Source organism: Notechis scutatus, chromosome 1 (assembly GCF_049901735.1).
Source record: "Notechis scutatus isolate UNSWTSFEM ecotype Mainland chromosome 1, rNotScu1.2, whole genome shotgun sequence".
NCBI lineage: Eukaryota > Metazoa > Chordata > Lepidosauria > Squamata > Elapidae > Notechis > Notechis scutatus.
Window position 1 is genome coordinate 328,136,550 of NC_142009.1, and position 57,325 is coordinate 328,193,874.

Sequence of the window (57,325 nt, forward strand, 5' to 3'; positions counted from 1 at the left end):
TGGGATGGTGGCAACTAAATTTTAGCTATATACTGTATAACCAGAAAATTAATGCAGAAAGAATTATGCCACTTCTGACTAAAGCTGATTTCTTCATACTTATATTTTTCTTGTACACAGTATTCTAAGACTTGAGTTCATAGTCATATATACCATGACTTTCTTTTAAAAAAAGGTTATTTTAGATTCTTGGTAGAAGTTTAGGTTTCATTTTGTTTTTCATTTTCTTGCTAATGTTTATTGATTTGTAAAAAATGAGGAACATTTGATATATTTACAAAAGGATTGAAAATCATTTCTACCCAAGTTACATTATTTGGAAAACAGATATTACAGTATAGTATACTACAGTACAGTATGACATAATTGCAGCTCAGTATATATTTTCTTTTTACATTTTTTTTTAATGTGCAATAGAATTCATTGATGCTTTGCAGTCTCAAAAGAATGCAAATTGTTTAATACTGATCCATGCTCCAGGCAGAATCTCTCTTTTTTTGGCACTTAAATAATCTAATCTGTAGTTTTTATAGATATTTGAAAAGATACTCCTAGTTTCACAACACATAATAAATAATATGACAGGGTACCCCATCTGTCTATCAATTTGGTGGTCTTCCACAGAATATGCAGTATCTTTTCTTCATCAAGACATTCATTCCAACTATGGTAAACACATTTTTGTTGCACAATATGTGCAAGATTGAACTCTGCAAAAAGGGTCTTCTTGCAGGGAAGGAGCCAAGTTTCCAAAATCTACATCACTATGATTTTTGCATGTCCATGCATGGGAAATAGAGGCCAAAAATATTCCTTTGGATCTGGTACTTGCCTGCTCTCCTCTTCACCCACACAGCAGTCTGATTAAAGACAGAAATAAAACATTTTATGCACATACAAGTGGAGTGCCTTCCTTCTTTTGTCCATTTTCTCTCTCATGATGGACATTCCTACAGGAGTTAACGGTCTCAATTCCATTTGACTTAGTCAGAGGGAGAAACGAATCAGAAGACCCCTTCCATTGGCTCCATTAACTGCTTTTAGGGTCCTTCATTCCCAGAATTGCCTCCATTAACATCCTTGGAGGTCTCAAGGGAACTGTTTCGTCACATTCCCATCCACTATTATTAAAATTCTTCTGAAAAAAATATACACACTCTTCAGGTATTTATTGGAAGAATGTTGAGGATTCCTTATGTTAGAGACTCATCATTAGCCCTCTACTTTGAAGCATAGCGCATACATACCAAAACACATAGAAGGAAGAAAAAGACGGAACCCAGTAAGACGGAGAAGCATATGAGGATGATGGCCCAATAAGGGAGTTCTGGAAATAAGAAATAATGCAAAAGCATAAATTTAATGATGAAATTTACACCCTGTCCATTTACACCCAGCCCATTTCCACCCTTCTCATTTCCACAAGCCACATGCACGTGCATCTGTGCTTTGGATAGACTATGCTGATTCTGTTTCAGTTTACAGCATCTTCTATAATCTATACCATAACAATTCTACATTTCTTCAGTTCAACGCAGAGGGAATGAGGACACTGAAATCTGAAGCTAAAGTATCTTGGGATAAAAAAATCCTAATTACCTTGTTTAGATGGTCCTGTTGTCATGGTTGAAGGAAACACTAGAAAAGAATGGAAGGAAGGAAGGGTTCCATTAAATATGGAAGGGGTAAAAGATAGGAAGAGTCCAGCAGGGATCAAACAAGTCAAGATGACAACCACCACCATGCAACGGAAGCTTTGCTCTTTTTTTTTTTTTTTACATGTGATGCTTTCATTGTATGTGATAGGTGCCATCTTGATTGCTTTTTTACACCCCCACCCACCCATGGAAATCCCTGGCAGAGCCCAAGATTCTCACCTTGACTTGTCTCTCCTTTTCTAATTTATAGCTTCTACCTCTGTCAAACATACCTTGTGCTTCCCTCATCTTACCATTAATATTTATGCTGTTATTGTCCAGGCTGTATTTCCCCATTAGGGTGGCATTCTGAGTCAGGTTTTTAAATATATCATACACAAGGTCTTTGTCAAAAGTCCTTGAACCAAACTCCACTGCAAATGCGCAGATAGAACTGACACCAATTTGAGTTTCATTGCTAGTGGGTCTGAAAAAGAAAAATACAAACCATGGTAAATATTAAAAACTGAGGTTGAGAAGATAAAAATCTGATATTTGTATTTGTTAATGTAAAAACAAAGGACTCATTAGAGTTTTGGAACAGTAGTGGCAGTAGCAAATACAAACAACAAATAGATTTGTGAATGTGGACTGGATACTCAATTAGCTTTGCATCCTGTTGAAAAACACACCTCAAGTTTTTCACTGAACAGCCCAGAAAACTCTTGTTCACATCACTGCGTTGATACAGGTGGTTGAGCTGTTCCAAGGAAAAAGAAGGGGATGGATTAATGGACTACCAAGAATAATAATAAGTTAAGAAAGAACCAAACCTATTCCTCTTCTTTAGGTTTGAAACAGAAAACTTCTTCCATACTTAATTCTGCTTTAAGGAACATGCTGGCTAAAGCTGCAGCATTATCCTTTGCATAAGAGGTGTAAAATGCTCATGATGTCAAATGTGGGGTGATAGATATAAAAAAAAATCACTACATATTCATATTATGTGTTCCCCCTTGTGTGAGGAACACAGGGGCCCACACAACCATGGGTTTGGCTGCACCTTGCCTCTATTAATAACTGCAAAATTTTCCATCTTGGAATTCTTCACCTTTTGAAATTTTATAAAACAGAGTCTGGTTTAATCTGGTTTAATAAAACTGTTAAGGGGCTCTAGCTGGTGCACACTGTAATCAATAAAGTTAAATATTAAAAACAGAATAATTTAGGATTATTTTTTTTAAATATAAAACATTATAAAATTTCAAAAGGTGAAGAATCCGAGGTTGGAAAATTTGCAGTACAATGGACATCATAACTGGCCTACTCATGTGAATTGTAAAATGGAGCAAAATTGCAGTGATCTGCTCATTCCTATTCCTAAGGAGTTAGGCTAGCTGTTAGATATTGCATCTGTTGCTAATTGGTGGTTCTGCAGGGCATTGTATTTTCTGGCTATGTTAAACTGCCCAAGATGCCTTTTAGGTAATGGAGAAGATGACCCAAATCTTACTCAATTCTCCACTTCAGTATCTGACTTCCATTTGACAAAATATCTATCAATGTGCAGAATTTGTCAAGGGATCCACTTTCCCTCTTCTAGCTCTGAAATGGAAGATGAATAGAACAATTCTTTTTGTAAATATTCTTGCATTTCTTTAAAAGCAGGGGGCATGTGGACTAACAGATAGTACGTTAATTTTTCTTTCCAAAGTCAGTCTTATTATAATTACAATACTTCTTCTTAAACATACTCTAATTTAAAGACTTTGCTTGGGAGCAGAAAGGAACATACTTGAAGATTTGGAGATGAAAAATATGATTGGGGTGGGATATATTTGCTATTGATCAATCTTTTTTTAAGGGAAGGCACTTAAACAATCACACTGCCTTCTGTTGTGCTATAACATTACATTAGCATTGTTCCAATGCACAATGGATAAAGAAAAAAATATCTCCAAACTGTAGAACTACTGCTGTTTCTTCTTGTAGGCAGAAAACGTACACACATTTAGGGACTTTAACATCAGTTAATCCTATAGATGTTTTCAGCCATTTACCTCATCCTTGATGCTCGCTTTGGTTTTCTGATAAACCTCTGACTTTGGATTCTTCATGTTCTTGTATGGCAAGTTGATAATGGTGAAATTTACAGTGAAGTTCTTCACCTTTAGCATGTGTGGGGGCTTATCAGTTACTGCTTTGGTATTTGTTTCAAGAATTTTCAATAGAAAAAGGAATGCACAAATATAATAAACATTTCTTTTCATGTAAATTTAACAATCACTCAGTCAAGGCAATTTGAAATAGTGTACAAAAGCTAACAACAATGCAATAATAATAATAAACATAAGTATTTAATTAAATAAATAAACTATATAATTTTAAAATATAGTTAATGTAACCCTCCTGTGTTTTAGGAAATACTTTTCTCTTCAGATTAGTACAGAAGGGTGTTTTATAATATACACATGGGATCGGTTGCACCTATTTTTATAGATTATTATTCTATAAATGTATCTAGAGTTGTTTTTGTTAATTGTTCACTGTTACTGCCTAAAGCCTTTGGGACAAAATAATATAAAATATATAATAAACAAACAAATATTCCACACATGGTGGAGGTCCTCTCACTCCAAGTCCAAAAGGCTTGTAGCAAAGTTATTATAAGCTTCTGAAAGACCCTAAGAGTGTTAAAAATCTGCCTGCTTGCCCGCCCACCTTCCAATCTAATCTAATCTAATCTAATCTAATCTAATCTAATCTAATCTAATCTAATCTAATCTAATCTAATCTAATCTAATCTGTCTCCCTTTTTACAGCCCTAAAATCCCTTAACTTGGGCTAGAGTTGCGGTGACTGAATGGAGCTGAGCATTTACTGGCCAGATGCGCTTCCTGACACCAGGTGGAGATTGCAGTAGATATTTTTTCTTTGTGGCCTACGAGAGAAACATCTGCCACTACCTAGGATTAACTTCTCAATTTTCTGAGTGGCAGGTGACTATCATCACCATGCTGCTCAGATCTGTCTGTCTGTCTGTCTGACATAAGTAATAGGAAAAGAAATATTATAGATTTCATAAAGGTGTGAGCCCTACATTAATGACCATTACCATTTTAGTTCATGCCAATCTTTATACCTTCAATGGTGAAACCCATGATTTGGAACCTGCTACCCAGCCACTGAGAAGTGGCATTCTGGGTCTCTTGTTGAAAAACATTTTTGATGGTGTCTTTGCTGTTATTCCCTGCAGGATGGAAGTAACACTTGCAATCAACTATGATGGAACCAATTCTAAAAAATATAGTGGGGGGGTTAGGAAGAGAGAGAAAAGACATGAGTCGACTTCAGACTAAAGCTAAGAAGCAAGTCGGATTAGCAGTAAAATATTTTAATCCATACAAGCATTTCAAATTGTATTACCGCTAGGTAAAGTTAGACATTTTCAGAGGCAACTTTCAAAATCATCCTGAGTTTTGATGTCTTGATGACATGACTAAGATCAAAATGCATACAGAACAAAAGATTCCTACTATAGTATGCTGAAACTTCATAATCAAAGTATTTTGCTAATATATTATTTGCCATAAATAGCTTTTTTAGTGGTACAGAATTTCTAGCCAGCAGAACCACTGAGAGCTATATTTCCTATTATCTTAGTCAAAGGCTTCTCAACTACCCACAAAGAAATATATTGCTCTTGGCTTCTTTTACTGAAAAAGCCAATTTGGCTAAGTCACTAAACACTAAATTCAAAAATAAGGCCTGATATACAGTGGCCGAGGTTAAAACCCAACAAATTCAGCTAAAACCAGATAAGCCACATGATGGGTTATTATGTACATTGACCTATTAGGAGTGGGGGGGGGATTTACTTTGGTGGAAATAATAATGCATCTCCATGAAGTTTCTAGATTTCAGCACATAAAAAAATGAAGATTTCCTGGTAACATTTCCCATTCTGATATGTGCATTAGATAAGCAAGTTAACTTTTGTCTTATTTATAAAATAAGGTTGGATTCACACAACTAAAATTGGCTATGATAATAGCTTGTTGGGAATTTTGTGATTCAATGTGCTGCAGCTATCAGACACTGACAATGTGTTGTATGAACAGGCTAGCACATTAATAATAAGATAGTCCATTAGTTTGGGATTAATATACGTGCGTGCAATATTTCTCTTTATCAAGCTGGGTTTTTTGTGTTATCAGAACTACATAAATGAGGAACATGTCAACTAGCTGACCACCATGGCCTGAGGTACTTCTATGGCTCTGATTATTAACCAATGCTGCAATACTCCAAGTGAACCATACTTTTATTTTTAAAAATTCATTTTTTTCAATTTAGATGGCCGCTCATCTCAAGTTCATGATTTTGTGCAGCTAACAATATTTAAAGCAGGAAAAAGACAATACACATTGTCTTTTCTCTATTTTAAATATTGTTAGCTACACAAAATATATATAAACCTATCTAATGTAACTATTACATTATATATATAAAATATATATAAACTTATTAATGATAAATGAACATAACCATAGCATGGGCTCAGCCATACCTCCTGACAACTTAGGCCCAGTGACAGAATCATGTCTGCTTTTGTTTTCACTCATATCCCTGCCCTTAATTCTTTCAATCAATATCAACTGGACTGGAAGATTTCAATGTCTTGAGAAAAATCTGGCCATTCTCATATTTGATTATTTTGGAATACCTTTCCTAAGATACCAGCTCAGGAGCAGCAGGGCCTGGCAACCTTTTTAATGCCAAGAGCTGCATTTTCTAGGACTGATCTGTTTAGTGAATCCACATGGTAGGCCTAGTAAGGAATGAATGTGTCCAGTGCTTAAAATGGGCGTTCTGTTTCTGGTACATAGTTTATTATTCTTTCTAACTTCCCCCTTTCCCCCCCTCTTTGAGACACTTTTCTTCCCTCTCTCCCAAACTGCAATTTAGAAAGAGCTCCTGATGAACTTGCACAGAGCTTTTGTAATTAGGCCCAGCTATCCAGGGCTAGCTAATGGGTAAATGGATGGAAAGCAATGGCCTATGTGCAGGAAAGAGGTAAGGAATGAAATTCTCCTTTATTTTCAGTAGCCCTAAATTGTATCAGCTGTAAAGTCTGAAGAAATGTAAAAATTGGGGAGTATTATTTTGATGTCTATTCTGCAATGTTTGATCTACTTTACTTGGAAAGGTGGGTAAGGAAGGGAAAGGAGACTCTAGTTCTTTTACAGACATGCTGGTTTGGAATTCTGGAAGTTAAAAGCCCAACGTGCTTGGAGAATGTGAGTTGGGAAATACTGTGTTTTCTTGTTTTTATTTTATTATTTGTAGGTTAATGCAATATTGATAAATAGTTTCCTAGTATGCTGCAAAAACAATCCCTTACCTAGAGAATACTATCTCAGTTAAAAGTTTTATGTGGCCAGATTAATATCTTCAAGTGCTTGAGGACAGATAAGATCCAAACTATGAGTGTATAGACATAATTTAAATATTTTATAAAATCATAATTTACTTAATTATAGTTTCTTGAGTAAGCCACATCTGGCTGAATTCATGTACCATAATAAGCCATCACAATTCATTTGGTTTTGATTTAATTATTTATGAACTCGATATCAAGGTCTTGCTCAGAGCCACCTTTGGTAAATACTGACCTTAATTTAGTTACAGCACAAATTTTGAATCCATCGCTGATGAAGCTCTGTTGGAAGAGTTGATTCAACTGGAATCAAATCAAATTAAATCCTATTAAGCTTAAATCTGCATGTTAAATCTCTTGTTTGGTGCATAATAAGTTACCTACACTATTGAATTGTGAAAGAGGTGAGTACCCAAAACAGATCTGAGAACAAACTGTTCCACAAGAACTACACTACAGTTGCAGTTTAATCATTAAGTGTTGTATATTATGATTTATGATGAATGTATTTTTATGTTGACTGTGATCATGTTTTATCACTTATAGCTTTTATGTACAATGAGAGCTTTTGCACTGAAGACAAATTCCTTGTGGTCCAATCACACTTGGCCAATAAATAATTCTATTCTATTCTATTCTATTCTATTCTATTCTATTCTATTCTATTCTATTCTATTCTATTCCATTCCATTCCATTCCATTCCATTCCATTCCATTCCATTCCATTCCATTCCATTCCATTCTATTCTATTCTATTCTATTCTATTCTATTCTATTCTATTCTATTCTTATAGAATAGAATAGAATCTTGATTTATTGGATCTTGATTATTGGATTCAGATACACATTTTTCACTCTGATTCTATCATTAAATGGAGTAAGATCTGTCCAACTAAGATCATCCCAAAGGTGCTTTTTTCAAGAGGCAACTGGACTTTCTTGTTTTTCTTTGAAAATATTTTGCTTCTTATCCAAGAAAAACAAGAAAGTCAAGTTGCTTCCTTAAAAAAGCACCTTTGGAATAACCATGACCTGGATGACTGAGAATCTCCATAGGCATGTCTAATTGAGAGTTTGCCCATTAAATCAAGATTTAACTATTACATTGAGATTATTACTACAAACAATAAATTTACATCAATTATGTATGAGGCAGCTTGATAAAGTGATATGTTTGAATTTAATGGATGTTCAGATTTAATGGACATTCTCTTCCTGGACTATTGTTATTATAAAGTTATAGGTATGCCAGTTTGTGGAAGGAATGGATATAAAATAGGAATATTAATTCAAAAACATTCTACAAAAAGGGGGAATGAAAGAATGTGAGGGAGACTTGCAATGGCATTATCTTACTGTAGTTCCCTATCATGTTTTCATTCAGGGTTTGCAGTAGAGGACTTCTAAGTGAAAATCCTCACCTCATTACTGATGGAACCCATCAATTGCTTATATTCTGGTGATAACGGATTTGTATTGGTCAAGTTCTTGTTGATAATTTTGAAACCAAGCTCATAGCCTACTAGATCTGGAGCTGAATCAGTTGTAGATGGTGAATATCCTAGAAGGAAACAAGAAGCGATCTGCTACTTTTTTTCTTTTACTTTCTTTTCCCACTTTATATCAAGCAAATTCAAAGCAGTTAGTGTCATGGCTGCTTCCTTGATTTAATTTTTATTAAGAATGTTGGTTATAACAGTAAAATCTAATACAAAGTAAATTTAATAAAAAGAGTATTCAGAAAAGAAAAAAGTGCTTGGAAAACAAAAAAAAAAGAAAAGTAAGAATATAATAAAGAAAGAGAAAATAAATGTATGAAGGAGTGATTTCCAACCTTCATAACAATATGTTTAAACAAATTTAGTGATTCTTCAACCCTAATAAAGTTATTTTTTGATAAGAATTTTATTAAGAACCAAAAAGCTAATAAAGAGTAAAAAAGCAAAGAAAGACAAAAGCAGGTGTGAAAAAGAAAAGTTTCCAATTTTCTTGGCAGCAAATATAGTACAATTACAAAATTGTGTCTTACACTATATTACAAAAAAGAATATACATATATTACTATATTACTTTTTATTATCATTTTTTTTCTAATCAAAACCACAAATCATAAATGCATTTTTTCAGTTGAATGCAAAAAGTCTAGAAGGAATTTCCAGTCAGCCATAAATGTAGATATTGGGGTTTTTCTGATCAAAGAAGTTAATATAGCCATCTTCATTCGTTTCATCATCTTCATCATCTTTGCCTTTATTGTGGCTAGTGCAGAATTGTTCCACTTTTAAGCATATAATAATCTTGCTGCAGTTATCATACATAAAACAAAGTTCCGTAGCTTTTTTCTAGTTGCCTATCCATTGGTCCCAAAAGGAAAGTCTCTGGTTTCAGTTTTAACTTTTACAATCTTCTTAATGAATAGTATGTATTTGCATCCAGCTTATTTTACTTTTTTACATGTCCACCAAAATGTGATTAAATATGTCCCTTTACATTGTTCACATTTCCAGCAAATATTCAAAGTGCCTTTATACATTCTAAACCGTTTCTCTGCTGACAGATAGCAATGTACATCATTTTATAAAAATTCTCTTTGAGATTACAACCTAATCTAAATTTCAGCCCGTTAGCCGCATATTTTCCCATTGATCCATTTATACATTGTAGCCAAAAATTTTATCCCATTTTATCATACATCTTCATGTGTTCTTTTTTTGATATTTCATCAGAGGTTTGTACATCTTAGCAATAACATGTTCATCATTAATACATAATTATATTTCAAAGTCAGTCTCATATTGTTGAAAACCATTAAAAAAATTATCCACCAAAACTTTCTGTTAAGTGTACATAAGAAAAACATTGACAAGAGTATTTTATTCTCAAATCTTCTCTTGATATCATTTTATAATCCCCTTGTGAAAATTTTAGTACATAGCAAAAAATGAAACACTTATCATTTGTCTTCTATAAAATGCTTCTTGCACCGAAGCCAAAAAGGTGTTTTCAGGCAGAATCTATATTTATATTTATTCCACATTATAAGAATAGCCCATCTGACATGAGTTCTAAAGTCTACATTCACTTAGCAACATCTTCTTTTATTTGCTCTCTTAATTTTACAAATCTTTCATCCATTCTTTCTTCAAAACCATCAACTTTTTCCTATGTGATAAAATTATCATTTGTTAAGAAAAGTTTGAAAGTACACACCATGCATCCATTTTTAATTGCTTGACACATTAGGCCAGGTCTATCCTAAACATGAAAGGGTATTTCAAGAGTATGACTATTTCTATAAAGTACACCAGCAATTTCAATGTTCTAAGGAATTTTGTATAAAATTTATGTGATGTGATAATCCTCTTTGGGTAGAAATTATTTGCTCTCTAATACAATAACAATAACTCAATGTAAAGTGTCCATCTAGCCCAATGTTTGCTCGTAGAAGATCCTGGGGCATCAACTGGAGAATAGTAAATTTAGAACAGAGTTACCAGCTCTGGACTACAAAATTCCAAATGACCATGAGGTGTCAATAAGCATTGCTGCCATCTAGTAATCACCCAGATTTTTGTAATCCAAACCCAATAGACATATTAAAAAAATTGTAGCCCACTAGCATCTCTTGTTGCTATCATTGAGACACAGCACCATTTAAGTTAGATAATGTTGGTCAGAAGTAATTCAGTGCTGGACAGCCTCAAACATTTTTAGTCACAAAAGCAAAATTATGCTTCTTACCATTAACAAAAAGGCTGTTTGGATCCAGATTGTACCGTCCCATCTTGGTGAAATGGTTGGTTTCATCTACGAATTTCTGATATATATTGATTGGATCGAAAGTGGGGGCTGTAGCAGCTTTACGATAGCAGCACACACTGTCTACTTCAGTGTACCTCTTCTGATTTACAGATCTGAGAAGCAAAAGATACAAATAAAAATATATTCACGACAGCTGTACAGATCTTGCATCTACCCGGCAATCTGAAGTATAAAAGGACTTCAATATCAGCTCTGTTGTATTTCAGGACCTATATCCTTGATTCTTATCTTGACACTGCAGCAATTGCAGCAGAGAAGAACACACAGTGTGAGAGAGAGACACCCTAAAAGGCCTCTTATTATTTTCAGGCTTTTAAAGGGACAACAGCCAAAAGCCTTGCTGACTCATTCCCATTATTACATCATTGCATCTGCATCAGTGCATATTGCAGCAACTTAGTCAGCTCTTAAATCACTACCCTGACATTTCTTCCTGCCAGTTTGAATATTTAGTTTGCCCATGTTTATTTTCAAGCTCATTTCAAACAAATATTGAAGCAAAGAAATTACAGTATTTGGGATGAAAATGAGAGATCAACTTTTTTAGAAATTAAAATGGGGATAATAGTGACATGTTGAAAAATGAAACTGAAATAAACCATGGGCTCCCTCAAATGTTATAAGATGTTGTGAGAGATATAGATCTCTCACAGAGATATTAGAATCCATTAATTCCCATTCTAAGGCATTTACGGATCACTAAAAAATTTCCAACCCATATTGCTTACCTTAATGTTGATAAACTACAGTTGATCAAATCAGGTCCAATGTCACTGTTTTTCAATATATCTCTTAGCTAGGTATAAAGAAAAAACTGTGTAATTATTGCCAATAGTAAAACACTATTGCTGACTATATTATGAAAGTCTTATGTGGAAGAGCTATTGAACTAAGTATGCATTGATCTTCTTACCAAATTAACGAAGGATCGTTGTGTTGAGCTGAAAACCCTTGATGTGGGATCAGCCATCTGTGGCCTATAGATCAAATTGGTTGCAGTGAAGTTGACTGTAAAGCATTCAGTTGCCACTGGAGGTTTGGAGGTAGGAGGAAGAGCTAGAAGAGACACAGTGAATCTCAGATATGGAAACCAGAGTTGATGGCATATAATCAATCACTGTTTTGTATTTTGCACTTCCTGTCATGAACTCAGTGGTGCATAACAAAAATTTAAGAACGGGCATATGCTTTTCACAGTTTGAAAGTAACTGTTATTCTCGATCTGCTGTGGATCCAGAAAAGAGCAAGAAGCACGAGCAGGGGCTGAAAACCAAGTTGTGGAAAAGAAAGATTGATGGTTTAAGCCTTGAGAACAGAAGACTGCGCAGGACTGTGGTAGCCCTTTTCAAGAATGTAAAGAGGTATTTTGCAGAAGGGCATTTCCTGTAAAGTCCCAACAAGCGATATAAATTCACAAGGCAGTTTCTTGTTCAGTATTACAGAACAGTTCCTAATGGTCATAATCAGAGTTGGAATATCAGAAATCAGTATCCATTCTTTGTTTAAAGATCTTTACAGAATACACCACTTTGGGGACTGACATGGTACACTGGTTAACACCTTTTACTGTCTGGAAAATCTAATATTCAACCTGCTCCTATATCCCTGTGGTTTCCACCCATCACTTGTGGCAAAAGCCTCTACAGCATATTGCTTTACTTGGTCTGCAATCGGTATATTTTGGACAAGGTTCGACATTTTAGATTGTGTATCACAGTTCAAGTCCATGGCTCAAGAAACTTCTGAAAAGTGTACTTACTGGTCTGAGGTGATGCTTCATGATAATCTGAAATGGAAAGAGAGTTTCAGAAATGGAAAGAGTCACCAAAGAAGGCACAAGAGTACACTAAAATGGAAAGCCTCTCTCAAGCTGTCCACCATGAGAAAAATAGCATACAATAAATTCCTCCTATACACTTGCAATTATTCCATGTCAACAAATCTCAGATAGTTGGGTTTTAAAATAATCATGAAGTAACTCTATATAAAGTGTCCACCTAGTGGTTGTTTATAAGAAGGTCCTGGGACAGCATCAGAGAAAAATCATCAGGCCTGGATAGCAAAACTCCAAATGACCATGAGGTGTTGCTTCCATGTAGTGGTCATTTAGATTTTAGTAGTGCAAATTTGATATAGCTGAAGAAAGTCTTGTAGCCCTCTGACATCTCTCCATGGGGGTCATAGAGAAGAACTACCCTTAACCAGGGGTGGGATTCTACCAGTTCGGACCTATTCGCTAGAACCGGTTGTTAACATTCTAAGCAGTTCAGAGAACCGGTTGTTAGAAGAAATTACTGGCCTAATCCTGTAAGGAAGGCAGGAAGGAAACATTCTGGTGTTGCTTACAGAAACTGCCTCTCTGTTAACCCTTATTACATTCTTGGCAGAACTAGACTTCCTGCCTCAGGAACTTCTCTGGAGTTTTTTTTCCTCTCCTTTGCTGGTACTTTGCTTGTGCGGAGTGACCATTCAAGGTTACAATGGCACTGAAAAAAGTGACTTATGACCATTTTTCACACATGACTGTGGGGATGCTGCAACAGTCATGAGAGGCCGGCGAGGAGATGTGTGCCTCGATGTGAGCAATATTGAGGTGGCCACGCCCACCAACTAAACCACACCCACAGAACTGGCTGTTAAAAAATTTGAATCCCACCCCTGCCCTTAACTTATGTAACATTAGTCAGAACTGATCCAGTGCCAGCCAACCTCATAACCTCTTCATTCAAGAAAACCATCTTCTTCTTACCATTAACAAAAAGGCTGTTTGGGTCCAAGCTGTACCTCCCCATCTTGGTGAAACCATTGGTCTCATTTATGAATTTGTGATATATGTTCACTCGATCAAAAGGTGGAGCTGTGGCATTTTTACGGTAGCAGCAGACACTATCTATGCCGGTGTTCTTGCCCTGATTCACGGGTCTGAGAATGAAAAGACACATCTTGAGATATATTCAGAGAAGCTGTGGAAGACTTGGATGGTTTCACATAGGTAATGTTGCACTTGGATCTACCTGGCAGGCCTAAAAGTAAAAGGTGAGGGCTTCCAGTTCAGAATTTATACAGATCTGCTGAATTATTGCAACCTTGACCATTTTGTTGACATTAGTTTGTTCTACGAGTGTGCCACCTCACATTTTTCTTCCCCCTGTTTGGCTATTTAGGATCCTCTCTGGGTATTTCCTAGCTGATTTCATTGTTGAATGGCTCCCTACATTAGAGGGACACAGTTCAATCACCCTCTTTTTGGAGTTTTTCAATCAGTATTTTTAATCTGGGGTTTCACTTTTGGAACAATTGGAGGAAACTAACCATGAAGCCTCTAGCTAAGTAATAGGAACTAAATTTTGAGCAAAGAAATGGTTTGGGATGAAAATGCGGAAGGGAGTCTTTTACAGATTTGTATACAATGTGCTCCATTACAGACTGGAACTGAAACAAACTATGGGTTCGCTCAAATATGATTAAATGTTGCAAGAGTCATCCCTATATCAGGGCACTTAGGTATCACGGGAAAAAGAATCTCCATCTCATAATATTTACCTTACTGTTGATAAAGTACAGTTGATCAAATCAGGACCAATCTTGCTGGTGCTCAATATTTGTCCCAGCTAGGTTTAAAGGAAAAACTATGTATTTATTGCTGGTAGTAAAATACTAATTCTGATTATTTTATGAAAATCTTATATGCAAGAGCAGCTGGGGTAAGCATGCATTTGTTTCCTCACCAATTTAGCGTAGATTGCTTGTGCTGAACTGAACAACTTTGACTTGGGATTACTCATCTGTGGCCTATAGATCAAATTGTTTGTAGTGAAGTTGAGTGTAAAGCATTCAGTTGCCACTGGAGGTTTGGAAGTGGGAGAAACAGCTGGAAGATAAATAATGGATCTCAGATATGGAAACCAGAATTGATGGGATATAATCTGTCCATCAATCATAGTTCAGTGGTGCTTTACAGATGTTTAAGAACAAGCATATGCTTTTCACAGTTTGAAAATAACAGTTATTCTTGATCTATTGGGGTCCAGAAAAGGGCAAGAAGGATAAGCGGAGGCTGGTAATCAGGTAGTGCAAAAGAAAGATTGATAGGTTAATCCTGGAGAACATAGGCCTGAGCAAAACTATTGTAGCACTTTTCAAGAATGTAAAGGGGTACTATACAAAAGGACATGGCCTGTTCTATAAATTCTCAAGATGAACAAGCCACATTCTTGTTCGATGTTATAGAACAACTCCCAACGGTCATGGTTTTAAGTTGGAATATAGAAGTCAGTACTGACTCTCTTTTTGAAAATCTCTGTGGAATACACCACTTTGGGAATTGACATGGTCCACTAGTTGACACCTTTTACTGTCTGGAAAATCTTCTCAATATTTCACTTACTTCTATATCCCTATGGTTTCCACAGATCATTTGTGGCAAAAGCCTCTAGGGCATACTACTTCACTTATTCTGAAATTGGTACATGTGGGACAATGTTGGAGGTTTTAGATTGTGTAGCACAGTTGGAATTTATGGCTCAAGAAACTTCTGTAAAGGTGTACTTACTGGTCTGAGGTGATGCTTCATGATAATCTGAAATGAAAAGAGAGTTGTAGCAATTGAAAGAGAATCACAAAAGAAGGCACAAGCATACAATGATTTAGGAAGTCGCTCTCAAGCTCTTCACCATGAGAAAAATAAAGTATGATAAATTCTTCCCACATACTTCCAACTACTCCATGTCAAGAAATCTCAGATAGTGGGGTTTTGAATTATCCTGAAGGTCCCCAAATAGCAGCAGTCTTTAGTTTAAATAGGCCACTGTGAGCTAACTCTATATAAAAGTATCCACCTATTCCAATGATTGCTTGTAGAATGTCCTGGGACACAGTCAGAAAAAGTCATCAAGAACAACAGAGCCAGCACGTCTGGAATGCAAAACTCCAGATGACCATGAGGTGTTAATAAATACTGTTGCCGTGTAGTAGTCATTAGATTTTTGTACGCTGAAGTTGGTAGACCTAAAGAAAGTCTTAAGCACTCTGGCATCTCTCCAAGGTGTCACAGAGAGGAACTATCACTTAAGTTACATAACATTGGTCAGATCCAGTTCAGTTCTAGGCCAACCTCACAACCTCTTCAACATGAAAGCCATTTTCTTCTTACCATTAACAAAAAGGCTGCTTGGGTCCAAGTTGTATCTCTCCAGCTTGGTGAAACCATTGGTCTTATTTATGAATATGTGATATATATTCACTCGATCAAAAGGTGGAGATGTGGTATTTTTACGGTAGCAGCAGACACTGTCTACTCCAGTGTTCTTGCCCTGATTCACAGGTCTGAGAATGAAAACACACAACTTAAGATATATTCAGAGAAGCTATAGAGGACAGTAGTTAGAATGCAGTGCTTGCCGGATGCCTGCAATTTGGCAGTTCAAATCTCACCAGGCTCAAGATTGACTCAGCCTTCCATCCTTACAAGGTGGGTAAAATGAGGACCCAGATTGTTGGGGGCAATATGCTGGCTCTGTAAAACTGCTTTGCGAGGGCTGTAAAGCACTAAGAAGCAGTATATAAGTCTAAATGCTATTGCTATCTCACAGAGGTAAGGTCACACTTGGATCTACTTGGAAGATTGAAATGTAAAAGGTGATGTCTCCCAGATCAGACTTAATACAGATCTGCTAAATTATTGAAAACTTTATCATTTTGTTGACACTGGTTTGTTCCATGAGTGTGCCACCTCACATTTTTCATCCCCCTTATTTGACTATTCAAGATCCCATCTAAGGTATTTCCTAGCTGATTTCATTCTTGAATGGCTCTCTGCATTACGGGGGCACAGTTCTATCACCTTCTTTTTGGAGTTTTTCAGTCAGTATTTTTAATTTGGTGTTATTAAATTTTGAAATTCCACTTCAAACCTAATTTTGGGGAGACATGGAGGAAGCTAACCAGGGAGCCTCCAGTACACTGATGGGAACTGAATATTGAAGCAAACAAATGATTTGGGATAAAAATGCATGAAGGAATCTTTTAGAGATTTGTATAACAAGGTGATATGTTACAGACTGGAACTGAAACAAATTATGGGTTTGCTCAAATATGACTAGATGTTGCAAGAGGTCATCCCCATAATGGGGCATTCAGGTATCATGAAAAAAGTCTCCATCTGATGTTACTTACCTTAATGTTGATAAACTACAGTTGATCAAATCAGGTCCAATGTTGCTGGTCTTCAATATCTGTCCCAGCTAGGTTTAAAGGAAAATGGTGTATTTATTGCTGGTAGTAAAATACCGTTGCTGACTATTTTATAAAAATCTTATGTGAAAGAGCAGCTGGGGTAAGCATGCATTTGTTTCCTCACCAATTTACAGAAGGTTCCTTCTGCTGAACTGAACAGCTTTGACTTGGGGTTGCCCATCTGTGGCCTGTAGATCAAATTATTTGTAATGAAGTTGAGTGTAAAGCATTCAGTTGCCACTGGAGGTTTGGAAGTGGGAGAAACAGCTGGAAGAGAAGTAATGGATCTCAGATATGGAAACCAGAATTGATAGTATATAATCTATCCGTCAACCACTATTTAGTATCTTGCAGTTCCTGTCATGAACACAGAGTTCAGTGATGCTTTACACATGTTTAAGAACAAGTATATGCTTTTCACAGTTTGAAGTTAACTGTTATTCTTCATCTATTGTGGGTCGAGAAAAGGGCAAGAAGGATGAGCAGAGGCTAGAAACCAAGTTGTGCAATAGAAACTTGATGGGTTAAGCCCAGGAAGAAGCCTGAGCAGGATTATGGTGGAATATTTCAATAATGTAAAGGGGTACTATACAAAGGCTGTGGCCTGTTCTGTAAATTCCCAGGATGCACAATAAATTCACAAACCAGATTCTTGTTCAATGTTACAGAAAAAAATCCTATTGGTCATAATCAGAGATGGAATATCAGAAATCAGTATCCACTCTGTCTGAAGATCTCTAGTGAACACACCTTTTTGGGAAGTGAGATTGTGCGCTGATAGAAACCTTTTACTCTCTGAAAAATCTTCTAATCTGCAACCTGCTCCTACATCCCTATGTTTCCACTCATGGCTTGTGGTAAAAGCCTCTAGGGCATACCGCTTTACTTGCTATGCAATTGGTACATATGGGACAAGGTTGGACATTTTAGATTAGATACCACAGTTGGGGTCCACGGCTCAAGAAACTTCTGTAAAGTGTACTTACTGGTCTGAAGTGCTGCTTCATGATAATCTGAAATGGAAAGTTTCAGAAATGGAAAGAAAGTCACAAAAGAAGGCACAAAAAGACACTAATATGGGAAGTCGCTCTCCAACTTCCCACCATAAGAAAAAGAAGATACAATAAATATCTCCTACATACTTCCAACCATTCCATGTCAATGAATCTCAAATAGTAGGATTGTGAATTATACTGAAGGTTCCCAAATACAAGCAGTGCTTGTTTAAGTAGGCCACTGTAAACTAAAGTGTCCACCTAGCCCAATGATTGCCTATAGGAAGGTCCTGGGTCAGTGTTAGGGAAAAATCAACCAGAAGAACAGAGCCAGTATGTCTGGACTGCAAAATTCCAAATGACCATGAGGTGTTAATAAACACTGCTGCCCTGTTACAGTCATCTAGATTTTTGTAGCCTGAATTTGGCAGAGCCAAAGAAAGGCTTGTAACCCTCTGAAATCTCTCCAAGGGGTTGTAATCAGGAACTATCAATTAAGTTACATAACATTGGTCAGAACCAATTCAGTTCCGGCCAACCTCATAACCACTTTAGTTATGAAGCCATCTTCTTACCATTAACAAAAAGGCTGTTTGGGTCCAAGCTGTACCTCTCCATCTTGGTAAAACCATTGGTCTCGTTTATGAATTTATGATATATGTTCACTCGATCAAAAGTTGGAGCTGTGGCTTTTTTATGGTAACAGCAGACACTGTCTATTCCGGTGTTCTTGCCCTGATTCACAGATCTGGGAATGAAAAGACACATCTTGAGATATATTCAGAGAAGCTGTAGAAGACTTTGGATGGTTTCACATAGGTAATGTTGCAGTTGGATCTCCCTTGCAGGCCTAAAAGTAAAAGGTGAGAGCTTCCAGTTCAGAATTTATACAGATCTGCTGAATTATTGCAACCTTGATTATTTTGTTGACACTGGTTTGTTCTACGAGTGTGCCACCTCACATTTTTCTTCCCCATTTGACTATTTAGGATCCTCTCTGGGTATTTCCTAACTGATTTCATTGTTGAATGGCTCCCTACATTGGAGAGACATAGTTCAATCACCCTCTTTTTGGAGTTTTTCAGACAGTATTTTTAATCTGCTGTTATTAAATTTTAAATTCCACTTCAAATCTAATTTTGGGAAGCCATAAGGAAGCTAACCAGGGAGCTTCCAGTACAGTGATTGGAACTCAATATTGAAGCAAAGAAATGATTTGGGATAAAAATGCACGAAGAGACTTTTAGAGATTTCTATTTCAATGTGATATGTTACAGACTGGAACTGAAACAGATTATGGGTTCTCTCAAATTTGACTAGATGTTGCGAGAAGTCCATATCAGAATCGTTTCATCCCCATAACAGGATATTTGTGTCACGAAATAAAAAATCTCCATCCTATATTACTTACCTTAATTTTGATAAACTACAGTTGATGAAATCAGGACCAATCTTGCTGGTCTTCAATATCTGTCCCAGCTAGGTTTAAAGGAAAAATGATGTATTTATTGCTGGTAGTAAAATACTACTGCTGATTATTTTATGAAAATCTTATGTGGAAGAGCAGCTGGGGTAAGCATGCATTTGTTTCCTCACCAATTTAGCGTAGATTGCTTGTGCTGAACTGAACAACTTTGACTTGGGATTACTCATCTGTGGCCTATAGATCAAATTGTTTGTAGTGAAGTTGAGTGTAAAGCATTCAGTTGCCACTGGAGGTTTGGAAGTGGGAGAAACAGCTGGAAGAGAAATAATGGATCTCAGATATGGAAACCAGAATTGATGGTATATAATCTATCCGTCAACCACTGTTTAGTATCTTGCAGTTCCTGTCATGAACACGGAGTTCAGTGGTGCATTACCAAAGTTGAAGAACAAGAATATGCTTTCCACAGTTAGAAGTTAACTGTTATTCTTGATCTATTGTGGGTCCAGAAAAGGGCAAGAACGGCAAGCAGGGGCTGGAAATCTAATTGTGCAATAGAAAATTGATGGGTTAAGCCTGGAGAACAGAGACCTGAGCAGGAGTATGGTAGAACTTTTCAATAATGTAAAGTGTACTTACTGGTCTGAGGTGATTCTTCATGATAATCTGAAATGGAAATAAAATTGCAAAAATGGAGTCACCAAAGAAGGCCCAAGACCACACTAAAATGGGAAGACTCTCTCAAGCTCTTCACCATGAGAAAAATCAGATATGATAAATTCCTCCTACATACTTCCAACTGCTCCATGTCAAAAAGTAGGGTTGCAAATTATTTAAGTAGGCCACTGTGAATTAACTCTATATAAAGTGTCCATCTAGTCCAATGACTGCTTTTAAGAAAGTCCTGGGACAGTGTCAGGGAAAATCATCCAGAAGAACAGAGCCAGCATTCTGGACAGCAAAACAACAAATGACCATGGGGTGTTAATAAACACTGCTGCCCTGTTATGGTCATGTAGATTTTTGAAGCCCAAATTTGGTAGAGCTAAAGAAAGTCTTGCAGCCCAATTGCATCTCCTTGCTGACACAGACAGGAATTATTGCTTAAGTTACATATCATTGGTAAGAACCGATTCAGTGCCAGCCAACCTCATAAGCTCTTTAGTCATGAAAGCCATCTTCTTCTTACCATTTACAAAAAGGCTGTTTGGGTCCAGGTTGTACCTCTCCAGCTTGGTGAAACCATTGGTCTCATTTATGAATTTATGATATATGTTCACTCGATCAAAAGGTGGAGCGGTGGCATTTTTACGGTAGCAGCAGACACTGTCTATGCCGGTGTTCTTGCCCTGATTCACGGGTCTGAGAATGAAAAGACACATCTTGAGATATATTCAGAGAAGCTGTGGAAGACTTTGGATGGTTTCACATAGGTAATGTTGCACTTGGATCCACCTTGCAAGTCTAAAAGTAAAACGTGAGGGCTTCTAGTTCAGAATTAATACAGTTCTGCTGTATTACTGCAGCTTTTATGATTGTGTTGACACTGGTTTGTTCCACAGGTGCGCCACCTCACATTTTTCTTCCCTCTGGTTTAACTGTTCAGGATCGCCTGTGGGTATTTCCTAGCTGATTTCACTCTTGAATGGCTCCCTACATTAGAGGGACACAGTTCTTCCACCCTCTTTTTGGAGTTTTTCAAACAGTGTTTTTAATTTATTTTTATTTATTTATTTATTTGATTTGCCAATTGTTTACAAGATAATAAGTATAAGTGTATACATAGTTGTGAATACATGAAATGGGTACATATAAGAAAAATAAAAGAAGAATAAGAGAAACAATAGGACAGGGACGGTAGGCACGTTGGTGCGCTTATGCACGCCCTACAGACCTCTTAGGAAAGGGGTGAGGTCAATAGTAGACAGTCTAAGGTTAAAGTTTTTGGGGTTTGGGGAAGAAACTACAGAGTCGGGTAGAGTATTCCAGACATTGACCACTCTATTGCTGAAGTCATATTTCCTGCAATCAAGTTTGGTGCGGTTAACATTGAGTTTGTATCTATTGTGTGCTCTTGTGTTGTTATGGTTGAAGCTGAACTATTCATTGACAGGTAGGACATTGCAATGTATGATTTTATATACCATGCTTAAATCAGACCGAAGACGGTGTAATTCAAGGTTTTCTAGTTCTAGAATTTCAAGTCTGGTGGCATAAGGTATTCTACAACGAGTAGAGGAGTGGAGAACTCTTCTTGTGAAATATTTCTGGACTTTCTCAATTGTGCTAATATCAGATATGTAATGTGGGTTCCAGACTGATGAACTGTATTCAAGTATTGGTCTAGCAAATGTAATCTGGTGTTTCATTTGAATTCCACTTCAAACCTAATTGTGGGAAGTAGTAGAGGAAGCTAACCAGGGAGCCTGTAGTGAAGGGATAGGAATATTGAAGCAAAGAAATGGTTTGGGATAAAAATGCGGAAGGGTGTCTTTTAGAGATTTGTATATCAGTGTGATATGTTACAGACTGGAACTGAAACAAACCATGAGTTATCTCAACCAACTAGATGATGCAAGAAGTTCATTTTAGAATGCTTTAATCCCCATAACAGGGCATTTAGGAATCATTAAAAAAAAATCTCCATTCCATATTACTTACCTTAATGTTGATAAACTACAGCTGATGAAATCAGGACCAATCTTGCTGGTCTTCAATATCTGTCCCAGCTAGGTGTAAAGGAAAAATGATGTATTTATTGCTGGTGGTAAAAGACAATTTCTGATTATTTTATGAAAATCTTATGTTAAGAGCTAATGGGGTAAGTATGAATTTGCCTCCTCAGCAATTTACATAAAAGAACTTGTCTTGGTTTAATGAAAAAACTACGTATTTATTGGCAATAACAAAATACTATTGCTGAGTATATTATGAAAGTCCTAAATTGAGAGCTATTGGACTAAGTATGCATTGATCTTCTTACCAAATTAACGAAGAATCGTTGTGTTGAGCTGAAAACCTTTGATGTGGGATCAGCCATCTGTGGCCTATAGATCAAATTGGTTGCAGTGCAGTTGACCGTAAAACATTCAGTTGCCACTGGAGGTTTGGTGGTGGGAGGAAGAGCTAGAAGAGATACAGTGAATCTCAGATATGGAAACCAGAGTTGATGGCATATAATCAATCCATCAATCACTATTTTGTATTTTGTACTTCCTGTAACGAACACAGTGGTGCATAACAGAAGTTTAAGAACGAGTGTATGCTTTTCACAGTTTGAAAGTAACTGTTATTCTTGATCTACTGTGGATCTAGAAAATGTCAAGAAGCACGAGCAGGGGCAGAGAAGCAAGTTGTGCAAAAGAAAGATTGATGGTTTAAGCCTTCAGAACAGGAGACTGCTTAGGACTGTGATAGCGCTTCCCAAGAATGTAAAGGGTTACTTTGCAGAAGGACATGGCCTGTAAAGTCCCAAGAAGGGATATAAAGTCACAAAGCAGTTTCTTGTTCAGTGTTGTAGAACAATTTCTAATGGTCATAATCAGAGTTGGAATATCAGAAATCAGTATCCACTCTCTGTTTTAAGATGTTAACTGAACATATCATTTTGGGGATTGACATGGTGCACTGGTTAACACCTTTTACTATCTGGAAAATCTAATATTCAACCTCCTCCTACATCCCTGTGGTTTCCACCCATTTCTCGTGGCAGAAGCCTAGGGCATAGTGCTATACTTTTTTTGCAATTGGAATATTTGAGACAAGGTTGGACATTTTAGATTGTGTACCACAGTTAGAGTCAATGGCTGAAGAAACATCTGTAAAGTGTACTTACTGGTCTGAGGTGATGCTTCATGATAATCTGAAATGGAAAGTGAGTTTCAGGAATGGAAAGAGAGTCACCAAAGAAGGTACAAGAGTACACTAAAATAGGAAGTCTCTATCAAACTGTCCACCATGAAAAAAGTAAGATATGATAAATTCCTCCTACACACTTCCAATTATTCCATGTCAACAAATCTCAGATGGTAGTGTTTCAAATCATCCCTAAGATGCCCAAATGGCATCAATCTTTAGTTTAAATAGGCCACTGTGACTAAGTCTACATAAAGTGTCCACTTAATCCAATGATTATTTGTAAGAAGTACTGGGACAGTTTCAGAAAAAAATCATCCAGAAGAACAGAGCTAGCATGTCTGAACTGCAAAATTCCAAATGACCATGTTAATAAATACTGCTGCCTTTTTGAATTAATCTAGATTTTTGTAGCCTGAATTTGGTAGAGCCAAAGAAACTCTAGTAGCTCTCTGGCATCTCTCCAAGGTGTTGCAGAGAGGAACTATCTGTTAAGTTACATAACATGAGTACCGATTCAGTTCCAGCCAACCTCATAACCTCTTTAGTCAAGAAATCCATCTTCTTCTTACCATTAACAAAAAGGCTGTTTGGGTCCAAGCTGTACCTCCCCATCTTGGTGAAACCGTTGGTCTCATTTACAAATTTATGATATATCTGCACTCGATCAAAAGGTGGAGCTGTGGCATTTTTACGGTAGCAGCAGACACTGTCTATGCCGGTGTTCTCACCCTGATTCACAGATCTGGGAATGAAAAGACACATCTTGAGATATATTCAGAGAAGCTGTAGAAGACTTTGGATGGTTTCACATAGGTAATGTTGCACTTGGATCTACCTGGCAGGCCAAAAAGTAAACGGTAAGGGCGTCCAGTTCAGAATTAATACAGGTCTGCTGAATGATTGCAACCTTGACCATTTTGTTGACACTGGTTTGTTCTATGAGCGTGCCACCTCGCATTTTTCTTCCCCCTGGTTCAACTATTCAGGATCCCCGCTGGGTATTTCCTAGCTGATCTTATTCTTGAACGGCTCCCTGCATTACAGGGGCATAGTTTTATCACCTTTTTGGAGTTTTTCAGTCAATATTTTTAATCTGGTGTTACTAAATTTTAAATTCCACTTCAAACCTAATTTTGGGAAGCCATAAGGAAGCTAAGCAGGGAGCTTCCAGTACAGTGATTGGAACTCAATATTGAAGCAAAGAAATGATTTGGGATAAAAATGCACGAAGAGACTTTTAGAGATTTCTATTTCAATGTGATATGTTACAGCCTGGAACTGAAACAAACTATGAGTTGTCTCAAATATAACTAGATGTTGCGAGATGTCCATATCCTTTCACCCCCATAACGGGGCATTTAGGTATCATTAAAAAAATCTCCATTCCATATTACCTACCTTAATGTTGATAAACTACAGCTGATCAAATATGGACCAATCTTGCTGGTCTTCAATATCTGTCCCAGCTAGGTGTAAAGGAAAAATGATGTATTTATTGCTGGTGGTAAAACACAATTTCTGATTATTTTATGAAAATCTTATGTTAAGAGCTAATAGGGTAAGTATGCATTTGCCTCCTCAGCAATTTACATAAAAGAACTTATCTTGGTTTAATGAAAAAACTATGTATTTATTGGCAATAATAAAATACTATTGCTGAGTATATTATGAAAGTCCTAAATTGAGAGCTATTGGACTAAGTATGCATTGATCTTCTTACCAAATTAACGAAGAATCGTTGTGTTGAGCTGAAAACCTTTGATGTGGGATCAGCCATCTGTGGCCTATAGATCAAATTGGTTGCAGTGAAGTTGACTGTAAAACATTCAGTTGCCACTGGAGGTTTGGTGGTGGGAGGAAGAGCTAGAAGAGATACAGTGAATCTCAGATATGGAAACCAGAGTTGATGGCATATAATCAATCCATCAATCACTATTTTGTATTTTGCACTTCCTGTCACGAACACAGTGGTGCATAACAGAAGTTTAAGAACGAGTGTATGCTTTTGGGGACTTCCGGTTTGCAACCTTTCGGCGGCGGCAGGGATTCGTGACCGCGCGATCCCTGCTGTGTTCACCGCCAAGGTTCCCCCGATACATTTGGATCTGGGGGATATTGTTGCCCTGCAGAGGCAGCTGAAGACAGGGGGGATCCGGCAAGGGGTTTGGGGGTGTCGCAAACCCCCTCCCCAGCCGGCTAAACCCCCTTTTCCCAAGGCGGAGGAACAGCGGTCAGCAATGGCCGCCACGAAGAAAGCTGCAGCCGGACAAGCAGGTGCAGGAGGGAGGAAGCTGAAAGAAAAGTGAAAGTTGATTCTAACCGGGACAAGACGGGAGAAAATGACCTGGAATCTTGAAGGCTGCTAAGTATATATTGTTCCCTGTGAGAGTTTTAAGCTGCGAATATTCTAAAGGGGAAAGTTTTTTCTTTGTTCTACTCTCCTTCCTAAAGTGACAGTGGAAAAAAAAAAACCTTTTTGGCTGTGAGTGGGAAGGAGAGTGAAAAAAAGAATTAGAGCAAAATTTGAAAATAAGGAGAAGATTGCCTAGAATTACAAAGAGTTTAAAAACTTCCAAAAAATATATTTGAAAAGGATTTGTGATTACTTTAACCCCAGAAAGAGAAAGTGAAGAAGAAGAAGGTATCTAAAAGAAATAGTCTGTTTGGATTGTTTGGTGACTTTGGAACCTTTGGAAATTACTTCTGATTAAATCATCTGGGTGGTTGTTTGGAAAAAACTTTTTCTCTACACAATGGCATCATCTATGGATGAATTGGAACTTATATATCAAAAATTTGAAAGAGAAAAACAAGGAGGGGAAGATGGTCTTGACACTATTTTTCAATACTTAGAAATGGCGGTTTATACTTATGTGAAGCAGAATGAGGATGATGGGGACAAAGAAGAAGGAGAAGCCATCTTTGATGAACAAATGACTTTGACTGGAGAAGAGAAAAAGCAAGAGAAAAAGGGAAAAAGGTTTTTAAGATCTGGAAAAATAGCCCAAAAAGAGAAGAATAAGGTGAAAGGGGGACATTATGTTAAGAAACAACAGAAAGGGGGAAAGCAGAATAAAAGGGAGGTGGAGAGACAAGGGGTTAAAGAGGACAAGGAGAAGAAGAAACAAGAAAGAAAGGAAGGGATGAGAAGTCCTAATGGCGGGGAGCAAGATGTTAAGAAGCAAATTTTTTTTAGAGATAATGGATAAGCTTTATGGTTAAAGGGATTCTAGAAAGGTACATAAGACTGCATTTTTATACTTGTATTTAGAAGTAAACATAGAAAATTAGAAACAATATGTAACCTAAAATGTGATAAAATATTTAACATAAATTAGTGAAATTTTTGGTTAAGAAAAGGGAGTACTGTAACGAAACATGATTCAAGATTGTGATGTGGGGGGGTAATAATCTTTGAAAAGCATAAGTGTTCCCCCAAAGGCATGATATTTAATTGAAATGGATAAAATGTTTAAGATATAAATGATTGTTAATATTAGAATATGGTATACTAGCGAAATTTCTTGTGAAATGAGAATTGAAGTAGAAGAAGGAGGTACTTTTTAATGAAATAATGAGCTATAATATATGATGAGGGATATATAACTATGGAAAATAGGGCTCCCATAAAAGTATGTGATTTAATTGAAAAGTAATGAGTTAAATGTTTAAGATATGAATGAATATTAATACTAATGAATAGATTTGTATTATTTTTGATAATATAGTATAATTTTAGAATGTACCAGACAGAATCCCAATATATGTCATGTGTTTTATATTAAGTATTATAAATGTAGGGGAAAGAGATAAAGGCATCATACTCCATATAGTGTATAGGAGAAGTTTTTTCTTTTTTTTTAAAGAAGGAAAATAAAAGACTGGCTGGAATAGAACAGACAAAGAATAATAAATATTATGATATGAATTGAGAGGAGATAAATAAAATAAAATAAAATTGAGAAAATTTAAAGGAGAGGAGAAGACATATAGAAAACTGAAAATGTTAATAAGATATGAAATGGTATGTAAAATGAATATGAATTTGAATTTGTGTCTGTACCAAGAGTTTTAACCCGGGATTAAGCAACTTTCAGATAAGAGATTTTCTATGCTTTTATGTTTTGTTTTATGTGTATCTATGTATTGTTTGTCTTGAAAATAAAACTTGTTTAAAAAAAAAAGAACGAGTGTATGCTTTTCACAGTTTGAAAGTAACTGTTATTCTTGATCTGCTGTGGATCCAGAAAAAGGCAAGAAGCACGAGCAGGGGCAGAGAAGCAAGTTGTGCAAAAGAAAGATTGATGGTTTAAGCCTTGAGAACAGGAGACTGCTCAGGACTGTGATAGCGCTTCCCAAGAATGTAAAGGGTTACTTTGCAGAAGGACATGGCCTGTAAAGTCCCAAGAAGGGATATAAAGTCACAAAGCAGTTTCTTGTTCAGTGTTGTAGAACAATTTCTAATAGTCATAATCAGAGTTGGAATATCAGAAATCAGTATCCACTCTCTGTTTTAAGATGTTAACTGAACATACCACTTTGGGGATTGACATGGTGCACTGGTTAACACCTTTTACTATCTGGAAAATCTAATATTCAACCTGCTCCTACATCCCTGTGGTTTCCACCCATTTCTCGTGGCAGAAGCCTAGGGCATAGTGCTATACTTTTTTTGCAATTGGAATATTTGAGACAAGGTTGGACATTTTAGATTGTGTACCACAGTTAGAGTCAATGGCTGAAAAAACATCTGTAAAGTGTACTTACTGGTCTGAGGTGATGCTTCATGATAATCTGAAACAGAAAGAGAGTTTCAGGAATGGAAAGAGTCACCAAAGAAGGCACAAGAGTACACTAAAATAGGAAGTCTCCATCAAACTGTCCACCATGAAAAAAGTAAGATATGATAAATTCCTCCTACACACTTCCAATTATTCCATGTCAACAAATCTCAGATGGTAGTGTTTCAAATCATCCCTAAGATGCCCAAATGGCATCAATCTTTAGTTTAAATAGGCCACTGTGACTAAGTCTACATAAAGTGTCCACTTAATCCAATGATTATTTGTAAGAAGTTCTGGGACAGTTTCAGAAAAAAATAATCCAGAAGAACAGAGCCAGCATGTCTGAACTGCAAAATTCCAAATGACCATGTTAATAAATACTGCTGCCTTTTGAATTAATCTAGATTTTTGTAGCCTGAATTTGGTAGAGCCAAAGAAAGTCTACTAGCTCTCTGGCATCTCTCCAAGGTGCTGCAGAGAGGAACTATCTGTTAAGTTACATAACAGTTCCAGCCAACCTCATAACCTCTTTAGTCAAGAAATCCATCTTCTTCTTACCATTAACAAAAAGGCTGTTTGGGTCCAAGCTGTACCTCCCCATCTTGGTGAAACCGTTGGTGTCATTTACAAATTTATGATATATCTTCACTCGATCAAAAGGTGGAGCTGTGGCATTTTTACGGTAGCAGCAGACACTGTCTATGCCGGTGTTCTCACCCTGATTCACAGATCTGGGAATGAAAAGACACATCTTGAGATATATTCAGAGAAGCTGTAGAAGACTTTGGATGGTTTCACATAGGTAATGTTGCCCTTGGATCTACCTGGCAGGCCAAAAAGTAAACGGTAAGGGCATCCAGTTCAGAATTAATACAGGTCTGCTGAATGATTGCAACCTTGACCATTTTGTTGACACTGGTTTGTTCTATGAGCGTGCCACCTCACATTTTTCTTCCCCTGGTTCAACTATTCAGGATCCCCGCTGGGTATTTCCTAGCTGATCTTATTCTTGAACGGCTCCCTGCATTACAGGGGCATAGTTCTATCACCTTTTTGGAGTTTTTCAGTCAATATTTTTAATCTGGTGTTACTAAATTTTAAATTCCACTTCAAACCTAATTTTGGGAAGCCATAAGGAAGCTAACCAGGGAGCTTCCAGTACAGTGATTGGAACTCAATATTGAAGCAAAGAAATGATTTGGGATAAAAATGCACGCGTAGACTTTTAGAGATTTCTATTTCAATGTGATATGTTACAGCCTGGAACTGAAACAAACTATGAGTTGTCTCAAATATAACTAGATGTTGCGAGATGTCCATATCCTTTCACCCCCATAACGGGGCATTTAGGTATCATTAAAAAAATCTCCATTCCATATTACCTACCTTAATGTTGATAAACTACAGCTGATCAAATATGGACCAATCTTGCTGGTCTTCAATATCTGTCCCAGCTAGGTGTAAAGGAAAAATGATGTATTTATTGCTGGTGGTAAAACACAATTTCTGATTATTTTATGAAAATCTTATGTTAAGAGCTAATAGGGTAAGTATGCATTTGCCTCCTCAGCAATTTACATAAAAGAACTTGTCTTGGTTTAATGAAAAAACTATGTATTTATTGGCAATACTAAAATACTATTGCTGAGTATATTATGAAAGTCCTAAATTGAAGGCTATTGGACTAAGTATGCATTGATCTTCTTACCAAATTAACAAAGAATCGTTGTGTTGAGCTGAAAACCTTTGATGTGGGATCAGCCATCTGTGGCCTATAGATCAAATTGGTTGCAGTGAAGTTGACTATAAAACATTCAGTTGCCACTGGAGGTTTGGTGGTGGGAGGAAGAGCTAGAAGAGATACAGTGAATCTCAGATATGGAAACCAGAGTTGATGGCATATAATCAATCCATCAATCACTATTTTGTATTTTGCACTTCCTGTCACGAACACAGTGGTGCATAACAGAAGTTTAAGAACGAGTGTATGCTTTTCACAGTTTGAAAGTAACTGTTATTCTTGATCTGCTGTGGATCCAGAAAAAGGCAAGAAGCACGAGCAGGGGCAGAGAAGCAAGTTGTGCAAAAGAAAGATTGACGGTTTAAGCCTTGAGAACAGGAGACTGCTCAGGACTGTGATAGCGCTTCCCAAGAATGTAAAGGGTTACTTTGCAGAAGGACATGGCCTGTAAAGTCCCAAGAAGGGATATAAAGTCACAAAGCAGTTTCTTGTTCAGTGTTGTAGAACAATTTCTAATGGTCATAATCAGAGTTGGAATATCAGAAATCAGTATCCACTCTCTGTTTTAAGATGTTAACTGAACATACCATTTTGGGGATTGACATGGTGCACTGGTTAACACCTTTTACTATCTGGAAAATCTAATATTCAACCTCCTCCTACATCCCTGTGGTTTCCACCCATTTCTCGTGGCAGAAGCCTAGGGCATAGTGCTATACTTTTTTTGCAATTGGAATATTTGGGACAAGGTTGGACATTTTAGATTGTGTACCACAGTTAGAGTCAATGGCTGAAGAAACTTCTGAAAAGTGTACTTACTGGTCTGAGGTGATGCTTCATGATAATCTGAAACAGAAAGAGAGTTTCAGGAATGGAAAGAGAGTCATCAAAGAAGGCACAAGAGTACACTAAAATAGGAAGTCTCCATCAAACTGTCCACCATGAAAAAAGTAAGATATGATAAATTCCTCCTACACACTTCCAATTATTCCATGTCAACAAATCTCAGATGGTAGTGTTTCAAATCATCCCTAAGATGCCCAAATGGCATCAATCTTTAGTTTAAATAGGCCACTGTGACTAAGTCTACATAAAGTGTCCACTTAATCCAATGATTATTTGTAAGAAGTTCTGGGACAGTTTCAGAAAAAAATAATCCAGAAGAACAGAGCCAGCATGTCTGAACTGCAAAATTCCAAATGACCATGTTAATAAATACTGCTGCCTTTTGAATTAATCTAGATTTTTGTAGCCTGTGAATTTGGTAGAGCCAAAGAAAGTCTACTAGCTCTCTGGCATCTCTCCAAGGTGCTGCAGAGAGGAACTATCTGTTAAGTTACATAACAGTTCCAGCCAACCTCATAACCTCTTTAGTCAAGAAATCCATCTTCTTCTTACCATTAACAAAAAGGCTGTTTGGGTCCAAGCTGTACCTCCCCATCTTGGTGAAACCGTTGGTGTCATTTACAAATTTATGATATATCTTCACTCGATCAAAAGGTGGAGCTGTGGCATTTTTACGGTAGCAGCAGACACTGTCTATGCCGGTGTTCTCACCCTGATTCACAGATCTGGGAATGAAAAGACACATCTTGAGATATATTCAGAGAAGCTGTAGAAGACTTTGGATGGTTTCACATAGGTAATGTTGCCCTTGGATCTACCTGGCAGGCCAAAAAGTAAACGGTAAGGGCACCCAGTTCAGAATTAATACAGGTCTGCTGAATGATTGCAACCTTGACCATTTTGTTGACACTGGTTTGTTCTATGAGCGTGCCACCTCACATTTTTCTTCCCCCTGGTTCAACTATTCAGGATCCCCGCTGGGTATTTCCTAGCTGATCTTATTCTTGAACGGCTCCCTGCATTACAGGGGCATAGTTCTATCACCTTTTTGGAGTTTTTCAGTCAATATTTTTAATCTGGTGTTACTAAATTTTAAATTCCACTTCAAACCTAATTTTGGGAAGCCATAAGGAAGCTAACCAGGGAGCTTCCAGTACAGTGATTGGAACTCAATATTGAAGCAAAGAAATGATTTGGGATAAAAATGCACGCGTAGACTTTTAGAGATTTCTATTTCAATGTGATATGTTACAGCCTGGAACTGAAACAAACTATGAGTTGTCTCAAATATAACTAGATGTTGCGAGATGTCCATATCCTTTCACCCCCATAACGGGGCATTTAGGTATCATTAAAAAAATCTCCATTCCATATTACCTACCTTAATGTTGATAAACTACAGCTGATCAAATATGGACCAATCTTGCTGGTCTTCAATATCTGTCCCAGCTAGGTGTAAAGGAAAAATGATGTATTTATTGCTGGTGGTAAAACACAATTTCTGATTATTTTATGAAAATCTTATGTTAAGAGCTAATAGGGTAAGTATGCATTTGCCTCCTCAGCAATTTACATAAAAGAACTTGTCTTGGTTTAATGAAAAAACTACGTATTTATTGGCAATAATAAAATACTATTGCTGAGTATATTATGAAAGTCCTAAATTGAAGGCTATTGGACTAAGTATGCATTGATCTTCTTACCAAATTAACAAAGAATCGTTGTGTTGAGCTGAAAACCTTTGATGTGGGATCAGCCATCTGTGGCCTATAGATCAAATTGGTTGCAGTGAAGTTGACTGTAAAACATTCAGTTGCTACTGGAGGTTTGGTGGTGGGAGGAAGAGCTAGAAGAGATACAGTGAATCTCAGATATGGAAACCAGAGTTGATGGCATATAATCAATCCATCAATCACTATTTTGTATTTTGCACTTCCTGTCATGAACACAGTGGTGCATAACAGAAGTTTAAGAACGAGTGTATGCTTTTCACAGTTTGAAAGTAACTGTTATTCTTGATCTGCTGTGGATCCAGAAAAAGGCAAGAAGCACGAGCAGGGGCAGAGAAGCAAGTTGTGCAAAAGAAAGATTGATGGTTTAAGCCTCGAGAACAGAAGACTGCTTAGGACTGTGATAGCGCTTCCCAAGAATGTAAAGGTTTACTTTGCAGAAGGACATGGCCTGTAAAGTCCCAAGAAGGGATATAAAGTCACAAAGCAGTTTCTTGTTCAGTGTTGTACAACAATTTCTAATGGTCATAATCAGAGTTGGAATATCAGAAATCAGTATCCACTCTCTGTTTTAAGATGTTAACTGAACATACCATTTTGGGGATTGACATAGTGCACTGGTTAACACCTTTTACTATCTGGAAAATCTAATATTCAACCTCCTCCTACATCCCTGTGGTTTCCACCCATCTCTCGTGGCAGAAGCCTAGGGCATAGTGCTATACTTTTTTTGCAATTGGAATATTTGGGACAAGGTTGGACATTTTAGATTGTGTACCACAGTTAGAGTCAATGGCTGAAGAAACATCTGTAAAGTGTACTTACTGGTCTGAGGTGATGCTTCATGATAATCTGAAACAGAAAGAGAGTTTCAGGAATGGAAAGAGAGTCACCAAAGAAGGCACAAGAGTACACTAAAATAGGAAGTCTCCATCAAACTGTCCACCATGAAAAAAGTAAGATATGATAAATTCCTCCTACACACTTCCAATTATTCCATGTCAACAAATCTCAGATGGTAGTGTTTCAAATCATCCCTAAGATGCCCAAATGGCATCAATCTTTAGTTTAAATAGGCCTCTGTGACTAAGTCTACATAAAGTGTCCACTTAATCCAATGATTATTTGTAAGAAGTTCTGGGACAGTTTCAGAAAAAAATCATCCAGAAGAACAGAGCCAGCATGTCTGAACTGCAAAATTCCAAATGACCATGTTAATAAATACTGCTGCCTTTTGAATTAATCTAGATTTTTGTAGCCTGAATTTGGTAGAGCCAAAGAAAGTCTACTAGCTCTCTGGCATCTGTCCAAGGTGCTGCAGAGAGGAACTATCTGTTAAGTTACATAACATGAGTACCGATTCAGTTCCAGCCAACCTCATAACCTCTTTAGTCAAGAAATCCATCTTCTTCTTACCATTAACAAAAAGGCTGTTTGGGTCCAAGCTGTACCTCCCCATCTTGGTGAAACCGTTGGTGTCATTTACAAATTTATGATATATCTTCACTCGATCAAAAGGTGGAGCTGTGGCATTTTTACGGTAGCAGCAGACACTGTCTATGCCGGTGTTCTCACCCTGATTCACAGATCTGGGAATGAAAAGACACATCTTGAGATATATTCAGAGAAGCTGTAGAAGACTTTGGATGGTTTCACATAGGTAATGTTGCACTTGGATCTACCTGGCAGGCCAAAAAGTAAACGGTAAGGGCATCCAGTTCAGAATTAATACAGGTCTGCTGAATGATTGCAACCTTGACCACTTTGTTGACACTGGTTTGTTCTATGAGCGTGCCACCTCACATTTTTCTTCCCCCTGGTTCAACTATTCAGGATCCCCGCTGGGTATTTCCTAGCTGATCTTATTCTTGAATGGCTCCCTGCATTACAGGGGCATAGTTCTATCACCTTTTTGGAGTTTTTCAGTCAATATTTTTAATCTGGTGTTACTAAATTTTAAATTCCACTTCAAACCTAATTTTGGGAAGCCATAAGGAAGCTAACCAGGGAGCTTCCAGTACAGTGATTGGAACTCAATATTGAAGCAAAGAAATGATTTGGGATAAAAATGCACGAAGAGACTTTTAGAGATTTCTATTTCAATGTGATATGTTACAGACTGGAACTGAAACAAACCATGAGTTGTCTCAAATATAACTGGATGTTGCGAGATGTCCATATCCTTTCACCCCCATAATAGGGCATTTAGGTATCATTAAAAAAATCTCCATTCCATATTACCTACCTTAATGTTGATAAACTACAGTTGATCAAATATGGACCAATCTTGCTGGTCTTCAATATCTGTTTCAGCTAGGTTTAAAGGAAAAACTAATTATTGCTGATGGTAAAATACGATTGTTGATTATTTTATGAAAATATTATGTCCCCTAATGGGGTAAGTATGCATTTGCCTCCTCAGCAATTTACATAAGAGAGCTTGTCTTGGTTTAATGAAAAAACTATGTATTTATTGGCAATAATAAAATACTATTGCTGAGTATATCATGAAATTCTTATGTGGAAGAGCTATTGGACTAAGTATGCATTGATCTTCTTACCAAATTAACGAAGAATCGTTGTGTTGAGCTGAAAACCTTTGATGTGGGATCAGCCATCTGTGGCCTATAGATCAAATTGGTTGCAGTGAAGTTGACCGTAAAACATTCAGTTGCCACTGGAGGTTTGGTGGTGGGAGGAAGAGCTAGAAGAGATACAGTGAATCTCAGATATGGAAACCAGAGTTGATGGCATATAATCAATCCATCAATCACTATTTTGTATTTTGCACTTCCTGTCAGAAACACAGTGGTGCATAACAGAAGTTTAAGAACGAGTGTATGCTTTTCACAGTTTGAAAGTAACTGTTATTCTTGATCTACTGCGGATCTAGAAAAGGTCAAGAAGCACAAGCAGGGGCAGAGAAGCAAGTTGTGCAAAAGAAAGATTGATGGTTTAAGCCTTGAGAACAGAAGACTGCTCAGGACTGTGATAGCGCTTCCCAAGAATGTAAAGGGTTACTTTGCAGAAGGACATGGCCTGTAAAGTCCCAAGAAGGGATATAAAGTCACAAAGCAGTTTCTTGTTCAGTGTTGTAGAACAATTTCTAATGGTCATAATCAGAGTTGGAATATCAGAAATCAGTATCCACTCTCTGTTTTAAGATGTTAACTGAACATACCATTTTGGGGATTGACATGGTGCACTGGTAAAACACCTTTTACTGTCTGGAAAAATATTCTCAATATTCAACCTCCTCCTATATCCCTGTGGTTTCCACCCATCTCTCGTTGAAGAAGCTCTAGGGTAGACATTTGAAACTCAAGAACCTCAGGCCAGATCTTGTCTGTGATGGGTTTAGAACTTGTCTGTGATGGGTTTAGAACTGTGATGGGTTTAGAACTGGCTTGTGGGGCCATCCTGGTGTTAGTGCTGCCACCTTGGTCCCAGCCCACCTCAAGGGGGCTCCCCTTGGGCGCATGCGTTGGAGGCGGCGAGTGCATAGGGACCTGTGGTGCCCAGCAGCAACTGCAGCTCATTGGTCCTTCAACTGCCTATTGGCAGGCAGAGACAGCCTGCTGGATGTGAGCCTGGAGTATCCAATAAGCCGCAGTTGGCCCCGTTCCACCTATACTGCACTTGTGCAGCTTGGCGTCCGCAACTAGGCCACCCCTGCCCTGTCACCTGCCTTGCCTTGCCTCGGCGGCACCAGCAGCAACAACAACAGTGCCTTCTAGCGGAAGCCCTTCGGCCCCTCTGTTCTTCTCCAGTCTGGGAAGCCCGCGAACCCAGAAGGGAAGCCAGTGTCACAACCCGCTGGGCGAAGTAGTAGCCACCTTGGACTTTTCTCACTCCAATTTTCTCAGTTGCCAGTCCTTTCGTCTTGCTTCTTTTCATCAGAGCTGTCTATCTTTTAGTTTGCCTCTTTATTTTGACTTCTGAGCTTTGGGTCTATGGTAGCAGAGCTCCCAGGGAGATATTTTGGTTTCCTCCTCCTCCCTGTCTCCTGCCTAAAGTGCCTGTTTGATTGGCACTGCTGCTTTGATTGGCAGATGGGTCCTTGTGATGATGGGGAACGTTTAAGAAAATGGGGACAGAATTAGCACAGGGATTTTTAATCTGCTCAGGTAAACTGCCTTTCCACCTACGGTGTTCATGTACTTGTTGGTGTGTCTTTCCACTTGTTGGTGTGCATATACAAAAGAGAATGGCTTAGAAAATGTCTTCCACATCATACACAGGATTGCTTCCATAAAGTGATCAAGTTCTTAAGTCTTTAACACCATAGAAGCAGAGAATGAAACAGTGGAAAAGAAAAATATCTTCTTTTTAAATTTCACATATAAAGCTTCTGTTTAAAGCTGTCTGAGGCCACAAATAGCAGCAGTTAGGAAGCAGTTGTGAAAATGCATGGATATCCAGGTTTTGATGAATGAAATAAAATGACTAATGAAGAAAAAACAAAGGAAGTAAACCTAAATCTTCGTATGTAGACACCAAAAGTTTATCTTCAAAAGTTGTTTTCAAATTATTCATTACAATATCAAATAGGTATTAATAAATACATGGGGAATAATTTTACTTAATCAGGGTAAAAAATTTTAAGGCAAAGGCTAGAATCTGGGGGACTGTGAGTTCTAGTCCTACCTTAGGCATGAGAGCTGGCTGGGTGATTTGAGCCAGTCATTCAGTCTCAGCCCAATCCAGCTCAAAAATTGTTTTGGAAAAAATAGGAGGAAGGATATTGGGCTTGGGTGACATGCTGGCTAGTCAATTCATGTCATAATCAAAGGATCAACACTCAGCACTTGTAGAAAAATGCTAGGAAGAAAAAAGATGTACTTAATCAAGTATCTTTTGCCCTAGTTCCACCTACCATTTGGGGTAAAGTGTCCACTGTATTTCTCAAATTTATAGTATTTTTGCTTTTTCACACTGTGAAAAGCATAATGTGAAAATAAAACAATTTGCATAGCTGAATTATATAATTTTATAAAATATTCTATTATTCTTATAAAGAAAAAGTAAGTAAATGAAAAAAACATAAATACAGTATATAAGCCTAACATTTATGCCACAAAAAGATAAACAACTCATAAAATATCTATTGTAGACAAGATATACAACTTGTGCTCTAGGGCTGACGCAAAAAGAACTGACCAATTTTTGTCTATTGCTGATTCTAAGCACTGTATGCAAATTTTAAAAATATTCATGAATCTTCATTTGTAAATATTTTTGAAGATTGTTCTCCAAAATGCTAAATATATTTCTGTTCAGGAAATATGAAACATATTAATTCACTCCTGAACTAGTACGACACCTAGTCTTACATGCAAGTGGCCCTTTGAGGGCAACTATAATGCTGACGCAGCCCTCAATAAAATAGGGTTTTACACCCCTGCTCTAGGGCATATTGCTTTACTTGCTCTGTAATTGGTATATTTGGGACAAGGTTGGACATTTTAGATTGTGTACCACAGTTGTTCACGGTACAAGAAACTTCTGTAAAGTGTACTTACTGGTCTGAGGTGATTCTTCATGATAATCTGAAATGAAAAGAAAGTTTCAGAAATGGAAAGAGAGTCACAAAAGAAGGCCCAAGACCACACTAAAATGGGAAGACTCTCTCAAGCTCTCCACCACAAGAAAAATAAGATTCCTCTACTTCCAATTATTCCATGTCAACAAATCTCAAACAGTAGGGCTTCAAATTATCCCCAAGATCCACAGATAGCAGCAAACTTTACTTTAAGTAAGTCACAGTGACCAACTCTATATAAAGTGTCCACCTAGTCCAATGATTGCAAAATTCCAAATGACCATGAGGTATTAATAAACACAGCTGCCATTTTTTGATCATCTAGATTTTTGTAGCCTGAATTTGGCATTTCTCCAAGTTGTCGCAGACACTTTAGTTCCATAACATAACCGATTCACTTCCAGCCAACCTCATATGCAACCACTTCATTCAAGAAAACCATCTTCTTCTTACCATTAACAAAAAGGCTGTTTGGGTCCAAGTTGTACCTCTCCATCTTGGTGAAACCGTTGGTCTCATTTATGAATTTGTGATATATGTTCACTCGATCAAAAGTTGGAGCCGTGGCATTTTTATGGTAGCAGCAGACACTGTCTATGCCGGTGTTCTCACCCTGATTCACAGGTCTGAGAATGAAAACAGAGAACTTGAGATATATTCAGAGAAGCTGTAGGAAACATCACAAAGGTAAAGTCCCATTTGGATCTACCTGGCAGGCCACAAAGTAAAAGGTGAGGGTTCAGTTCAGTTCAGACTTAATACAGGTCTGCTGTATTATTGCAACCCTGACCATTTTGTTGAAACTGGTTTGTTCCATGAGTGTGCCACTTCACATTTCCCCCCCTGTTTCGACTATTCAGAATCCCCACTGGGTATTTCCTAGCTGGTTCCATTCTTGAATGGCTCCCTATATCAGAGGGACACAGTTCTATCACCTTTTTTTTTTTTTTTTTTGGACGTTTTCAGGCAGTATTTTTAATCTGGTGTTATTCAATTTTAATTTTCACTTCAAACCCAATTGTGGGAAGTAGTGGAGGAAACTAACCATGGAGCCTCTAGTGAAGTGATAGGAACTGAATATTGAAGCAAAGAAATGGTTTTAGTGATTTGTGCATCAATGTAATATGTTACAGACTGAAGCTGAAACAAATTCAGGGTTCTCTAAAACGGGATTCCAATCCCTGGCCGTGTCATGCAAGAAACTGGGCTGTGCAAACAAGGGAAGCCCCATCGATAGGATGCAGACAGCATGCCAAACCTTGCCCCCTCCAATCCATCAAAAAAGCTTTATCCACAGAAGCGGTGGGCACCGCTGCTGTAAAATATGACTAGATGTTGTGAAAATTCCATATCAGAATCCTTTCACTCCTATAGCAGGGCATTTAGGCATCATTAAAAAAAATCTCCATTCCATATTACCTACCTTAATGTTGATAAACTACAGTTGATCAAATATGGACCAATCTTGCTGGTCTTCAATATCTGTTCCAGCTAGGTTTAAAGGAAAACTAATTATTGCTGATGGTGAAATACAATTGTTGATTATTTTATGAAAATATTATGTAGAAGAGCTAATGGGGTAAGTATGCATTTGCCTCCTCAGCAATTTACATAAGAGAGCTTGTCTTAGTTTAATGAAAAAAACTACGTATTTATTGGCAATAATAAAATACTATTGCTGAGTATATCATGAAAGTCCTACATTGAGAGCTATTGGACTAAGTATGCATTGATCTTCTTACCAAATTAACGAAGGATCGTTGTGTTGAGCTGAAAACCTTTGATGTGGGATCAGCCATCTGTGGCCTATAGATCAAATTGGTTGCAGTGAAGTTGACTGTAAAGCATTCAGTTGCCACTGGAGGTTTGGTGGTGGGAGGAAGAGCTAGAAAAGATACAGTGAATCTCAGATATGGGAACCAGAGTTGATGGCATATAATCAATCCATCAATCACTATTTTGTATTTTGCACTTCCTGTCATGAACTCAGTGGTACATAACAGAAGTTTAAGTATAAGCATATGTTTTTCACAGTTTGAAAGCAACTGTTATTCTCGATCTGCTGTGGATTCAGAAAAGGGCAAGAAGCACGAGCAGGGGCAGAGACCCAAGTTGTGCAAAAGAAAGATTGATGGTTTAAGCCTTGAGAACAGAAGACTGCACAGGACTGTGGTAGCCCTTTTCAAGAATATTAAGGGTTACTTTGCAAAAGGGCATGGCTTGTAAAGTCCCAAGGTGCGGCAAGGCAGTTTTTTGTTCAGTGTTACAGAACAATTTCTAATGGCCATAATCAGAGTTGGAATATCAGAAATCAGTATCCACTCTCTGTTTTAAGATGTTAACTGAACATACCATTTTGGGGATTGACATGGTGCACTGGTTAACACCTTTTACTATCTGGAAAATCTAATATTCAACCTCCTCCTACATCCCTGTGGTTTCCACCCATCGCTCATGGCAGAAGCCTCTAGGGCATACTGTTATGCTTGCGACATGGCTGGACATTATAGATTGTGTACCACAGTTGCAATTCATGGCTCAAGAAACATCTGTAAAGTGTACTTACTGGTCTGAGGTGATTCTTCATGATAATCTGAAAGGGAAAGAGAATTGCAAAATTGGAGTCACTAAAGAAGGCACAAGACCACACTAAAATGGGAAGACTCTCTCAAGCTCTTCACCATGAGAAAAATAAGATTCGATAAATTCCTCCTACATACTTCCAACTACTCCATGTCAACAAATCTCAGATAATAGGGTTGCAAACAATCCCAAATAGTAGCAGTCTTTGATTTAATTGGCCACTGTGAACTAACTCTATATAAAGTGTTCACCTAGTGGTTGCTTGAGAGAACATCCTGGGACAGCTTCAGAGAAAAGTCATCCAGAAGAATGGAGGCTGGACTATAAAACTGCAAATGACAGTAAACACTGCTTCCATGTAGTAGTCATCTAGCTTTTAGTAGCGCAAATTTCATATACCTGAAGCTCTCTTGTAGCTCTCTGACATCTCTCCAAGGTGTTACAGAGGGGAGCTATTGCTTCAGTTACATAACATTAGTCAGAACCGATTCAGTTCCAGCCAACCTCATAACCTCTTTAGTCAAGAAATCCATCTTCTTCTTACCATTAACAAAAAGGCTGTTTGGGTCCAAGCTGTACCTCCCCATCTTGGTGAAACCGTTGGTCTCATTTACAAATTTATGATATATCTGCACTCGATCAAAAGGTGGAGCGGTGGCATTTTTACGGTAGCAGCAGACACTGTCTATGCCGGTGTTCTCACCCTGATTCACAGATCTGGGAATGAAAAGACACATCTTGAGATATATTCAAAGAAGCTGTAGAAGACTTTGGATGGTTTCACATAGGTAATGTTGCACTTGGATCCACCTGGCAGGCCAAAAAGTAAAAAGTGAAGGCTTCCAGTTCAGACTTAATACAGTTCTATCATCCTCTTTTTGGAATTTTTCAGACAGTATTTTTAATCTGGTGTTTCATTTGAATTCCATTTCAAATCATATTGTGGCAAGGAGTGGAGGAAGCCAACCATGCGTGTGATAGGAAAGTGATAGGAACTGAATCTGAAGCAAAGAAATTGTTTGGGATATAAATGCAGAAGGATGTCTTTTAGACATTTGTTTATCACTGTGATATGCTACAGAGTGGAAATGAAACAAACTATGGGTTTGCTCAAGTATAACTAGATGTTGCGAGAAGTCATTCCCATAACAGGGCATTCAAGTAGTGTGAAAAAAATCTCCATCCCATGTTACTTACCTTAATGTTGATAAACTACAGTTGATCAAATATGGACCAATCTTGCTGGTATTCAATATCTGTTCCAACTAGGTTTAAAGAAAAAAAGATATTTATTGCTGGTAGTAAAAATACTATTGCTGACTATTTTATGAAAATCTTATGTGGTAGAGCAGCTGGGGTAAGCATGCATTTGTCTCCTCACCAATTTACAGAAGACTCCTTGTGTTGAGCTGAACAGCTTTGACTTGGGGTTGCCCATCTGTGGCCTATACCTCAAATTATTTACAGTGAAGTTGAGTGTAAAGCATTCAGTTGCCACTGGAGGTTTGGAAGTGGGAGAAACAGCTAGAAGAAAAATAATGGATCTCAGATATGGAAGCCAGAGTTGATGCAATATTATCAGTGTATCAATCACTGTTTGTATGTTTCGGCGGCTATTATGAACAGTGGTGTTTCAGTATTGGATAATTTAAGATAAGAAGCCGAAAGCACCAGCCTGAAGATGGCCAGTTGGACCTCATCGAAACGTTGCCAAGATACTCTCAATCTTACATGGGAAAATACCCGAACACGCCAAGACCTGCATACTTGTACCCATGAAAATCTACGAAAATCTACGGGTACAGGTATGCAGGTCTTGGCGTGTACGGGTCTTTTCAGTCGCATTAGTGTTAATCCAATGATAAATATTATTTCATTCCACTAATTTCAAATTCTGGTTACTTTTAAAAGCAAATTATTATACTTTTAAAAATGATTAGTTTTTGAAAATCATGCATTCATCCAATATATAGTATTTGGATATTTGCATTTCATTCACTTGCTCCTGCTGCCGCCACCACCACTGAACTTGAACTTCAGGCCAGAATAAATGTTGTCTGAAAATTGAAATCTATCTCCCTGATCTGAATACTTACTAAATGATGTCCGTACAAACGCCAAATAATTATTGTTTTCGGCACATGTAACAGCACTGGTTTGGGAGTTGCATTGGTTGCCAGTATCTTTCTAGATGCAATTCCAGGTGCTAGTTGTCACCCTTAAAGCCCTTCATAACTTGGGATTTGGTTACCTGATTCGTTTTTCTTTTTCCAATTGTTTCTATGGCTCCAATCTCATCCAGCAGGACCAGCATGCTCTGAGTCCCATCAATCAAGGAATGTCAGTTGTCAGGGACAAGGAGACATGCCTCCTGGAACATTCTCCCTCCAGAGATTAGGATAACCCTGACGACCCTCCTGGCCCTTCATAAGACCTTGAAACTATGCTGGGCTCTGTGTGAAGAGCCCCATTTCCTGGAAATGCTGACTATAATGATTATAATATATTTTGGCTACTATTTGTTTTTAATTTCTTTTTTTTGTATTGTCTTTTAACTGTTTAAGTATTTTTATAATTGTTTTCTGCCCACAGTGACTGGTTTGAGTTGGGCAGGTGTACAAATTACTGACAGACTGACTGACTGACTGACTGACTGAATGAATGAATGAAAGTGAGGATTCCACCTTCAAGAATTCAACAGCAAGAGTAGTCATTTTTAAAAATGCTGGGCATTGAAGATCACAGATCAGGAAGTTATCAAGATTATGAAAGGCTGATTATTTTATTTATTTTATAAATAAGACTGTCTACTTACTTTCAATTGGAGTTGTGCTAAGTAATGTGGATGAAATATTGGATTTACCTGACATTTGCTCAGGGGTGGAAAGATGTCTGGAACTGCTTGTGGGAGTTTTAGATGTCACTTCTGACGAAGCAGAAGCGGTGGTCATTGGTGGACTCGTCGGAGTCATGCTAGTCTCTGAAAAACCTGTAGAGGACACTGTGCCCTCTGGAGTTGGTGTTGTGGTTTTCGAAATGGAAGAAGTTACTTGGGCCTTTGCTGATACCGTAGAAGGCACTGAACTCATTGGAGAGCTGGCTGCTTCTGACGTGACAGATACAGGTGTGGTGGCCTCTGGAGAAATAGTTAAGTGTTTTGTGGTGATAGGATGTGGAGTAGTGGTTTCTGAAGACGTAGTAGTCTTTATAGAGCTGGAGGTCATTGTGGTCTCTGGGGGAGAAGTGGCTGTTGCTGTTGTAGTGGTTTCCAACGTGGAGGTGTGTGCAGAAGTAGTTAAGTATTCCTTGGTCGTTGGAAGTTGAGTAGTGGTTTTTGTAGTACTACTACTAATTGAGGAGCTCTCTGGGGAAGAGCTGGAGGGCTTTGTGGTCTCTGGGCCAGAGGTGGACGTTTGCTCGGGGGTAGAAAGAAGGCTGGAACTGCTTGTGGGAGTTATAGATGTCACACTACTTGACGAAATAGAAGCGGTGGTCATTGGCGGACTCGTCGGAGTCATGCTAGTCTCTGAAAAACTTGTAGAGGACACTGTGCCCTCTGAAGTTGGTGTTGTGGTTTTCGAAATGGAAGAAGTTACTTTGGCCTTTGCTGATGCCGTATAAGGGACTGAACTCATTGGAGAGCTGGCTGCTTGTGACGTGACGGATACAGGTGTGGTGGCCTCTGGAGAAGTAGTTAAGTGTTTTGTGGTGATAGGATGTGGAGTAGTGGTTTCAGAAGACGTGGTAGTCTTTATAGAGCTGGAGGTCATTGTGGTCTCTGGGGGAGAAGTGGCTGTTGCTGTTGTAGTGGTTTCCAACGTGGAGGTTTGTGCAGAAGTAGTTAAGTATTCCTTGGTCGTTGGAAGTTGAGTAGTGGTTTTTGTAGTACTACTACTAATTGAGGAGCTCTCTGGGGAAGAGCTGGAGGGCTTTGTGGTCTCTGGGACAGAGGTGGACGTTTGCTCGGGGGTAGAAAGAAGGCTGGAACTGCTTGTGGGAGTTATAGATGTCACACTACTTGACGAAATAGAAGCGGTGGTCATTGGCGGACTCGTCGGAGTCATGCTAGTCTCTGAAAAACTTGTAGCGGACACTGTGCCCTCTGAAGTTGGTGTTGTGGTTTTCGAAATGGAAGAAGTTACTTTGGCCTTTGCTGATGCCGTAGAAGGCACTGAGCTCATTGGAGAGCTGGCTGCTTCTGACGTGACGGATACAGGTGTGGTGGCCTCTGGAGATATAGTTAAGTGTTTTGTGGTGGTAGGATGTGGAGTAGTGGTTTCTGAAGATGTGGTAGTCTTTATAGAGCTGGAGGTCATTGTGGTCTCTGGGGGAGAAGTGGCTGTGGCTGTTGTAGTGGTTTCCAACGTGGAGGTTTGTGCAGAAGTAGTTAAGTATTCCTTGGTTGTTGGAAGCTGAGTAGTGGATTTTGTAGTACTACTACTAATTGAGGAGCTCTCTGGGGAAGAGCTGGAGGGCTTTGTGGTCTCTGGGCCAGAGGTTGACGTTTGCTCGGGGGTAGAAAGAAGGCTGGAACTGCTTGTGGGAGTTATAGATGTCACACTACTTGACGAAACAGAAGCGGTGGTCATTGGCAGACTCGTTGGAGTCATGCTAGTCTCTGAAAAACCTATAGAGGACACTGGGCCCTCTGAAGTTGGTGTTGTGGTTTTCGAAATGGAAGAAGTTACTTTGGCCTTTGCTGATGCCGTAGAAGGCACTGTACTCATTGGAGAGCTGGCTGCTTCTGAGGTGACGGATACAGGTGTGGTGGCCTCTGGAGAAATAGTTAAGTGTTTTGTGGTGGAAGGATGTGGAGTAGTGGTTTCAGAAGACGTGGTAGTCTTTATAGAGCTGGAGGTCATTGTGGTCTCTGGGGGAGAAGTGGCTGTTGCTGTTGTAGTGGTTTCCAACGTGGAGGTTTGTGCAGAAGTAGTTAAGTATTCCTTGGTCGTTGGAAGTTGAGTAGTGGTTTTTGTAGTACTACTACTAATTGAGGAGCTCTCTGGGGAAGAGCTGGAGGGCTTTGTGGTCTCTGGGACAGAGGTGGACGTTTGCTCGGGGGTAGAAAGAAGGCTGGAACTGCTTGTGGGAGTTATAGATGTCACACTACTTGACGAAACAGAAGGGGTGGTCATTAGCGGACTCATCGGAGTCATGCTAGTCTCTGAAAAACCCTGTAGAGGACACTGTGCCCTCTGGAGTTGGTGTTGTGGTTTTCGAAATGGAAGAAGTTACTTGGGCCTTTGCTGATGCCGTAGAAGGCAGTGTACTCATTGGAGAGCTGGCTGCTTCTGACGTGACGGATACAGGTGTGGTGGCCTCTGGAGATATAGTTAAGTGTTTTGTGGTGGTAGGATGTGGAGTAGTGGTTTCTGAAGACGTGGTAGTCTTTATAGAGCTGGAGGTCATTGTGGTCTCTGGGGGAGAAGTGGCTGTTGCTGTTGTAGTGGTTTCCAACGTGGAGGTTTGTGCAGAAGTAGTTAAGTATTCCTTGGTTGTTGGAAGTTGAGTAGTGGTTTTGTAGTACTACTACTAATTGAGGAGCTCTCTGGGGAAGAGCTGGAGGGCATTGTGGTTCCTGGGCCAGAGGTGGACATTTGCTCGGGGTAGAAAAAGGCTGGAACTGCTTGTGGGAGTTATAGATGTCACACTACTTGACGAAACAGAAGCGGTGGTCATTGGCGGACTCGTTGGAGTCATGCTAGTCTCTGAAAAACCTGTAGAGGACACTGTGCCCTCTGGAGTTGGTGTTGTGGTTTTCGAAATGGAAGAAGTTACTTGGTCTTTGCTGATGCCGTAGAAGGCACTGAACTCATTGGAGAGCTGGCTGCTTCTGACGTGACGGATACAGGTGTGGTGGCCTCTGGAGAAGTAGTTAAGTGTTTTGTGGTGATAGGATGTGGAGTAGTGGTTTCTGAAGAGGTAGTAGTCTTTATAGAGCTGGAGGTCATTGTGGTCTCTGGGGAGAAGTGGCTGTTGCTGTTGTAGTGGTTTCCAACGTGGAGGTTTGTGCAGAAGTAGTTAAGTATTCCTTGGTCGTTGGAAGCTGAGTAGTGGTTTTTGTAGTACTACTACTAATTGAGGAGCTCTCTGGGGAAGAGCTGGAGGGCTTTGTGGTTTCTGGGCCAGAGGTGGACGTTTGCTCGGGGGTAGAAAGAAGGCTGGAACTGCTTGTGGGAGTTATAGATGTCACACTACTTGACGAAACAGAAGGGGTGGTCATTAGCGGACTCGTCGGAGTCATGCTAGTCTCTGAAAAACCTGTAGAGGACACTGTGCCCTCTGGAGTTGGTGTTGTGGTTTTCGAAATGGAAGAAGTTACTTGGGCCTTTGCTGATGCCGTAGAAGGCAGTGTACTCATTGGAGAGCTGGCTGCTTCTGACGTGACGGATACAGGTGTGGTGGCCTCTGGAGATATAGTTAAGTGTTTTGTGGTGGTAGGATGTGGAGTAGTGGTTTCTGAAGACGTGGTAGTCTTTATAGAGCTGGAGGTCATTGTGGTCTCTGGGGGAGAAGTGGCTGTGGCTGTTGTAGTGGTTTCCAACGTGGAGGTTTGTGCAGAAGTAGTTAAGTATTCCTTGGTTGTTGGAAGCTGAGTAGTGGATTTTGTAGTACTACTACTAATTGAGGAGCTCTCTGGGGAAGAGCTGGAGGGCTTTGTGGTCTCTGGGCCAGAGGTTGACGTTTGCTCGGGGGTAGAAAGAAGGCTGGAACTGCTTGTGGGAGTTATAGATGTCACACTACTTGACGAAACAGAAGCGGTGGTCATTGGCGGACTCGTTGGAGTCATGCTAGTCTCTGAAAAACCTGTAGAGGACACTGGGCCCTCTGAAGTTGGTGTTGTGGTTTTCGAAATGGAAGAAGTTACTTTGGCCTTTGCTGATGCCGTAGAAGGCACTGTACTCATTGGAGAGCTGGCTGCTTCTGACGTGACGGATACAGGTGTGGTGGCCTCTGGAGAAATAGTTAAGTGTTTTGTGGTGGAAGGATGTGGAGTAGTGGTTTCTGAAGAGGTAGTAGTCTTTATAGAGCTGGAGGTCATTGTGGTCTCTGGGGGAGAAGTGGCTGTTGCTGTTGTAGTGGTTTCCAACGTGGAGGTTTGTGCAGAAGTAGTTAAGTATTCCTTGGTCGTTGGAAGTTGAGTAGTGGTTTTTGTAGTACTACTACTAATTGAGGAGCTCTCTGGGGAAGAGCTGGAGGGCTTTGTGGTCTCTGGGACAGAGGTGGACGTTTGCTCGGGGGTAGAAAGAAGGCTGGAACTGCTTGTGGGAGTTATAGATGTCACACTACTTGACGAAACAGAAGCGGTGGTCATTAGCGGACTCGTCGGAGTCATGCTAGTCTCTGAAAAACCTGTAGAGGACACTGTGCCCTCTGGAGTTGGTGTTGTGGTTTTCGAAATGGAAGAAGTTACTTGGGCCTTTGCTGATGCCGTAGAAGGCAGTGTACTCATTGGAGAGCTGGCTGCTTCTGACGTGACGGATACAGGTGTGGTGGCCTCTGGAGATATAGTTAAGTGTTTTGTGGTGGTAGGATGTGGAGTAGTGGTTTCTGAAGACGTGGTAGTCTTTATAGAGCTGGAGGTCATTGTGGTCTCTGGGGGAGAAGTGGCTGTTGCTGTTGTAGTGGTTTCCAACGTGGAGGTTTGTGCAGAAGTAGTTAAGTATTCCTTGGTCGTTGGAAGTTGAGTAGTGGTTTTTGTAGTACTACTACTAATTGAGGAGCTCTCTGGGGAAGAGCTGGAGGGCTTTGTGGTCTCTGGGCCAGAGGTTGACGTTTGCTCGGGGGTAGAAAGAAGGCTGGAACTGCTTGTGGGAGTTATAGATGTCACACTACTTGACGAAACAGAAGCGGTGGTCATTGGCGGACTCGTTGGAGTCATGCTAGTCTCTGAAAAACCTGTAGAGGACACTGGGCCCTCTGGAGTTGGTGTTGTGGTTTTCGAAATGGAAGAAGTTACTTTGGCCTTTGCTGATGCCGTAGAAGGCACTGTACTCATTGGAGAGCTGGCTGCTTCTGACGTGACGGATACAGGTGTGGTGGCCTCTGGAGAAATAGTTAAGTGTTTTGTGGTGGAAGGATGTGGAGTAGTGGTTTCTGAAGAGGTAGTAGTCTTTATAGAGCTGGAGGTCATTGTGGTCTCTGGGGGAGAAGTGGCTGTTGCTGTTGTAGTGGTTTCCAACGTGGAGGTTTGTGCAGAAGTAGTTAAGTATTCCTTGGTCGTTGGAAGTTGAGTAGTGGTTTTTGTAGTACTACTACTAATTGAGGAGCTCTCTGGGGAAGAGCTGGAGGGCTTTGTGGTCTCTGGGCCAGAGGTGGACGTTTGCTCGGGGGTAGAAAGAAGGCTGGAACTGCTTGTGGGAGTTATAGATGTCACACTACTTGACGAAACAGAAGCGGTGGTCATTAGGCGGACTCGTCGGAGTCATGCTAGTCTCTGAAAAACCTGTAGAGGACACTGTGCCCTCTGGAGTTGGTGTTGTGGTTTTCGAAATAGAAGAAGTTACTCTGGTCTTTGCTGATGCCGTAGAAGGCACTGAACTCATTGGAGAGCTGGCTGCTTCTGACGTGACGGATACAGGTGTGGTGGCCTCTGGAGAAGTAGTTAAGTGTTTTGTGGTGATAGGATGTGGAGTAGTGGTTTCTGAAGAGGTAGTAGTCTTTATAGAGCTGGAGGTCATTGTGGTCTCTGGGGGAGAAGTGGCTGTTGCTGTTGTAGTGGTTTCCAACGTGGAGGTTTGTGCAGAAGTAGTTAAGTATTCCTTGGTCGTTGGAAGCTGAGTAGTGGTTTTTGTAGTACTACTACTAATTGAGGAGCTCTCTGGGGAAGAGCTGGACGGCTTTGTGGTTTCTGGGCCAGAGGTGGACGTTTGCTCGGGGTAGAAAGAAGGCTGGAACTGCTTGTGGGAGTTATAGATGTCACACTACTTGACGAAACAGAAGCGGTGGTCATTAGCGGACTCGTCGGAGTCATGCTAGTCTCTGAAAAACCTGTAGAGGACACTGTGCCCTCTGGAGTTGGTGTTGTGGTTTTCGAAATGGAAGAAGTTACTTGGGCCTTTGCTGATGCCGTAGAAGGCAGTGTACTCATTGGAGAGCTGGCTGCTTCTGACGTGACGGATACAGGTGTGGTGGCCTCTGGAGATATAGTTAAGTGTTTTGTGGTGGTAGGATGTGGAGTAGTGGTTTCTGAAGACGTGGTAGTCTTTATAGAGCTGGAGGTCATTGTGGTCTCTGGGGAGAAGTGGCTGTTGCTGTTGTAGTGGTTTCCAACGTGGAGGTTTGTGCAGAAGTAGTTAAGTATTCCTTGGTCGTTGGAAGTTGAGTAGTGGATTTTGTAGTACTACTACTAATTGAGGAGCTCTCTGGGGAAGAGCTGGAGGGCTTTGTGGTCTCTGGGCCAGAGGTGGACGTTTGCTCGGGGTAGAAAGAAGGCTGGAACTGCTTGTGGGAGTTATAGATGTCACACTACTTGGCGAAACAGAAGCGGTGGTCATTGGCGGACTCGTTGGAGTCATGCTAGTCTCTGAAAAACCTGTAGAGGACACTGTGCCCTCTGGAGTTGGTGTTGTGGTTTTCGAAATGGAAGAAGTTACTTTGGCCTTTGCTGATGCCGTAGAAGGCACTGTAACTCATTGGAGAGCTGGCTGCTTCTGACGTGACGGATACAGGTGTGGTGGCCTCTGGAGAAATAGTTAAGTGTTTTGTGGTGGAGGATGTGGAGTAGTGGTTTCTGAAGAGGTAGTAGTCTTTATAGAGCTGGAGGTCATTGTGGTCTCTGGGGGAGAAGTGGCTGTTGCTGTTGTAGTGGTTTCCAACGTGGAGGTTTGTGCAGAAGTAGTTAAGTATTCCTTGGTCGTTGGAAGCTGAGTAGTGGTTTTTGTAGTACTACTACTAATTGAGGAGCTCTCTGGGGAAGAGCTGGAGGGCTTTGTGGTTTCTGGGCCAGAGGTGGACGTTTGCTCGGGGGTAGAAAGAAGGCTGGAACTGCTTGTGGGAGTTATAGATGTCACACTACTTGACGAAACAGAAGCGGTGGTCATTGGCGGACTCGTTGGAGTCATGCTAGTCTCTGAAAAACCTGTAGAGGACACTGTGCCCTCTGGAGTTGGTGTTGTGGTTTTCAAAATGGAAGAAGTTACTTTGGCCTTTGCTGATGCCGTAGAAGGCACTGAACTCATTGGAGAGCTGGCTGCTTCTGACGTGACGGATACAGGTGTGGTGGCCTCTGGAGAAATAGTTAAGTGTTTTGTGGTGGTAAAATGTGGAGTAGTGGTTTCTGAAGATGTGGTAGTTTTTAAAGAGCTGGAGGTCATTGTGGTCTCTGGGGGAGAAGTGGCTGTTGCTGTTGTAGTGGTTTCCAACGTGGAGGTTTGTGCAGAAGTAGTTAAGTATTCCTTGGTCGTTGGAAGTTGAGTAGTGGTTTTGTAGTACTACTACTAATTGAGGAGCTCTCTGGGGAAGAGCTGGAGGGCTTTGTGGTCTCTGGGCCAGAGGTGGACGTTTGCTCGGGGGTAGAAAGAAGGCTGGAACTGCTTGTGGGAGTTATAGATGTCACACTACTTGACGAAGCAGAAGCGGTGGTCATTGGCGGACTCGTCGGAGTCATGCTAGTCTCTGAAAAACCTGTAGAGGACACTGTGCCCTCTGGAGTTGGTGTTGTGGTTTTCGAAATGGAAGAAGTTACTTGGCCTTTGCTGATGCCGTAGAAGGCACTGAACTCATTGGAGAGCTGGCTGCTTCTGACGTGACGGATACAGGTGTGGTGGCCTCTGGAGAAATAGTTAAGTGTTTTGTGGTGGTAGGATGTGGAGTAGTGGTTTCTGAAGAGGTAGTAGTCTTTATAGAGCTGGAGGTCATTGTGGTCTCTGGGGGAGAAGTGGCTGTTGCTGTTGTAGTGGTTTCCAACGTGGAGGTTTGTGCAGAAGTAGTTAAGTATTCCTTGGTCGTTGGAAGTTGAGTAGTGGTTTTTGTAGTACTACTACTAATTGAGGAGCTCTCTGGGGAAGAGCTGGAGGGCACTGTGGTTCCTGGGCCAGAGGTGGACATTTGCTCGGGGGTAGAAAAATGGCTGGAACTACTTGTGGGAGTTATAGATGTCACACTACTTGACGAAGCAGAAGCGGTGGTCATTGGCGGACTCGTCGGAGTCATGCTAGTCTCTGAAAAACCTGTAGAGGACACTGTGCCCTCTGGAGTTGGTGTTGTGGTTTTCGAAATAGAAGAAGTTACTCTGGTCTTTGCTGATGCCGTAGAAGGCACTGAACTCATTGGAGAGCTGGCTGCTTCTGACGTGACGGATACAGGTGTGGTGGCCTCTGGAGAAGTAGTTAAGTGTTTTGTGGTGATAGGATGTGGAGTAGTGGTTTCTGAAGAGGTAGTAGTCTTTATAGAGCTGGAGGTCATTGTGGTCTCTGGGGGAGAAGTGGCTGTTGGTGTTGTAGTGGTTTCCAACGTGGAGGTTTGTGCAGAAGTAGTTAAGTATTCCTTGGTCGTTGGAAGTTGAGTAGTGGTTTTTGTAGTACTACTACTAATTGAGGAGCTCTCTGGGGAAGAGCTGGACGGCATTGTGGTTCCTGGGCCAGAGGTGGACATTTGCTCGGTAGTAGAAAAATGGCTGGAACTACTTGTGGGAGTTATAGATGTCATACTACTTGACGAAGCAGAAGCGGTGGTCATTGGCGGACTCATCGGAGTCATGCTAGTCTCTGAAAAACCTGTAGAGGACACTGTGCCCTCTGGAGTTGGTGTTGTGGTTTTCGAAATTGAAGAAGTTACTCTGGTCTTTGCTGATGCCGTAGAAGGCACTGAACTCATTGGAGAGCTGGCTGCTTCTGACGTGACGGATACAGGTCTGGTGGCCTCTGGAGAAGTAGTTAAGTGTTTTGTGGTGATAGGATGTGGAGTAGTGGTTTCTGAAGAGGTAGTAGTCTTTATAGAGCTGGAGGTCATTGTGGTCTCTGGGGGAGAAGTGGCTGTTGGTGTTGTAGTGGTTTCCAACGTGGAGGTTTGTGCAGAAGTAGTTAAGTATTCCTTGGTCGTTGGAAGTTGAGTAGTGGTTTTTGTAGTACTACTACTAATTGAGGAGCTCTCTGGGGAAGAGCTGGACGGCTTTGTGGTTTCTGGGCCAGAGGTGGACGTTTGCTCGGGGTAGAAAATGGCTGGAACTACTTGTGGGAGTTATAGATGTCACACTACTTGATGAAGCAGAAGCGGTGGTCATTGGCGGACTCGTCGGAGTCATGCTAGTCTCTGAAAAACCTGTAGAGGACACTGTGCCCTCTGGAATTGGTGTTGTGGTTTTCAAAATGGAAGAAGTTACTTGGGCCTTTGCTGATGCCGTAGAAGGCACTGAACTCATGGGAGAGCTGGCTGCTTCTGACGTGACGGATACAGGTGTGGTGACCTCTGGAGAAATAGTTAAGTGTTTTGTGGTGATAGGATGTGGAGTAGTGGTTTCTGAAAAGGTAGTAGTCTTTATAGAGCTGGAGGTCATTGTGGTCTCTGGGGGAGAAGTGGCTGTTGCTGTTGTAGTGGTTTCCAATGTGGAGGTTTGTGCAGAGGTAGTTAAGTATTCCTTGGTTGTTGGAAGTTGAGTAGTGGTTTTTGTAGTACTACTACTAATTGAGGAGCTCTCTGGGGAAGAGCTGGACGGCTTTGTGGTTTCTGGGCCAGAGGTGGATGTTTGCTCGGGGGTAGAAAGGAGACTGGAACTGCTTGTGGGAGTTATAGATGTCACACTACTTGATGAAGCAGAAGCGGTGGTCATTGGCGGACTCGTCGGAGTCATGCTAGTCTCTGAAAAACCTGTAGAGGACACTGTGCCCTCTGGAATTGGTGTTGTGGTTTTCGAAATGGAAGAAGTTACTTGGGCCTTTGCTGATGCCGTAGAAGGCACTGAACTCATGGGAGAGCTGGCTGCTTCTGACGTGACGGATACAGGTGTGGTGGCCTCTGGAGAAATAGTTAAGTGTTTTGTGGTGATAGGATGTGGAGTAGTGGTTTCTGAAGAGGTAGTAGTCTTTATAGAGCTGGAGGTCATTGTGGTCTCTGGGGAGAAGTGGCTGTTGGAGTTGTAGTGGTTTCCAACGTGGAGGTTTGTGCAGAAGTAGTTAAGTATTCCTTGGTCGTTGGAAGCTGAGTAGTGGTTTTGTAGTACTACTACTAATTGAGGAGCTCTCTGGGGAAGAGCTGGAGGCTTTGTGGTTTCTGGGCCAGAGGTGGATGTTTGCTCGGGGTAGAAAGAAGGCTGGAACTGCTTGTGGGAGTTATAGATGTCACACTACTTGACGAAGCAGAAGCGGTGGTCATTGGCGGACTCGTCGGAGTCATGCTAGTCTCTGAAAAACCTGTAGAGGACACTGTGCCCTCTGGAGTTGGTGTTGTGGTTTTCGAAATGGAAGAAGTTACTTGGTCTTTGCTGATGCCGTAGAAGGCACTGAACTCATTGGAGAGCTGGCTGCTTCTGACGTGACGGATACAGGTGTGGTGGCCTCTGGAGAAGTAGTTAAGTGTTTTGTGGTGATAGGATGTGGAGTAGTGGTTTCTGAAGAGGTAGTAGTCTTTATAGAGCTGGAGGTCATTGTGGTCTCTGGGGGAGAAGTGGCTGTTGGTGTTGTAGTGGTTTCCAATGTGGAGGTTTGTGCAGAAGTAGTTAAGTATTCCTTGGTCGTTGGAAGTTGAGTAGTGGTTTTTGTAGTACTACTACTAATTGAGGAGCTCTCTGGGGAAGAGCTGGAGGGCATTGTGGTTCCTGGGCCAGAGGTGGACATTTGTTCGGTGGTAGAAAAAAGGCTGGAACTGCTTGTTGGAGTTATAGATGTCACACTACTTGACGAAGCAGAAGCGGTGGTCATTCGCGGACTCGTCAGAGTCATGCTAGTCTCTGAAAAACCTGTAGAGGACACTGTGCCCTCTGGAGTTGGTGTTGTGGTTTTCGAAATGGAAGAAGTTACTTTGGCCTTTGCTGATGCCGTAGAAGGCACTGAACTCATTGGAGAGCTGGCTGCTTCTGACGTGACGGATACAGGTGTGGTGGCCTCTGGAGAAATAGTTAAGTGTTTTGTGGTGATAGGATGTGGAGTAGTGGTTTCTGAAGAGGTAGTAGTCTTTATAGAGCTGGAGGTCATTGTGGTCTCTGGGGAGAAGTGGCTGTTGGAGTTGTAGTGGTTTCCAACGTGGAGGTTTGTGCAGAAGTAGTTAAGTATTCCTTGGTCGTTGGAAGTTGAGTAGTGGTTTTTGTAGTACTACTACTAATTGAGGAGCTCTCTGGGGAAGAGCTGGAGGGCATTGTGGTTCCTGGGCCAGAGGTGGACATTTGCTCGGTGGTAGAAAAATGGCTGGAACTACTTGTGGGAGTTATAGATGTCACACTACTTGACGAAGCAGAAGCGGTGGTCATTGGCGGGCTCGTCGGAGTCATGCTAGTCTCTGAAAAACCTGTAGAGGACACTGTGCCCTCTGGAGTTGGTGTTGTGGTTTTCGAAATTGAAGAAGTTACTCTGGTCTTTGCTGATGCCGTAGAAGGCACTGAACTCATTGGAGAGCTGGCTGCTTCTGACGTGACGGATACAGGTCTGGTGGCCTCTGGAGAAGTAGTTAAGTGTTTTGTGGTGATAGGATGTGGAGTAGTGGTTTCTGAAGAGGTAGTAGTCTTTATAGAGCTGGAGGTCATTGTGGTCTCTGGGGGAGAAGTGGCTGTTGGTGTTGTAGTGGTTTCCAATGTGGAGGTTTGTGCAGAAGTAGTTAAGTATGCCTTGGTCGTTGGAAGTTGAGTAGTGGTTTTTATAGTACTACTACTAATTGAGGAGCTCTCGGGGGAAGAGCTGGAGGGCATTGTGGTTCCTGGGCCAGAGGTGGACGTTTGCTCGGGGGTAGAAAGGAGACTGGAACTGCTTGTGGGAGTTATAGATGTCACACTACTTGATGAAGCAGAAGCGGTGGTCATTGGCGGACTCGTCGAAGTCATGCTAGTCTCTGAAAAACCTGTAGAGGACACTGTGCCCTCTGGAGTTGGTGTTGTGGTTTTCGAAATGGAAGAAGTTACTCTGGTCTTTGATGATGCCGTAGAAGGCACTGAACTCATTGGAGAGCTGGCTGCTTCTGACGTGACGGATACAGGTGTGGTGGCCTCTGGAGAAGTAGTTAAGTGTTTTGTGGTGATAGGATGTGGAGTAGTGGTTTCTGAAGAGGTAGTAGTCTTTATAGAGCTGGAGGTCATTGTGGTCTCTGGGGAGAAGTGGCTGTTGCTATTGTAGTGGTTTCCAACGTGGAGGTTTGTGCAGAAGTAGTTAAGTATTCCTTGGTCGTTGGAAGTTGAGTAGTGGTTTTTGTAGTACTACTACTAATTGAGGAGCTCTCTGGGGAAGAGCTGGAGGGCATTGTGGTTCCTGGGCCAGAGGTGGACATTTGCTCGGTGGTAGAAAAAGGCTGGAACTGCTTGTGGGAGTTATAGATGTCACACTACTTGACGAAGCAGAAGCGGTGGTCATTGGCGGACTCGTCGGAGTCATGCTAGTCTCTGAAAAACCTGTAGAGGACACTGTGCCCTCTGGAGTTGGTGTTGTGGTTTTCAAATGGAAGAAGTTACTTTGGTCTTTGATGATGCCGTAGAAGGCACTGAACTCATTGGAGAGCTGGCTGCTTCTGACGTGACGGATACAGGTGTGGTGGCCTCTGGAGAAGTAGTTAAGTGTTTTGTGGTGATAGGATGTGGAGTAGTGGTTTCTGAAGAGGTAGTAGTCTTTATAGAGCTGGAGGTCATTGTGGTCTCTGGGGGAGAAGTGGCTGTTGCTATTGTAGTGGTTTCCAATGTGGAGGTTTGTGCAGAAGTAGTTAAGTATTCCTTGGTCGTTGGAAGTTGAGTAGTGGTTTTTGTAGTACTACTACTAATTGAGGAGCTCTCTGGGGAAGAGCTGGAGAGCATTGTGGTTCCTGGGCCAGAGGTGGACATTTGCTCGGTGGTAGAAAAAAGGCTGGAACTGCTTGTTGGAGTTATAGATGACACACTACTTGACGAAGCAGAAGCGGTGGTCATTGGCGGGCTCGTCGGAGTCATGCTAGTCTCTGAAAAACCTGTAGAGGACACTGTGCCCTCTGGAGTTGGTGTTGTGGTTTTCGAAATGGAAGAAGTTACTCTGGTCTTTGATGATGCCGTAGAAGGCACTGAACTCATTGGAGAGCTGGCTGCTTCTGACGTGACGGATACAGGTGTGGTGGCCTCTGGAGAAGTAGTTAAGTGTTTTGTGGTGATAGGATGTGGAGTAGTGGTTTCTGAAGAGGTAGTAGTCTTTATAGAGCTGGAGGTCATTGTGGTCTCTGGGGGAGAAGTGGCTGTTGCTATTGTAGTGGTTTCCAATGTGGAGGTTTGTGCAGAAGTAGTTAAGTATTCCTTGGTCGTTGGAAGTTGAGTAGTGGTTTTTGTAGTACTACTACTAATTGAGGAGCTCTCTGGGGAAGAGCTGGAGGGCATTGTGGTTCCTGGGCCAGAGGTGGACATTTGCTCGGTGGTAGAAAAAGGCTGGAACTGCTTGTTGGAGTTATAGATGTCACACTACTTGACGAAGCAGAAGCGGTGGTCATTAGGCGGACTCGTCGGAGTCATGCTAGTCTCTGAAAAACCTGTAGAGGACACTGTGCCCTCTGGAGTTGGTGTTGTGGTTTTCAAAATGGAAGAAGTTACTTTGGC

At 40.2% G+C, this 57,325-nt stretch overlaps 4 protein-coding genes across 4 annotated transcripts; all 4 read right to left on the bottom strand.

Annotated features, from left to right (window-relative positions):
• Nucleotides 1–286: 286 nt before the first annotated feature.
• MUC16 (mucin 16, cell surface associated) lies at nt 287–44,126 on the bottom strand. The gene is made up of 50 exons (XM_087951368.1): nt 44,108–44,126; nt 43,502–43,564; nt 42,020–42,162; nt 41,836–41,903; nt 41,183–41,355; nt 40,622–40,648; nt 39,798–39,940; nt 39,479–39,546; nt 38,509–38,681; nt 38,036–38,062; nt 35,075–35,217; nt 34,759–34,826; nt 33,930–34,102; nt 33,339–33,365; nt 32,487–32,629; nt 32,165–32,232; nt 31,336–31,508; nt 30,757–30,783; nt 25,133–25,275; nt 24,811–24,878; nt 23,982–24,154; nt 23,390–23,416; nt 22,538–22,680; nt 22,216–22,283; nt 20,744–20,916; nt 20,194–20,220; nt 19,725–19,867; nt 19,540–19,607; nt 18,704–18,876; nt 18,120–18,146; nt 17,258–17,400; nt 17,074–17,141; nt 16,052–16,224; nt 15,452–15,478; nt 14,628–14,770; nt 14,443–14,510; nt 13,649–13,821; nt 12,659–12,685; nt 11,813–11,955; nt 11,628–11,695; nt 10,819–10,991; nt 8,499–8,638; nt 7,313–7,380; nt 4,780–4,934; nt 3,698–3,837; nt 2,330–2,397; nt 1,952–2,124; nt 1,600–1,638; nt 1,248–1,327; nt 287–860 (listed from the first exon to the last, which is right to left on the bottom strand). The coding sequence occupies exons 2-50, from the start codon at nt 43,506–43,508 to the stop codon at nt 765–767; spliced, it is 5,049 nt and encodes a 1,682-aa protein (XP_087807494.1). The 5' UTR covers nt 43,509–43,564; nt 44,108–44,126; the 3' UTR covers nt 287–764.
• On the bottom strand, nt 43,569–45,192 carry LOC148133534 (uncharacterized; the record flags this gene model as incomplete). Its single annotated transcript, XM_087950342.1, has 1 exon — nt 43,569–45,192. A coding segment is annotated over exon 1 (1,386 nt), but the record flags the coding sequence as incomplete, so codon positions are not given.
• Nucleotides 45,193–52,714: 7,522 nt separating this feature from the next.
• On the bottom strand, nt 52,715–53,685 carry LOC148133535 (uncharacterized). The gene has a single exon (XM_087950450.1). The coding sequence runs from the start codon at nt 53,678–53,680 to the stop codon at nt 52,715–52,717; it is 966 nt and encodes a 321-aa protein (XP_087806576.1). The 5' UTR covers nt 53,681–53,685.
• Nucleotides 53,686–54,763: 1,078 nt separating this feature from the next.
• Nucleotides 54,764–55,869, bottom strand: LOC148133536 (uncharacterized). Its single transcript, XM_087964531.1, has one exon. It carries the CDS (start codon nt 55,856–55,858, stop codon nt 54,764–54,766), a length of 1,095 nt encoding a protein of 364 aa, XP_087820657.1. The 5' UTR covers nt 55,859–55,869.
• Nucleotides 55,870–57,325: the final 1,456 nt, after the last annotated feature.

Bases quoted from the DNA above. Each gene is read 5' to 3' on its own strand.
- MUC16 (XM_087951368.1), bottom strand. The intron at 33,366-33,929 runs GTAAGAAGAAGA...TTTCTGTTTCAG, and splicing joins AAACAGCCTTTTTGTTAATG to ATTATCATGAAGCATCACCT. The intron at 2,125-2,329 runs GTGTGTTTTTCA...TTTCTTTTTCAG, and splicing joins TGTTCAGTGAAAAACTTGAG to ACCCACTAGCAATGAAACTC.
- LOC148133535 (XM_087950450.1), bottom strand. From the start codon at position 53,680: ATGACCTCCAGCTCTATAAAGACTACTACCTCTTCAGAAACCACTACT.
- LOC148133536 (XM_087964531.1), bottom strand. From the start codon at position 55,858: ATGACCTCCAGCTCTATAAAGACTACTACCTCTTCAGAAACCACTACT.